Source organism: Pongo pygmaeus, chromosome 14 (genome assembly GCF_028885625.2).
Source record: "Pongo pygmaeus isolate AG05252 chromosome 14, NHGRI_mPonPyg2-v2.0_pri, whole genome shotgun sequence".
Lineage (NCBI taxonomy): Eukaryota > Metazoa > Chordata > Mammalia > Primates > Hominidae > Pongo > Pongo pygmaeus.
Window position 1 is genome coordinate 87,410,429 of NC_072387.2, and position 72,089 is coordinate 87,482,517.

The 72,089-nt window shown below is 37.8% G+C and overlaps 1 long non-coding RNA gene across 1 annotated transcript; it reads left to right on the plus strand.

The window, feature by feature from the left end:
- The first annotated feature begins 10,471 nt into the window (after positions 1-10,471).
- On the plus strand, positions 10,472-52,874 carry LOC129011162 (uncharacterized). Its single transcript, XR_008493256.1, has 6 exons — positions 10,472-10,536; positions 11,266-11,354; positions 27,277-27,435; positions 29,223-29,344; positions 34,565-34,619; positions 52,757-52,874. It is a non-coding gene; the product is annotated as an uncharacterized LOC129011162 (long non-coding RNA).
- Positions 52,875-72,089: the final 19,215 nt, after the last annotated feature.

The window sequence follows — 72,089 nt, forward strand, 5'->3', positions numbered from 1 at the left end:
TTCCCTTTGAAAACCAGCACAAGACAAGGATGCCCTTTCTCACCACTCCTATTCAACATTGTATTGGAAGTTCTGGCCAGGGCAATCAGGCAAGAGAAAGAAATAAAGGGTATTCAGATAGGAAGAGAGGAAGTCAAATTGTCTCTGTTTGCAAATGACATAATTGTATATTTAGAAAACACCATTGTCTCAGCCCCAAAACTCCTTAAGCTGATAAGCAACTTCAGCAAAGTCTCAGGATACAAAATAAATGTGCAAAAATCACAAGCATTCCTATACACCAATAATAGACAAGCAGAGATCCAAATCATGAATGAACTCCCATTCACAATTGCTACAAAAAGAATAAAATACCTAGGAATACAACTTACAAGGGATGTGAAGGACCTCTTTAAGGAGAACTACAAACCACTGCTCAGGAAATAAGAGAGGACACAAACAAATGGAAAAACATTTCATACTCATGGATAGGAAGAATCAATATCATCAAAATGGCCATATTGCCCAAAGTAATTCATAGATTCAATGCTATTCCCATCAAGCTATCATTGACTTTCTTCACAGAATTAGAAAAAACTTTCAATTTTATGTGGAATCAAAAAGGAGCCCATATAGCAAATTCAATCCTAAGCAAAAAGAATGAAGCTGGAGTCATCCTGCTACCTGACTTCAAACTATACTACAAGGCTACAGTAACCAAAACAGCATGGTACTGGTACCAAAACAGATATATAGACCAATGGAACAAAACAGAGGCCTCACAAATAACACCACATGTCTACACCATCTGATGTTTGACAAAACTGAGAAAAACAAACAATGAGAAAAGGATTCCCTATCTAATAAATGGTGCTGTGAAAACTGGCTAGCCATACGCAGAAAACAGAAACTGGCCCCCTTCCTTACACCTTATGCAAAAATTAACTCAAGATAGATTAAAGACTTAGACATAAAACCTAAAACCATAAAAATGCTAGAAGAAAACCTAGGCAATACCATTCAGGACATAGGCATGGGCAAATACTTCATGACTAAGACACCAAAAGCAATGGCAACAAAAGCCAAAATTGACAAATGGGATCTAATTAAACTAAAGAGCTTCTGCACAGCAAAATAAACTATCATCAGAGAGAATAGGCAACCTACAGAATGGGAGAAAATTTTTGCAATCTACCCATCTGACAAAGGGCTAATATGCCGAATCTACAAGGAACTTAAGCAAATTTACAAGAAAAAAACAAACAACTCCACCAAAAAGTGGGTGAAACATGAACAGACACTTCTCAAACAAGACTTTTATGTGGCCAACAAATGTGAAAAAAAGCTCATCATCACTGGTCATTAGAGAAATGCAAATCAAAACCACAATGAGATACTACCTCACGCCAGTTAGAATGGCGATCATTATAAAGTCAGGAAACAACAGATGCTGGCGAGGATGTGGAGAAATAGGAACGCTTTTACACTGTTGCTGGGAGTGTAAATTAGTTCAACCATTGTGGAATAGAGTGTGGCGATTCCTCAAGGATCTAGAACCAGAAATACCATTTGACCCAGCAATCCCATTACGGATTATATGCCCAAAGGATTATAAATCATTCTACTATGAAGACACATGCACACATATGTTTATTGCAGTACTATTTACAATAGCAAAGATTTGGAACCAACCCTAATGCCTATCAATGATAGACTGGATAAAGAAAATGTGGAACATATACACCATGGAATACTATGTAGCCATAAAAAGTAATGAGTTCATGTCCTTTGCAGGGACATGGATGAAGCTGGAAACCATCATTCTCAGCAAACTAACACAGGAATAGAAAACCAAAAACTGCATGTTCTCACTCATAAGCGGGAGTTGAACAATGAGAACACATGGACACAGGGAGGGGAACATCACACACCGGGGCCTGTTGGGGAATGGGGGGCTAGGGAGGGAGAGCATTAGGACAAATACCTAATGCATGCAGGGCTTAAAATCCAGATGATGGGTTGATAGGTGCAGCAACCACCATGGCACATGTATACCTATGTAACAAACCTGCACCTTCTCCACGTGTATCCCAGAACTTAAAGTAATATAAAAAATTTTAAAAAGCAGTTTCTTGATGGTTTTATTATGAACTTAATAAATATAATGTTTGACAATATTCAGATGATACTCAAAAAACAGTGAATTCTAAATATTTGTAAGATCCAATTTTCCACATAGGTATGTCTATTAATCAGAGTTCTCAAGAAAAACAGAATCATTAGAATACATATAAATATATGTAGAAGAGATGACTTATTGTAAGAATTGGGTAATGTGGTTATGAAAGCTGGGAGGTCCCACAGACTGCTGTCTGCAGGCTGTAGAACCAGGAAAGCCAATCATGTGATTCAGTCATATTCTGAAGGTCTGAGAATAGGGGGTGAGGAGAAGGGAGGCAATGGTGGTGTAAACCGGTACCAAGTCGAAGAAGAACCAAGAGTGTTGATGTCATAGAGCAGGAGAAGATAAATGTCTCAGCTCAGACAGAGACTGTAAATTTGCCATTTCTCCACTTTTTGTTCTACTGAGGCCCTCAAAAGATTTAGTGGTGTCTGCACATATTGGGGAGGGTCATTTGTTTTACTGAGTTCACCAATTCAAATGCAGCTTCCTTTCATCATTCACACACTTAACTGCCCAGAAGCTTCTTTCTCTGCCTTGACATTGTTAGGTGGCCTATTTCAGTAAAAAGCAAAGTCTCTCTGAGGTGTTGGCTGGTACTGTTTAAACCCCTGTTAGCTCATTAGATGCTCTGCATTTTAATAATGGTCTCTGGAACACACAGGAGTTTTATGGGGTTTTTTGTTTTGTTTTGTTTTTTGAGATGGGGTCTCACTCTGTCACCCAGGCTGGGTGCAATCTCGGCTCACTGCAACCTCTGCCTCCTGGGTTCAAGCGATTATCCTGCCTCAGCCTCCCAAGTAGCTAGGATTACAGGCACCTGCCACCATGCCTGGCTAATTTTGTATTTTGGGTAGAGATGGGGTTTCACCATGTTGGCCAGGCTGGTCTTGAACTCCTGAACTCAGGTGATCCACCCACCTTGGCCTCCCAAAGTGCTGGGATTACAGGCATGAGCCACCATGCCTGGCCCACATAGGAGTTTTAAACTCAGGAGAATTGTGCTATCTTGTGAGGCAGACTGTCTTCTCTGTAGCTACTCTCTCTCTCTCAGAAGGCTGATCAATTCTTATGACATTAACTTGCATTTTTATTGTTATTGTCCTTAAAAATATAGGTCAAAGCTGTCTGTCTCTTTCTCCCAAGTTTTGGTCCTACAATTTCTTAATGGACATTTCAGTTCAGCAGATATTTGTGAGGCATCTCTTATTACATGTGAGACAATGATCAATACTTTAAAAGTATTTAAAATAGACACCATGTTTATGTACCTGCCAAGAAATCTTTTTGTTCTCTTTTCCATAATCAGTTTGTACTATGATTTGTCACCAAGTCCTATCAATTCTTCTTTTAAAGAATTGCCATCACCTTATACTTAGAAGATACATTAATTAGTTATCCTAAAAACAAGGATTATTAATCATTCTACTATAAAGACACATGCACACACACATCTTTATTGCAGCACTATTCACAATAGCAAAGACATGGAACCAACCGAAATGCCCACCAATGATAGACTGTATGAAGCAAATGTGGCACATATACACCAAGGAATACTATGCAGCCATAAAAAAGAATGAGTTCATGTCTTTTGCAGGGACATGGATGAAGCTGGAAACCATCATTCTCAGCAAACTAACACAGGAGCAGAAAACCAAACACCACATGTTCTCAGTCATAAGTGGAAGTTGAACAATGAGAACATATGGACACAGGGAAGGGAACATCACACACCGGGGCCTGTAGGGGGTTGGGGGGCAAGAGGAGGGAGAGCATTAGGACAAATACTTAATGCATGCGGGGCTTAAAATCTAGATGACGGGTTGATAGGTGCAGCAGCCACCATGGCACATGTGTACCTATGTAACAAATCTGCACCTTCTCTACATGTATCCCAGAACTTAAAGTAATATAAAAAAAATTTAAAAAGAAGCAGTTTCTTGATGGTTTTATTGTGAACTTAATAAATATAATGTTTGACAATATCCAAATGATACTCAAAAAACAGTTAATTCTAAATATTTGTAAGATCCAATTTTCCACATAGGTATGTATGTTAGAGTTCTCAAGAAAAACAGAATCATTAGAATACATAAAAATATATGTAGAAGAGGTGACTTATTATAAGAATTGGGTAATGTGGTTATGAAAGCTGGGTGGTCTCACAGACTGCTGTCTGCAAGCTGTAGAACCAGGAAAGCCACTCATGTGATTCAGTCATATTCTGAAGGTCTGAGAATGGGGGGTGAGGAGAAGGGAGGCAATGGTGGTGTAAACCTGTACTAAGTCCAATAACCAGGAGTGCTGATGTCATAGAGCAGGAGAAGATAAATGTCTCAGCTCAGACAGAGTAAATTTGCCCTTTCTCCACTTTTTGTTTTACTCAGGCCCTCAAAAGATTTAGTGATGCCTGCCCATATTGTGATTACCCTCACAGATACAGCTGGAAATAATGTTTTGCCAGCTATCTGGGCAACTCTTAGCATCGTCAAGTTGAAAACTAGCCATCACAGTATGTTTCTATTGATTAACAGAATTAAATATTAAATTAGAACATAAAAACTAAAGTAAGTACTAATTTAAATTCTTATTTTGTTATTCAAACACTCTATTCAATTTATGTATTTTAATAAACTTTGATTGAAACTTAAAATATGTAGAAAAAAGTATGTAAATAGTACACATTTCAAGAGTGATCACAAATAGAACACAACAGTGTGAACTTTTCCAGGTCAATAAATTGCCGCCTATGTCTTTTCTATCCACTTGACCTGGTGGACACTAAGCATTGTATGCAGCTATCGTTCCTAAATCGTTGTTCAAAATGGAGATTCCCAGCTCCCGTCCAGGATCTACTAATCAGAATCTTGGTGGTGGGTCTGGGAGCATCTGGGAAATTCTGGAACATCTTATCAAGTGATAGAATTTGGGAACAGATGTTTTTCTTCTTGAATTTTAACTGTTTTGAGTTATCTTAATTATGCATTTTTTTACTGAAGCTATAGTTCTTCAGATGATTTATGGTACTGCTACTGCTCTCTCCTAGTTTGAGACTTATGTTTTGCTACCACTAGAATGCAAATGCATCACACTGTCTCCAAAGTTACCCTCCAAAAAGAGAGTTAAGTTCAATTAATTCCCTCCCCAAATATTGAATGCCAACTGGTGCCTTTAGATAAACCGTAAGTTCCTGAAGCTGGCATCCAAAGCATGTCATTATTTGGGCCCATTCTTCTTCCATGTATTCCTCCTTTCACCCCTTATTTACCTGTAATTCCTCAAATGCAACTTCCTCAAACCCTCACTTATCACCACCGGGGCCCATCCTATTTCTGATCACCCTTCACTCAACCACATAAAAAAATTTGTCATTTCTTGACAACAACTCTTTATCTCATTGCTTATGTTAGTCATTCCACCTGGAATGCCCTTTCCCTCTTTTCTTTGCGTACCTCAATTCCACCCATCCTTAAAAGTTTCCCATGCAATACCATCTTTTCCATTCCCCAGTAAGAAATATAATTACATGTGCATTTGATTTTCTGCTGTTAGAGATTGTGCAGCTTTGAATATTACATCTGCCTTTTCCCACAGCTGGGACTACCTAATTGTCCCTTGCAGCCTCAACTCCACCCAGGCTTCTAAGACCTATCTTAGCCTTGTTGAGAAAGAATTTCAGAGTCTGATCTACACTTGTGGAACTCAGGCACTGGTGTTGTAATCCAATATCAGTGTTTGACCCAGCACTGGAAACTAGGTTTTAGCCTTATTCTGGGAAACTTCATTTCTGTTTATGGAAATTAGACTTCAGACTTGTTAGTACTTCACAGGGTCTTATTGTCTGTTTTTCCCTGTAGGATCACCCCTGCTGTTGTCAGGCTCATCTCCAACTAAAATGTTCTAGAGGCTCATGCCTAAATCCCACCGCACAGGCTGGGACTCTCATTTATAAATACCTCCCTATGGCTGATGATTGTCTTCCTGGTATTGACTTTTTGAGGACTGGATCCCTCAACTGTAGCCAACTGTTGCTAGTCCTGTAGCTTCACCCTGGGTTGCTTCTTCGGCTTAAAGCAATATCCCTCCAGAGCCATATTGAGCATTGTGATATATTTTACAGCATCCCACATATTTTTATAACTTAAGGAAATGCAATTAATGTAACATTAAAAGGAAATTATGTGAAAGCTTAATTTTTCTCTGATGAGTTAAAGCAGTGAGCTTTCTGAAGGCATGTATTTCATGCCACAGTTCATGTCAGCAGTTTTTAAAAAGAATTCTGTCCTTATTTCACACATTTCTTTTCAAGAGAAAATGTTGAGTACATAAAGAGTTTATAAGAACAAAGCATTTAAAGTTTAATGACTTTTAAATACATTTTTTATCCTAAAACATTACTAGTCATAAGCACACTTTCAGATTTATATTCTTTTTTTAAAAAATCTATATTTAACATAGATGAGGCAGGGTATTAGAAAGTTCTACAAATATATTAGGGTTCTGTATTTTTCCATAGGCAGAATCCTTGAAAGAGCATGTGTTGGGTTATGGATTTTGTTTTTTTAAAATCTGGTCATATTAAACAAATTAGAAAGGCAAATTAAAGATAACACTGTAATATATTGCTAAGTTAGCAATTATGTGACCATTATTATTATACTATAACTGCAGAGATAATAGATGTGACTTTCTCCCTCCCTTTTTTAGTGCCTCACAAGCAAAATTATTCACAATAAAATAAACTTAATATATGCCATATAATAATTGGAACCTCTCCTACTCCGGCCCATCCCCAATTATTGTATATATGAAGTACATCCTTTTTTCACACACCTCTCACTAGAGGCAAAAGAAATGTTTTATAGGTAGTAAGCAAAAAGGAGATTTCTCTTCTCCTTTTTTCCCCTCTCCTATTGTTTTATAGTCTCAGTAACCCAGGTAATGTAGTCAGCTCCATCTTCAACAGCACAGATGACCAATGAAGCCCTCAGGGGTGATCTGAGCAGCACCCCTTTCCTAGGAAAAGCTTCCTCATTGCCTACCATGTACCAGATTTCCACCATGAGATGGGTTCCTTTAGATAGTGTTATATTTCCAAGAATGACCTATAATAATTACATTTTCAAAATTTTATTGGTCAGAGTAGAAGAACTTGAGGTCCCAAAATGTGTGTGAGAGAGAAACTTTACATAGGCAGAGAAATAAACTGAAGCATTAAGGAAAAGATCTAGATAATATGCCATTGAGAAGGGGTACAGACAGCCAGAAAGAACATACAGAGACTCAGTAGGACAAAAAAAAATCTCTTTTCTTTCTTTTCCTTTCTTGCTTTTTTTCAGTCTGGCTGAGTGTGTTGCGCTTGGGATCAACCAATCACTGCAGCACACTCACACTTTTCTTGGCCATGAAGTAGCAACTCAACTTCTACCCTGATAATTATCTTGCTTTATTCTTCCTCTTTAAACAAATGTCTAGAGAATACAAAGAAAGTCCATTTTATTAATTATGTTACATGGCTTGACATTTTAAATTGTACTTACATAAAAAGAAGTTGGAATTCATAGCTATTTGGGGAAAAAAAAAGCAGTAGAGAGGAGGAGAGATCTTTACCAAGCTCACATGAAGATATAACTTGTTTTAAAATTTATAAAAGAAAATTACAGTGCATGGCACATATCTTCATATCATCATAATAGCTGATCCTTTTCAGAATATGCTTTCTAAACTTTCATTTGTTTTTAAACACTTTTTAGCTTAAAGTATTATGTATTTAAAAATGTAAAAGTCATCTTGGCTTGTGGGCCATACACAAACAGGCAATGAATCACATATGGCCTGTGATCTGTAGTTTGCTGACCTTTGTCTTACATAAATGAATTAGTTCGATGACTGGAACATCATGAGTCGTGACTTATTTGATTACCATTATTCCTTAAGGAACTTACACTCAGTGGAGCAAATCTTAAAAGCTAATTCAGAGGTTGGATAAATTACATATGCAAAAATTATAAAAAGAATTTTAAAAAAATTAACAATGGAACCTCCCTCTAGTCCCCTATTCCCTAAATACTATAAAGAAAAAAAATTTTTGAATGAAGACTTTGATGAGGTCTGAGACAGAAAAACCCTCAACAGTCTTAAGAAACAACGGATGGTATGCTTTTTAAGGTGGAAAGAAACATCTTCTGATTTTCTTTATTTTTTTCACTTGACGTTTGCAAACTGAACGTCAAAGCTGAATTGCTCAGGACAATAGGACAAAGCTGAGAGTCAAAGCTAAATTGCTTAGGACAATAAAACAGATTATAGAGATTGTGTGTACTAGACAGATCAGTGCAGTTAAGGAGGACAGAAACTTGGTTAAAAATGGGCCTTGCAGAAAGAGCAAATATAGTTTAAAGGAAATTAATCATATATCACAGTGAAAAAATTTTCGTTTTTCCACAAACTATATTATTTGCTAGTATTTAGTTAAGCTGCATCTCTTTTAGAATGAGGCTTAGGGAACGTGAGAAGAGTTTATTTACGGACTTTGGCTAAGCCAAAGCCAATCATGGAGGATGGACACCTGTCTGGGATTCATGCAGTTTGGTGAACTGATTGAGAGCACAGGTTAAGAGTCAAACAGAGCTGGTTTGATAGGTAAAAATCTCAGGTTTTTAAAATTAGCAGTGTAAGATGGGAAAAATACTTAACTTCTATCAGTGTTGATAGCTTTGTTTGTAAAATAAATAAAAATTATTGTTTTGCTTTAGGGATAAAGGAAATTGTGCCTTTAAAGCACTTAGAACAAAATATGGTAAGGAATACACGCCCTGGAAAGCCTAATTATTATTGTATGTCTTCATGGAAGCCCACTTAAGCCATATTACCTGTGGGAACTGCAGATACTGGGCAAGCAACTCCTCTGGAGGCAAAGGCTAAGGACACGTGGACGAATCAGAGGCAAGAAACCCAACGTGGCATAAACTATCAGTGATATGAACTCAAGAGCAGATGATGGGAGGCCTGTAGCCCCAGGGTCTGGGGAGGAGCTCCAAACAGCCCAATGGATGGAATACCAGAGAAGAGGTCCTACGTTTAGACTTGCCTAACATTCCAGAAGTACTTGTGATGGCCCACAGCACTTGTCTATTGACGTTTTGGGCCAGATACTTCTTTGAGGCAGTAGTTGTCCTACATACTAAAGAATATTTAGCAGCATCCCTGGCTTCTACCCAAAAATGTTTTATCATCAACACAACCCGAAGTCCCCTGGGAAGCAAAACATCCCTGGTTGAGAACCAGTGATATATGAGGACAGTTTTAATTCCTTCTGATGATCTACAGAAATAATGGCACAAGGTCAAGGGAGTGGACTTTGTGGAAAACAAGAGGTCCTCAGTGAGGAGATAAGCTGGTGAAACATGATTTACTTACATAAGGATACAAACACTAATGGGCATGTACCCATTGGTGAAACGTTTAGGGCTCCTTAAGGCTGTGTGATTTCTGTTCTCAGTCTTAAAATAGAATGGAATATTCTGAAGTACACGCTGGTAGGTGTTAGCTGCTGAATCTAAGAAGTCTAGAGGTCCACCAGAGCCATCTTTGGCTCTTAGCACCTTTACACTTCATTTTCCTTTGCTTGAAACTTCCTCCCTGAGGGCCAGTACCCATACAGCCACCTACAGCTCACTCACCTCACTCCTCTTTCCTTGACCAATTTTCCTGAATCTTTCCTATCTCAGAACCTATTAGTTCTGGATATCCTTCTGAAGCTCTAGACTGGCTGGATATCACTTTCCCAGGCTCCAGCCTGCCTGGTGGTCTATCGCTTCTTCTGGACTAACATTTCCTGAGGGCAAAAACAATATCTTGTTCTCTCATGTATTCCTAGGATCTAGCATGGTGTCTGGCACATAGCTGGCAATCACAGGGTATTTGTTGAATAACTTGGTAGTTGCTTTGCAGGAAATAAGCACATCTGGGGTAATCATATTTATATTTTGTTTAAAAATCTCTATATTTCAACTCAAAACCAGTCAAATTCCACATATTCTCAGTTATGCATGGGAACTAAGTCATGTGTACACATGGATACACAGTATGTAAAAATAGACAATGGAGACTTGGAATTGTGTATGTGTTGGTGGGGTGAAGGATGAGAAAGGGGGATGAAGGATGAGAAATTACAACACACACTCTTTGGATGATGGTTACAGTAAAAGTCCAGACCTCATTACTGTGCAATATACCCATGAATCAAAATGGCATTTGTACCCTCTAAATTTATACAAAAAATTCTCTATTTCAGCTGCTACTTAGGAGCAAGTACCATTTTATGAATAAAGCACCATTGAAGTCATTGCTATTCCTTGAAGACAAAAAAGGTGATATTAGATTTAGAGGTAAACTGGTTATGCTAAAGAATCAAGTAATGAAACTAAAACCCACTGTATAGTGTGAAAGCCGAGGAGGCCTTACTCCACTTTGAGTAGGAGATTTTTCTGTTCTGTAATTTTCAAAGGCTGTGCTTAGAAACTGTTTTTCTCATTTTATTCCCTGTTACTTATTGTTCTGCTGTGTGGATTTTTTCATTAGAGGTCTATTTGTGCCTGGTTTGCCCTGAGGGAAGGGATGATACAGAACTCTCATCTGTCTCTGTTACTATGTATTATTACTTGGGCAACGTCAAGGCAAATGCCGTATAAATAAGTAAAAAACTCTGGAAGCTTCAGTTCTCACTGCTAGGCAGCAAAAAGAGCAAATGTTTAAGTTTCAAGAGATAGACTTAATAAAAAGCTGCCATTTTCCCATAGTATGAGAGAAAATGGATATTTTTCTCAAGCACTTATAATTTGGCATTGAGGATTAATAAAATGTTATTGAGTCTGGCTTTGTTATCTGTCTATAACAATGGTTATTTGGTTTTATCACAGCCTGGAAGTCTCAGTTCTATGGGGCTTAGTGTATATACTCAGCTATTGCATAATAAAATCAATCTATTGAAAGGAATAGAATCTTTTATTAGGTGAGGGTGGGCAGAAGAGATTAATTTTTCATTGCTCTGAAGGCTCATTTCTGGTTAATCTTGTTTTGGTTTCCCCGATCATGTGGAGTGTCAGTAAAACCCAGTCAGAATTACCGTCTTCTGAACTCCATGTGAGAAAACTTCATTACTCCCAGATACTGTTGGATCTTCCACCAGGTACTCTTCTTGGGGTAGGGTGTGGGGAGGTTCAATTGATGTATACCTTCTGTGCAGCAGATAGCTAACATGTAAATGTAGAGATTGTCAGCACAAAGAGGATAGTGCAATTATTTTAACACAAGTAGAGTAAATCTTCTCTATTTTCTTTCCCAAAAGTGAAAGAATGCTTCCAGTATTCTTTCTGTGAATACTTTGACTTCTTTCCCGGAAGAGTTGATAAATTGAGTGTTCTAGTAAAAGAAACATCCTTGATAAGAGAGATTCACTACACTGTTCCTAATGTGATACATAGACTATCATAGCACTTGCCACATATGGATTGCAAATTTTCAAATCATTAAAATCCTAGAGCTCTAAGGACCCTATTGCAGTCAGATACTATGTGATAGCTATTTGCCAAAGATGGCCTCTAGTATCCATGCTTTTGCATTGTCCCTCTCATATGGAAGCTGGGCTGATCCTGTGACTTGCTGTTTCAAGAGAAGGTGGCAGAAGTGATGATATATCTGAACTTCTGAGAGCCTGAGCTTCCACATAAGAAGTTCTGTTGCCCTGAAGGAGAGACCACATGGAGAGACAACATGGAAATACTATATAGAGAGGTCATATGAAGAGGGGACACCCTGAGGCTATAGGGAGAGAGAGAGGGAAGCCCAGCTTTCCTAGGATCCCAGCTGATCCCAGCTATCCCTGCCAAGGTGCTTCGTATATGAGTGCATCCATCTTGGACATTTCCATCTTGGATATTGAATATGGAGCTCCCATCGGACTGCAATTGTATAAGGAGCTATGAGCAAGACCAGCAGGAGAAGATACAGCTGAGACACAGTCAACCCACAGAATCATCAGAAATAACAGAATAATTGTTGGTTTAGCCACAACATTTTGTGGCTAATTTGTTATGCCCTCATAGATAACAAAAGTAGACACCCTAAAATATGAATAATTTAGTCTAGCCTTCTTATATTGTAGGTGAGGAAACTGAAGAAACTGAAGACCAGAGCAATGAACCCATTTGACCAATGTTACAAAGTAATTTAGAAAAAAAAAATGCTGGAATTAGGAGTCATATATCTGGAGTTTTAATTAAATTGTCTGTTAACCTTACTATGCTGCTTAGTACATCACTGTGGCCCAGTAATTCCCCTTTTGAGAATATATCATTAGGAAATAATGAGAACAAATTGTGTCTCAATATGTTCACCACACTATAATTTATAACAAACAATTGGAAACTAACTGTAAGTAAAAGTATAGAGGAACAGTGTATTAGTCCATTTTCACACTGCTGATAAAGACAGACTGGGCAATTTACAAAAGAAAAAGGTTTAATTGGATTTACAAAGAAGCCTCACAATCATGGTGCAAGGCAAGAAGAAGCAAGTCCCATTTTACATAGTTGGCAGCAGGCAAAGAGAGAAGGAGGAAGATGCAAAAGCAGAAATTCCTGATAAAACCATCAGATCTCCTGAGACTTATTCACTGCCACGAAAACAATATGGGGAAACCACCCCCATGATTCAATTATCTCCCATAGGGTCCCTCCCACAACAAGTGGAAATTATGAGAGTACAGTTCAAGATAAGATTTGGGTGGGTACACAGAGCCAAACTGTATCAACCAGTAAAGGGATTTCTTGTCTTTGCACTTAAAGAATAACATAGCCATGAAAAATAACGCTTACAAATATCATGAAAAACACATGCCATTATGGTAAGTGAAAGAAGTGTAACACTTGAAAGCAGGATACGGAATGCTTTATATAAGATCCCCAAGTTAGTTTTTTTCTTCTTCTAAAGACTAGGTAGAAAAAGCAGATTGAAAAGATATCATAAAAACATTAACCATAATTATCAACAAGTAGTGATATTAGATAACGCATTTTTCTTTTTCCCATTTTTTCATGTTATTTCTATATTTTGATATTAGACACATATTTTACACTGAAAAAATGTGTAAAGAAAAGTCAGACTGTACTGACTTTAAGGCCTTAATTTTAAAAAAAATTTCCATAGGTTTTTGGGAACAGGTGTTATTTGGTTACACGAGTAAGTTCTTTAGTGATGATTTGCGAGATTTTGGTGCACCCATCACCCAAGCAGTATACACTGAACCCGATTTGTAGTCTTTTATCCCTCACCTCCCTCCCACTTTTCCCCTGAGTCCCCAGAGTCCATTGTGTCATTCTTATGCCTTTACTTCCTCATAGCTTATCTCCCACTTACGAGAGAACATACGATGTTTAGTTTTCTATTCCTGAGTTACTTCACTTAGAATAAGAGTCTCCAGTTCCATCCAGGTTGCTGCAAATGCCATTAATTCAGCTGAGTAGTATTCCATTGTGTGTGTGTGTGTGTGTATATATATATATATATGTATATATATATATACACCACAATTTTTTTATCCACTCATTGATTGATGGGCATTTGGGCTGGTTTCATATTTTTGCAATTTCAAATTTTGCTGCTATAAACATGTGTGTGCAAGTATCTTTTTCGTATAATGACTTCTTTTCCTATGGGTAGAAACCCAGCAGTGGGATTGCTGAATCAAATGGCAGTTCTATTTTTAGATCTTTAAGGAATCTCCACACTGTTTTGCATAGTGGTTGTACCAGTTCTAGTTTACATTCCCACGAGCAGTGTAGAAGTGTTCCCTTTTCATCTCATCCACATCAACATCTATTATTTTTTGATTTTTTGATTATGGCCATTCTTGCAGGAGTAAGGTGGTGGTATCACATTGTGGTTTTGATTTGCATTTCCCTGACCATTAGTGATGCTGAGCATTTTTTCATATGTTTGTTGGCCATTTGTATATCTTCTTTTGAGAATTGTCTATTCATGTCCTTAGCCCACTTTTTGATGGGATTTTTTTTTTCTTGTTAATTTGCTTGACTTCCTTGTAGATATTAGTCCTTTGTCAGATGCATAAATGGTGAAGACTTTCTCCCACTCTGTGGGTTGTCTTTTACTCTGCTGGCTAACTTTTCCTTTTTTTGTTCAGAAGCTCTTTAGTTTGATTAAGTCCCACCTGTTTATCTTTGTTTTTGTTGCATTTGCTTTTGGGTTCTTGGTCATGAAGTCTTTGCCTAAGCCAATGTCTAGAAGGGTTTTTCCAATGTTATCTTCTAGAATTTTTATAGTTTCATGTCTTAGATGTAAGTCCTTGATCCATCTTGGTTGATTTTTGTATAAAGTGAGAGATGAGGATTCAGTTTTGTTTTCCTGCATGTGGCTTGCCAATTATGCCAGCATCATTTGTTGAATAAGGTATCCTTTCCCCACTTTTATGTTTTTGTTTGCTTTGTTGAAGATCAGTTCACTGTACATATTTGGCTTTACTTCTGGGTTTGCTATTATATTCCATTGGTCTATGTGCCAGTTTTTATATCAATACCATGTTGTTTTGATGATGATGGTCTTATAGTATATTTTGAAGCCAGTTAATGTGATGCCTCCAGATTTGTTCTTTTTACTTAGTCTTACTTTGGCTATGTAGGCTCTTTCTTGGTCCCATATACATTTTAGGATTGTTTTTTCTAGTTCTGTGAAGAATGCTGGTGGTATTTTGATGTGAATTGCATTGAATTTGTAGATTCCTTTTTGGCAGTATGGTCATTTTCACAATATTGAGTCTACCCATCCACGCGCATGGAATGTTTTTCTATTTGTTTGTGTCATCTATGATTTCTTTCAGCAGTGTTTTGTAGTGTTCCTTGTAGAGGTCTTTCACCTCCTTGGTTAGGTATATTCCTAAGTATTTTATTTGATTTTTTCGCAGCTATTGTAGAAGGAGTTGAATTATTGATTTGATTCTCAGCTTGGTTTGTGTTGGTGTATAGCAGAGCTACGGATTTGTATACATTAATCTTGCATCCTGAAATTTTGTTGAATTCAGTTATCAGTTCTAGGAGCTTTCTGGAGGAGTCTTTAGGGTTTTCTAGATATACAAACATATCATACGCGGACAGTGAGTTTGACATCCTCTTTACTGATTTGGATGCCCTTTATTTCTTTCTCTTGCCTGATGGCTCTGACAAGGACTTCCAGTACTATGTTGGATAGATGTGGTGAGAGTGAGCATCCTTGTCTTGTTCCAATTCTGAAAGGGAATGCTTTTACCTTTTCCCTATTCAGTGTTATGCTGGCTGTGGGTTTGTCATAGATGACTTTTATTACACTGAGGTATGTCCCTTGTTTATCACTTTTGCTGAGGATTTTAATCATAAAAGGGTGCTAGATTTTTTTCTGCATCTGTTGAGATGATCAGGTGATTTTTGTTTTTAATTCTTTTTATGTGGTCTATCACATTTATTGACTTGTGTATGTTAAACCATCCTTGCATATCTGGTATGAAACTCACTTGATCATGGTGGATTATCTTTTCGATATGCCGTTGGATTTGGTTAGCTAGTGTTTGGATAACGATTTTTGCTTCTATGTTCACCAGGGATATTGGTCTGTAGTTTTCTTTTTGTTTTTTTTGTTATGTCCTTTCCTGGTTTTGGTATTAAGGTTATACTGGCTTCATATAATGATTTAGGGAGGATACCCTCTTTCTCTATCTTGTGGAATAGTGTCAATAGGGTTGTTACCAATCCTTCTTTGAATGTCTGATAGAATTCAGCTGTGAATCCATCTTGTCTTGGACATTTTATTGTTGGTAATTTTTTTTTTTTTTTTTGAGATGGAGTCTTGCTCTGTCACCCAGGCAAGAGTGCAGTGGCACGATCTCAGCTCACTGAAACCTCTGCCTCCTGGATTCAAGTGGTTTTCCTGCCTCAGCCTCCCAAGTAGCTGGGATTATAGGCACCAGCCACCATGCCTGGCTAATTTTTGTACTTTTAGTAGAGACGGGATTTCACCATCCTGGCTAGGCTGCTCTTGAACTCCTGACCTCGTGATCCACCTGTCTTGGCCTCCCAAAGTACAGGGATTACAGGCGTGAGCCACTGTGCCCAGCTGGTTTTTCTTTTTCCTAGAGCGAGAGGTCATTATCTTCCATAGAGTATTCAGTCAGTCAGTAACGACCAGAACTGAAGGTTCTGCAACATTGCTGCCCCCACTGCCATTTTTCCTGGTTGAATAAATCATGGTCATGACAATTCATCTGGCTTTACTTTGATCTCCATCTTTATTCAATCATGCTATAATGTTTTCCTGATTTTTCTGCAATTTGGGAAGGAAATAGTGGCCACGAGGAAGGGGTGAGAGGTAGACAAGGTCAGGGTGGGAAGATAGTATTGAACTTTACTTCTTGAAATATAAAAAAAAAAGTTTGACTGCAAGGCCATATGCCCCAACACTGGATTAATATCATGTTAGCAGAAGATGTCTAGTGTTGACTTTGGCTCTGATTACTTCAGTTAACTGCTTCCTTGAATGAAATATGGAAGGCAGTCCCAATTACTTATTGTATAATCCTATAATTTTTATTTAACTTACTGATACAAAAGTATAGATCATTTGTATTACTGACAGTTTTGCTTAATTTATTCTACTAATAACATTTGATTGGTACTTATACTTTGAATGGTAGAATCAGGATCTAGGATGATAATGAAAGTTGGTATTATTAGGTTGATGTGAACAATATGAAATTTAATGAAGATAAATGTAAGAACTGGCCCTTAGGTCCAAGAAAAGCAAAGTAAAAACAGGTGAGAGAAGATATACATTTGGTTTAGCATATAGATCAAACACTCTGAGGCTTTGGCTTATAGTAAGCTTCAAGAGAGACAACACTTTGCCGTGGGTGCTCAGAGAATCTCTGTGATCACAGGCTTATTAACAGAACAATAGAATAATGATGCAAACAGTGCCAGACTGTTTGCATTGATCAGATCACCTCTGGAATATTGTTTTAAGTTCTAGGTGCCTTAAAGCATATGGATATATATTCATATTAGATTGCTAAAAGAGTTGAAGTCATGTCATAGAGAAAACAAAGAATGTTTGCTGGGGTGAGGGTGGGGTAGCATTATAGCTATCTTTAAATATTAAATGATTTTCCAAGTGGAATGTGACCAAGGACTGGTATACAAGATATAAGGTTAGGGTGAATGAATGATAACTAAACCAGAGCATTTTTTTTTAACATGAGGAAGATAATTTTAACAGACAGCACTATTTCAAGATGGCATGGGCTGCTTCATAAGGAGGCAAGTGTTTAGCTCTAAAGGTATTCAAGAAGATGCGGAAAAGCAAATGTCAGAAAAGAAATGTCAGAAACAAATACAAGTTATCTCATTCCTGAGAAAATTATAACTCAGTTGGTAGATCCACAGCTTTGGATAGGGAGGGTGAAAGGTGCCAATAATTTTGCAGATGGTCTCAAAGGCAGCAAAGGCAGACCTGCTTTTATGGATGTTTTTAAGCTGTTCAGTCTACTTAATTTGTTACTGTAAATGTTTTGCATATTTAAAAATAGGGCTTAAATTTTTTTAGAATAACTTTGGCTCACCCTAATGAATAACTCCCAGAATTAAAAAATTGAATAGCAAAAACAAAGTAGCTGATATGGTAAAACACATTGAGAAATATGACTGCACGTCCTGTCTCTCCTAAGTCCTATATAGCTCCATTCTTAATTTTTTTTCAAATAAAATAGATTAGTAACAGTAAACAGCATCTGCAGAGAACTGCAGAGAACCATAGTCATGGGAACCATAGTTGTCCTTGCTTTTATTTATTAGTCACATAACCTTTGGTGTATCACGCCTACTAAAGTCCATGAAAGTAATGTCTTTATGGTATTTTGAATAAGAGTGGTTGCTCTCTGGTGTTGTTTGATTCTTTCTCCTCTTTGAGGCGTCCACAGTACAGCCACACGTTGGAGAAAAGTATCAAAAAGTGATTTGTCTTTTGACTTTTTGACTTCTTGACTTCTCCTTGTCCCCTTCCAGCCGCAATCATCTCCCTCCTACCAGACTCTGGGACGTGAATGTGTAATTACAGCCCATTGTCTGTGCAGCAATTATAGCCTAATTTGACTTGTTGCACGGAAAGATGACAAAAGTGCTGGCTGTCAGGCAGGGTCAGAGGTCAGCCATTACCCCACGGACTACAGGCAGCAGCCTCATCGGGATTCTGTGGAAGGCTCGTCTCTGGGCAGGACGGGTCTGCAGCTGTCTGTGCATCTTTGCAGATGACTCTTTGGGTGAAAACATGGACTGTTTTCAAGATAGATGATCCCAGCATGCAGTTTGGCTTCTTGCTTTCTTATCAAAGATGTCAAAATTGTTCTGCAGTGAATGAAGCTATTTCTTGTGCCTTCTATATAAATATTGAGTGGGACATCTACATAACCCAGCTTTAAGATATTTTATCAACTTTCTAGAAATAAACTTAAGATTATGAAATGGTATTTAAAAGGAATGTTAAATCAGTACGCTACATTAGTACGAAAACTCCTCTGTGTTAAATAGGAGAATAACTTGGATGCAATTAAATGAATTGTATCCAGATAGAAAGTCCTAGAGACACTATAAATAAGAATCATAAAATCACAAAGTAAAACTAAAAGAGCATATCCTATATCAGTTAACCTAGTCCTTGTAGGTAATAAATAAATATTCCTTAAATAATTTTTTGTATGTTTTGTCTATTCTACATTTAAGTCTCTGATGGTAGGCAAATTCAGATATATTTCAAGAGAGAACTGTTTTACTGTTATTTTACTGTTATTGAAAGATTCTTTAATCCCATTTTCAAATATTTGATGTATTTAACATAATTGATCTTCTCCAAATTTAGACACACATACTGCTCAAACTCATAGTCATTTCAATGAATAAAAGTAATAGAAATTATAATTGAGAGAAAATATTACGCTAAGTGACAGTGCCGATATTCTAGAAATCAGAAACAAAATGTAAAATGGGCTTGAGAAAATTGGTTCATTTAAAAAAAGATATTTAGTAAGGGCCAATCTAAGGTGGATGGGGGCAAAAAAAGTTTAAACACAAATCCAGTTAGGTACAATAAAAAATAAATTTTGATGCCAATGCACTCAATAGGCAGTATAAATAAAATGCTTTTATGAAATATAGCAATGTGATATTGTAATCTAACCAAATATGTTAGGTACCAGGAAGCATTCCTTACTATTTTATTCTATAAAAGAAGAGGATTGTGTTCGTTTCTACTACTCTATTTCATTATTTTATTCTTGTCAGAAAGCTGTAGTGCACTTAGAGGTTAGGGCAGGATTTTAAGCCCTAGAAAGCCAGGTAATAATCAAAGAAAAGTCATTTTTAGGTTCCCAAGCTGAGGTAAAACATAGAAGTCAGGAAATGGTTTAATAATGAGTAAGCAAACAGGAAGTGAAAGCAGTGAGCCACGCAGGCCAGCTGACATAGATGATCATGGCAGGCTCAGAGATGAAGGAAATGAGAATTCAGCTGTCAAACCAGGAGTGTTGGCACCAGAGATTACAGTGGGTGTGTGGGAAACCTATCATCCAATTCTTTGCCTGCAACAAGGGGATTTGAGATTCATGACCATTTCAAAGATCAGGTTGTATGGCCTCATTCACCTGATCCTTTGGGTTAATGCTAAGAGAACTGCCACCATTTCCATTGTAACAAAAGTACCCTTTATTGAGGAATTGTTATATAGTGGGCATAGCATAGGTAACCACTTACTCACTTATTCCCTTATTCTATATATGAGTACTGAGCTTAGAATGTGCCAATTACTGTGATACTTACTAGGATACAACAGCAAGTGAAAACAAATATGGTCTTTGCTCTCACAGCTAGGATGAGGTAGATATTAGTTATATAATGTATATAACTTAAATAAATATAAATACACATGTAATTTAAAATGTGTTAAGTACTATTGACAATAGAAAGAGGTACTTGGAATATAGGTAGATGAAGAATAAAATTTGATTTAATGTTCATAATCTAGTAGAAGTCTCCTTTTACAGAGAAATAGGCAGAGGCATGGAGAAGCTGATTCCTAAAGTCACAGGCCTACAAGATGAGAGCTGAACTCTTCTGTATAGTCTTCCTGGTCACATACTAACTAAAACAAGACTTATACAAATGTAGAACTGGAACAGAAACTTAGATCTTGTATAAATTAATTCATTGATTTGTTCAAATAATATTTGTTGAGTGGCAGCTCTAGGTACAGGGGACATCATAGAAAAAGGCCCTCTTTTTTGTGCAAATAAGACTTACATTTTAGTGGGTAAAAATAGATGAACAAACTGGCCACCTAAATATCAGTGATAAAAGAAGAGCAAAGAAACAGACTCGTGTGATGGACAATGACAGAATGGCTCATTTTTCTTGGCAGTACCAGGAAAGGCCTCCCTGAAACCAGAACAGGAAGAAGCAGGCCCTTCAGAGGGCTCAGGGAAGAGTCTTTCAGCTAGAGGGAATTGCTGGGACAAAGGCCCTGAGAAGGGAATAGCTTGCACGTTTGAGAGACAGAAAGAATCTCTGGGTGGCCAGAGTATCAGGAAGAGACATGTAGGATGAGTCTGAAGAGACGTTTAGGGTCCAGATTACAAAGGACCCTGTGGGTCAGGGGTTTAGATTTTATTTCAGTTGAATGAGAAGTTTGGGGAAGGTCATTAAAGGAGACAAGATGAAGAAGATGGGATATGATTTAAGTTTGTTGTTGTTGTTGTTTCGTTTTTGACAGAGTTTCTCTCTTGCTGCCCAGGCTGGAGTGCAGTGGTGCAATCTTGGCTCACTGCAACCTCCACCTCCTGAGTTCGAGCGATTCTCCTGCCTTAGTCTCCTACGTAGCTGGGATTACAGGCACACACCACCACGCCCAGCTAATTTTAGTATTCTTAGTAGAGATAGGGTTTCACCGTGTTGGCCAGGCTTGTCTGGAACTCCTGACTTCAGGTGATCCACCCACCTTGGCCTCCCAAAATGCTGGAATTATAGGCATGAGCCACCACACCTGGCTGATTTGAGTTTTAAATGATCACTCTGACTGCTATGAAGAGGATGGATTAAAGGAGGCTACCATGGATAAAGGGAGTACCCGGGGGGGCACTCTCATATGCCTCACAGGTAAGAGAGGATGGTGGCACTGATGAGGTGGCAATAGTGGAACTGGCAAGAAGTGAATGTCTTAAAGACCTTTTTATTAAAGAAAATGTCAAATGTATACAAATTTAGAAAAAAATCGTAAAATAAACTCTGACACACCCATCACCCACATTTGACCATTATCAACTCGTTGCCAGTTTTGTTTCTTATATAGCTCACCAACTTTTCCAGATTATTTTGCAGCAAATATAAAATGTTATATCATTTCATCCATAAATATTACAATGTAAATGTTTAATAGACAAGGAGTTGTATTTTGAATACAATACTAATTTATGCCTAAACATGGACAATAATCCTTACCTTTTTTTCAGTCCTTCTGTTAGATTTTAATCATAACAACTTTTATCAAGTACAACTTTACTGCTAATATGTCTAATTTTATGTATGTATGTATTTTTATTGATACATAATAGATGTACATATTTTAAGGGTAAATGTGATATTTTGATACATTCATATTATGTCTAAATGTCAAATCACGGTAATTGGAATGTACCTCACCTTAAATATTTATCTTATTTATGCTAGTAACATATGAATTGTTCTATCCTCTCTTCATCCTCTATTCCCCTCTACCCTAGTGTTATCAAATATCCTGTCAGTGTTCAAATTTCTTTGTCTTATGACTTTTTAATGATTTATTTGAGTCAAGGTCCTTATGTTCATATATTGCATTTGGTTGATGTGACATTTATGTCTCTCTTGTTATTTTCTTTTCCTTATAACTTATTCATTAAATAATTTGTGTGGCTTCATTAAGAGTGTTTGTCAATTTGGACTTACCTCATTGCATCATAAGGTGTCATTTTATGTGTTCCTCTATCCCCTGTGTCTTCTGTAAGAAGTTAGAGCTAAACGTTTAATTGGATTCAGGTTTATTTTTTTTCTTCTTTTCTTTGCCAAATGTCCTTCCATCAGGAGGCACACAATATCTGAGTGTCTCTTTTTGGGATGTTAACAATTGTTGATAATCATCACTCAGATCTCTAAATTAGCAGTTGCAAAATAGTGATAATGTAATTCTATTATTCAGAAGTAGAGATATGGTCTTGAAACATGTTGTAGAGATAGCATAGATAAGACTTGCTGATGGAATTCTGATGAGAGGAAGAGAAAGACAGAAATTGAGAATGACTCATGCTTTTGGCTTAAAAAGTTAGGTTGATGGCATTGCCAATTACTAGTTTGGAGAAGGCTGAGAGCAGCTTTAGGGTATGTGGAAAATAAGAGTGAAGGATTATATACCTTATAAATATCCAGGTGGACATCTCAAAAAGGTGGAATAGAATTCAGAAAAGGAATCAGAACTGTATAGTATAGTCACAGTATATACTTGTATTTAAAACTGGGTGTCAGGTTGAGATTACCTAGAAGGAGGTGTTTAGAAAGAGAAGAAAAGAAGTTTTGAATACTTATAAGGAATTTTGACCAATTGATCCCTAAGTAGAACCAAGCTAGGAATTGAACAGAAAGGTCAACTTGTCTCAGGAAGCTTCTCCACGTACAACAGTATAAATCCAAGAGTGGGAGGTTCCCTGTATGATACAGAGGAGAAACATTATGCTTGCTTTGGGACAAGTAGTGCTAATCTACATAAGGCATACCCCTGTACCTTGGACAAGGGAAGAATTTCTCCCTTGTCCACAAGGTGATATCCACTAGAAAGCACTACAGTGGGTGGAGTTACAAACCCTACCTCTACTGTGCTAAGTGGAATTCTATCATGGCTCCCATGGCCCTTGTCACGTGCTGTTACTCCTGTGATTAAGTTATGCTATGTGGCAAAAGGCATTTTGCAGATGTAAGGTTACTGATCTGTTGACATTAAAATAAGAGATTACTGGGTGTGCCTAACCTAATCACATGAGTTCTTTTAAAGCAGAAAGTTTTCTCCTGGTGGCAGAGGAGGAAGTCAGAGAGATTCCAAATGTGAGGATTTGATGCACTATTGCTTGCTTGAAGATGGAGGGAGCCACATGGCAAAGAAAACAGGCCAGCAAGGAAATGGGGATGTCAGTCCTACAAGCACAAGGGACTGAATTTGTTGAACACCCTGAATGCGTTTGGAAGTGTGTTGTTCTCCAGAGCTTCCAGATAACAGGACAGCTTGCCTATACCTTAATTTTGGTCATGTGAGTCTCTAAGCAGAGAACCCAGTTAAATCTCTCCCTCCTTCTGACCTACAGAACTATGAGATAATGAATGGGTAGTGGTGTGAGCCAATAAGTTGTGGTAAGTTGTAACTCATTGTTAGGAAACTAATGTGCCTATGACATGTCAGGCACTGTGACCGGCTACTAGGAGGTATACAAAGATAATTATGCAAAAACCCAGCTTTCAGTTATTCATCCATGGAAACAGAAGAGGTGGAACTGGGTCTTGTCTTGAGAGTTAAACCAGATCTTTTCTTCTGTGTGAAAACAAGCATCTTCAGCGCTAGTTCCTACTGCTTCTCTTCCCCTGTAATAATACAGCACACGCCTGGAAGCTACATGACTAACTGACATAGAGCATGTAAATTTGTTGTCTGTATCAATACAGAATAATTGAAGACTTAAGCTGGAATGTTATATAATGAATAATATCTAATATTTGCTCAAATTCATTATTATAAAAAAGTATCCCAAATCTACAATTAACACAAAATAAGTACAATATCATGCAGTTATGAGATATTGGTGTCCTCCTCCTAACGCACAAATACAAGTGTGAGCTGAGAAGATACACCTGCCTGGGTTATAATTAGTATTTAATTGATGATAGCACACCTGAGTTGTGGTAAAGTTCTTGTCGGCACTGTTTTAAGTCAGTGAATGTGTGTGGTTTTAAATTATTTTTTAAAAAGCCAGTGCAGAACTAGGAACATTCTAATCAATGACATCATTTTGATAAGGAATGTATACTATATAGTAATTGGATAAATTTTATGGACTGAATGTTCCAAAACAAGCAGATTTGGCAGTGCATGTTCACCCACTGGGTGTCTCTAATATGTTAGAATTTGGTGTGTAACACATTTAAGTGGGGAGTTTAAGTACTTTCAACATCCCTTTCTGGAGGATTTTTTGAAAACTAAATTCTTTGCAGTGCACTATCAGATCATCAAGAAGTGACACAAACTTTTTACTGGTTAAGTCACATCCTTTAACTACATATTATAAAAAATATATGCTCGTGGTCTCTCTCTCTCTGTCTCTTTCTCTCTCTTTCTCTCTTTGCAGTAGAGATGGCAACTGTCTACCAAATATTTGTGTGTCCCCTTTCAAACCTTTCACTGAGAGGCAGCTACCTAGGCCAGGACTGCATTTCCCAACAACCCTTACAGTCAAGTGTGGCTGTGCAACTTGTTCTCACTTATAGACAGTGTATGTTCTTTAGTTTCTTTTCTTCATCTGCTAGCCATAGGCAGAGGCTTCTTAGGCTCTAGCCTGAGTTCCAAAATAACCCCATGGAAGATGGCAGGCTGACCAGGAACACATACATCGGACAATAACAAAGGGTCAAGTAAATTTTATTGTGTTAAACTAAGAGATGTGCGTGTGTGCGTGTGTGTGTGTGTAAAGTATAAAATGTAATCATTCTGAACATTTGCTTATAATCTTTATAATCTGGACATTTCATACATCTGATTAAAATCCTCTTATCAGGCATCAAGATGTCACTAGTATTTTAAACCCGTGTTATAAACAGAAAGTGTAATGAAAGTCATATTCAGTTTTGCTTTTTATTTTGAAAAAATGAAGCAGATCTTTAGTTGCAGTGTGTAGACCATTGCTTGTATGTATTCTTTTATCATTAAAAAACATAACCAGATAATTATTTTAGCTCCAGTAAAGAATTTCTGCTTCCATAATTTATCTGTTGTTGATGTCATAACACATAAATTTCAATCTTCTTTAATAAATATTTGGTCCCCCAAACAAAAATAATATAATAAAAAAATTCAACAAAAATTTGTAGTCAATAAGTAATGCTTCCTTCTTAATTAATTTTTAAAAAATCAATAAGCATGCATTGCTTAAATGGAAAAAGTCAAGAATTTTCTTTAACTGTATTGAAAGGTCCAAAAGTTATAAAATAAGCCCTGTAATTAATCTTTATTAATGAATGAATATAAAACAAAATAGTTTGTGTTTTCTTTACTAAAGGCCACTTCTTTACCATATACCACTCAGAAATATGAAATGATATAAGAAACTTTTCAGAGAACTGATAAGACTACATATTAATGTGAAAGAAGTTTAAGAATCAGAAAAATTGAAGTGGGATAGTCTGATAAATTCAAATATATTTTCTTATATAAGAATGTCAATGGATAAAAGCTGATAATAACAATGTTTTACTATTACTTAATTTGCCTTTGAGTGTTATGTCCTGATTCATTATAGCCTTCTCTGGAAGGGGAGGTATTGCTTTCACATGGTTTGAAAACTAAATTCTTTGTGATCTAGTGGGTAAAACAGGCAAGTAACAACTAAAGTAGCAATTATAATGCAGTATGATGTAGCCCACTATAGAAAGCAAAAACAATGATAAGGAAGCATGTAATGGAAGAAGCAGGTAACCCAGACTGAGAGGTCAGAAATCTCCTTGAAGAAACTACGTTTGTATTAAAGCCCAGGTGCTGATGACAAGGTGGCCAGGTGCAGAGTCAAGGAAGGCGTTTTCTAGGATGTTTCAATGTGGAACATCCAAGCTACAGTGCGTGAAGACTAAAGCAACTCCGTCTTGGATGCAAATCTGCCATGTTGATTTCTGATTAACCTTGATTCTGAGAATGCCTCTCAGATTTCTACTTCATCTACTGTCACTGTAAATTCTGCCCTGAGGTCAAAACAACCTTGACCATACATCCTGCCCTTCGGCAGATGCACATAGCATTCTTGCCTTTCATTGAGGGGTCCAGTTCAATTGTCCTACATATTCCTTCCCTGTGGTATATAAGCCCTGAGCATATGAGGTAACAGTGAGAGGATCCACCATCTTGTCTCATGGTCAACTGAGATGCAGACATGGCTTCTGTTCACATGTCCCTATTAAATATTTCTTTCTAAGAAACTGTATCTGTCAGCCTCTTTCCTCAGTGTCTCAGCATCCTGGGCTGTTGGAGGTAGGTTTGTGTAGACCTTCTCACCGCTGGAACAAGGTGTGAACAGGATGTTAGTTCACAGAGCCTTATAAGTCATGTGAAGAGCTTTGGGCTTCATCCTAAGAGCACTGGAAAGCTAATAAAGGGTTTTAAGCAGGATAGAGACACAGTATTGTGCTGCAGGATGTTTACTCGTGTAACAGAGTAAGGAAAGAAGAGATGGGCTGTCAGGTTACCAGTGGTGGAACGAATCCAGGGAAGAGATTATGGTGGCCAAACTAGGGTAGTGGCTGTGGGTGTGAAAGAAGCAAACAGATTCAAGAGACACATAAGGGTGTCCATTGGATTTAGTGACTTTAGAGAGGAGAGGCAAGAGCTGAGGTCTTCTTTTACTTTCTAACCACTTTTTGGGTTTCTACTTAACTCTTGAGGTCAGGTTACTAGCCCCTCGCGTGATCTCAAATTGAGGATTTTAGTCCTACCTCAGAGCCAAATAAGAAGAAAAAAGCCATCAAAGCCTGTCAATGTGGTCTAACATCTAATCTCTCCCCTTCAACCCAGGAGCCAGGAGACCATCCCAAGTTTGTATTTCAAATAGTTCTATTTTCTACAGTCGATGCTTGTTCCTCATTCCTGCTATGTACCAGAAACTTAGGAGTTACTCATAATTTGAGATGGTGGGTTTTGATGTATTCTGACACATGAAGGTTTTGTGCTATTTTTTTCCCTGCTCCCTTCAGATTTACTCTGTGGCCCTCTGAGACTCCATGTAACAGCAACTGCATTTTAATGCAATGGCAGCTATGGAAAACACAAAACTATCAGTCATTGTCAAATACTCCATAAATGGAGACAGAGAAGGGGTTCAGCTCTCTGTGTAACAAGGACAGAGGAGAAAGGTCAGTGATATATCATGTGGCATAGGATTTTCCCTTAAGCAATCTTCTGCTAAGACTTGCTCACAGTGTGGAAGCTTTTGTCTGCCCAGAGACTGAATTCTAAAACCACTCCTCAACTTAAAGTTCCAAATATTCAATGCTCTGTATAGCATTGGAGAAAGTGAAGAAGATGCTGCAAAATACATTTAGGGAAAAAATTAATTTTTGCCATTTGTGAAGTCCAGGAACTAATATTAACAGTTGTTTAACTTATGAAAAATTAATTAGATGACTTATAAATTATGTATGTGGGAAAAAGAAAATCTGTCAATGGGTGGTTTGAGGATTCAGAAGAGCACTTAAGTTGATAACAAAAGGTATTTTGTGCAGCAGGTCACATTGGGGTAGGCTTTTATTCTCCTTTTGTGACTGAAAATGGTGAATACAGAATTGTTCTTATGTAACTCCCTGGTAGTGAGGGAACTAGTCATTCCCATAACACATTTATCATTATGTGTGTGTCTGCTATTTAGAAGCATAGAAGAGAGTAGACAAAAATTTAATGAGAAAGTCGGAGAACTGAAAAGTCGCTAGAACAGCTAGAATATCTGAATGCTGAACCCGTCTGCCTAGCAACATGGCACAACCTCATAATGAGCCCTTCTCCCAGATCTCTTGAGAAAAGAATAAACACAGCAACCCTGGAAGTCAAACTCATACTTGTGATATAGAAATTAAACAACAGATCTAATTCTGAAACAAGTTTAGATTTATCTGTATTTTAAAAAATATTGTAGAGCAATGAAATATATTTCCTTACTTAATCTGACTTTTAAAGGAATATTTAATTTATGGTACTTTTTTCTGATTAATTTTATCTTTTCCATACCAAGTAATATAGGCAGTTGCAACATCCATGAACAGCTGTTAATTGGAGCACAGTGTACTGGAAATGTTCAATCTCACTTTGAAAGACACATTACAAATATGAATATCAATTAATATGCCTTTAAAAAAGTTATATAAATCTATTTTTGGGAAAATATTTATTTTGAATAATTAAAAACAAAGGTGATTTAAACTCAAAATAATTTATTCTAGTTTAAATTTTATAATGAAAAGAAAAATAACGATGATTTAGGAAACAGCTATTCTGAGTTAACCATATATTTATCTTCACTTTCAACCTTTGTAGGCATAATTGGAATCTCTAGTATAAATCAAATAACAATCCTCAATTAGTATATCATAGATGATTAAGCATTGTATGAAAGAAATCAAATTCTGATAGTCTCTGATTTTCTACAGCTGTTTCCCTTTTACTCTTTTCCTTAAGCTTCTTAAAGAAGAGATATGTTGTTTTCCGTATTTAAAGAAGATAGTGCAATTAACACTAAGCAGCAGTGTCTCAAATAAATAGGAAGACATTGATAAATTTGGCCAGAATTACAAAGACTTCTAAAAGAAAAGTATTAATATACCTGTAGGATGGTCTAAAATTCAGAGAATACTTTTCTCCACATACTGAATAATCAGGTAGTCATTTATAATTCCAGGTGGGTGTGGTTTCCTTCATTTTAGGGAAGACTGACTAAGGGCTTCACTGTAGTATTGTAGTATTCCACTGGTTTTCAAGGTAATATTACCCTTGAGATTTTATCTTATACTTAGGATTCTACAGAAAAAAAATTATGCATGAAAATATAAACTGCAACTTTGTGGTCAACTCTAAGGTCCTCTTTTAATCCACAGATGCCCAAATACTAACTTAAAACTGAGTGACTGAAACATGTCTCATTATATTCTAGGCATCTGCAGTGTCAAATCTACAGAGACAAGTGCACCTGGAGACAAATGACCAGACTACCATAAAACAGAAGCTTAATTATGTTCACTTACATTTTCAAATTATTCCCAACAAATTACCCTGGTAGGTGACACATCCATCAAGCCAAGACTCTAATTTCACATTCACAGTAATGTGCTTCTGTAAACTACTGTAATAAGGTTTTAACTAAATTTTCCCCTTGACCTTACTGTGCTGAAATATTGCAGGCTGTGTGTTTTGCAGTTTCTCCAATTAATTTCTGACCTTGGTGCTGCCTGGGCACAATGAGGCAAGTGAAGGGTGGAGATCAGATTTAATTTTGAATTTCCTGACTGCTGCTGGTCTGTATCTCAACTTGAACATTACTTAAACATGTTATTTTTGGTCAATGACTTTTTTATGCAGCACACTGGGCAGATATAATTAAGCAGGCTAAGTTTTGTTCTCAGCTGTCCTCTAAGTGCTTGCATGGGAACTTGGAGTCTCAACAGGAAACACCTGTATGGTGGTTGTATACCAAGCATTCCCAGAGAATTAATATATAACATTGTTCCTGAGCTTCTCAAGCTATTCCCCAAATAGAAATGCTCAGCTGTATTTGAAGGCTGTATTTTCAATTACTAGTGAAAATGCAAGCTCTTAGCTTAAAAGTAAACTTTATTATAAAGATCTATTTGGCTTAGCTATATCAAGGGTCAGCCACATCATTCGTTTATTTCATCATTCAATATTAGACTTTTTAAAATTCAAACAACCTTCATTGAATGCCTACTCTGTGTAAGGACTGTGAAGGTATAAGAGAAATCAGACTTAGGCCAGGTGCGGTGGCTCACACCTGTAATCCCAGCACTTTGGGAGGCCAAGGCAGGTGGATCACCTGAGGTCAGGAGTTCCAGACCAGCCTGGCCAACATGGTGAAAGCCCATCTCTACTAAAAATACAAAATTTAGCTGGGCTTGGTGATGGGTGCCTGTAATCCCAGCTACTTGAGAGACTGAGGCAGGAGAATCGCTTGAACCTAGGAGGCGGAGGTTGCAGTGAGCCGAGATCATATCACTGCCTGGCCTGGGTGATAGAGCAAGATTTTGTCTCAAAAGAAAAAAAAAAAAAGAAAGAAAGAAAGGAAAAAAATATGTGTATATATATGTATACATATATTTGGTGGTGTTGTTGCTGTTGTTGCTGGTTCTGTCTCTCTGGTGGGCCCTGTCTAACACATTGGCGGCCTTTGTCAGTTTCAGCCCCAGCTAAGGATGAGAAAATAGGTTCCTCCCAAGAACTTGCAGTTACAACCTTCTCTCATTCAGCTATAGAATTTGAATTTACTACAACAGAGATATCTAGATGACATCTAGTCAAGAAATTGAAGTTATCAGGGATCTGTTCTGCCCCATGGAGTATAACAGAAGCAAGCACAATTCTAGTCAATGATGATACATGTTCCCCCAGACCTCACAGTATCCCTACAGATAAAGCATCACCTCATAATAAAAAATTAGGATTTGTATCCAAACCCACAAGTAACTATTAAAATTCAATAATAATTTTAAAAAACTATATAAGTTGAAAAATTGGCAAAAAAAATCTGAATAGACACCTCGTCAAAGAAGATATACTGATGGCAAAGAAGCTACGAAGATATGATGAACATTATGTCATTAAGGAATTGCAAAGTAAAACAATGATGCAACACCACTACATGCATGTTATAATGGTGAAAATCCAAACACTGCTAACATCAAATGCTGATGAAGATGTGGCGCAAGAGGAATGGTCATTCATTGCTGGTGGGAATACAAAATGGTGCAGCCACTCTGGAAGATGGCTTGTCGGCTTCTTACAAAACTAAATATAGTCTTACTGTAAGATCCAGCAATCACATTTCTAGGTATTTAGCCAAATAAGTTGAAAACTTATATTCATACAAAAATATGCACATAAATATTTACAGAAGCTTTATTCATAATTGCCAAAACTTGGAAGGAAGCAAGATATCCTGCAATAAGTGAATAGATAAACAAACTGCAGTATATCCATATTACTCATTACCACTCATGGGTTTCAAGTTACTTAGTGATAAAAAGATGTGATCTGGCTGGGCGCCATGGCTCACACCTGTAATCCCTGAACTTTGGGAGGCCAAGGCAGAAGGATCTCTTGAGCCCTCAAAAAACTTGTAGATAAATGTGCATAGTAGCTTTATTTAAAATATTTGAAAATTGGAAACCATCCAAATATCCATCAACAGGTGAATGGATGAACAAATTATGTTACAATAATACTACTCACCAAGAAAATGAATAAACAATTGATACATGGTACAGTATGAGTGAATCTAAAATAATTATGCCAAGTAGGTGAAGCCAGACAAAAAAGAATATGTGCTGTATGATTTTATTAATATAAACATATTGGTTAACATGAGGGCTCATTTATGTCATCATAGGCTTTACGAAAAAACATCAACAGCAAGAAAAATAGTTATAGAATGTCAAAATTGGAGAGTAAGAAATAAGATGGAATAAAAGTACTATAAATAAAAGAAATGAATATAAATTAAGATCAGCATGGTTGAATATTTTTCTCCAGTAATGTTTAGGGCATTTTTATACATAGAGTAGGCAAAGAGTTGGATCTAACTAAGTTTGGAGTTTGGTGAGGAGAGTATGTCTAAGAGCAAAGCAGCAAGTGACTGAGGATATATAATAGGAAGTTATAAGCAGAGTTCAAGGAATATAAGCTTGAAAGCAGGAAAGTAAAATTCTGAATGGAATTAGGGTCAAAGACAAAGTAGAAAATTCCAGTATAGCCAAAGAATTATTGGAATTTGAGTACTAGAGACAGTGAGCTAGAAAAATAGGAAGCATTACAATTAGTCAAAAAGTAGGATGATTGCACCTGAGATAATAGAAGGGGTACAGTTATCGGAAATAACAATATTTAGGATATTAGCCTGAGAGTGGGTAGCTAATGTGGGATAGAGGGCAAGATCATTGGAGCAGAGAAGTCAAGGAACTGAAAGGCCAAGATGTTGGAAGAACAGTCCACATAGATACTGAAATTGCTAAGAACGATGACAGTCACACAGGATAGAGTGACAGTATTCTGCTAAAAGAAACTTTTAACAAATGACAGGAATAGCACAGGGAAATGCACAGAGGCAAATCTTATAATAGGATAGAAAGAGCTTCAAAAATGAGGCTTTTTCAAAATGAGGCTTTTTTAGGGAGTAAGGAAGGTAAGCATTTGAAAATGGTAATTATCAGTAATAACTTCTCCTCATCACCAGATCTAAAGATGACTGTGGGAGGAAAAAATGCTCCATTTGAGAGAGCTGCCAGGGAAAGAATTTCAGGGGAGAGACAGGTTTCCCTCAGATAAGGAAAGTGAAGGGAACACTCACAAGACAGTTTGAGCATATAGATAATTTTGTTGGTTACAGATGTGAGTACCAAGAAATATTGACAAAATTGTTTAGGAAGAAATCTTGTTTATGTGTGCACTATGAATAGATTTTGTTCTGTAAACTGTGTACTTAGGCAGATGATTATGCGTAGATGGTTGTTGTGGTCGGCTTCCCATTCAATAAAGACAGCCTCTTTATGGTCAATATTATCATTTACAAACATCAAAGATCTTTTTTTTCCTACCATTGTAATGTCTGTATGTGCATATGTATGGCTAATATCACTAACCTGGCTACAATTAACTCAATTTAAGACCCATATGTAAACCACATAGAGAACAGAAGTGTCAACACAGGCACAACATAATTGGCATATCTCAGATGGGGAACAGGCATTAACCAGAACTTGTAAGAACACTTAGTTCCATAGTTTCCTGTTTGTCTGCTTAAACAACAAGCATCTTCATACAGCTCTGATATTTCTCAATATATTGAATAGGATATGCTCATTCTCATTGACTAGAAGGTGCAATTCCTATTTTAGTGAATCCCGGTTCCCCATTGCCTTAGTTTACACAAAGCAATGTGCATTGCAAGTGCAGAGGAAGTTTGAGGGATGAGGTTGGGATTGAGGTTCACTCTGCCAGGACACCACTCGCTTCACTTTTCCCGAGATTTAAGGAAGGCAAAGGGAGCTGCCAGTGCCACGAGCTAGCTCCCACATCAGTAGCCCACCTCTCAAACTTTAAGTGGCCTGAAGAAGGAAAGTTAATTGCTCTATAATTACAGCCTTGGCTGGGTAAACTCATTTTCAGGCAGGTCATGGAGACAAAGAGCTTGTGTATTGTCTTTCCATGCGGCGACATTCATAGTGGAATGATTTTGTATGCTTTGAGGATCAAGAATCCCACTATCCTGTCCTACGTGTGGTCAAAAAATTCTTAATATTTTTGCATTACATAACTTAAACACTAGACATTATTTTTCTATTGAACCCTGTTATTTAGCCTTTGCATAGTTAAGGTATCTAAAAATTGCAGTCATCATATGCCCAAAGTTTTAATGTGGCTAGATCAAGCTGGCATATTAAAAATTTTAAGGAAGTTATTCAAAATATGCATCCTTTTAGGAAACTTTAAAATTTACCAGCAAAACAGTTAAAGTGGAATTTATTTTCTTCAAGTTCCTTTATAATGTCTTTAAAAAACCCCAAAAAACTGATGACTCCTGAATCTCACTACTCTTTATAGAGGAAAAAAAAAATACTGTTTTTTAAGATTTATGCTACTTTTAGTTTCATAATATCTCTGGAGACGATAAATTGGTGCTTTCTACAGAACAATATATCAAGCTTGTTTTTTAAAGTCTAAGTAGCTGCTAAAACTAATATTTTAAAAAAGAATAGAATAACTATATCATTTAATTGTGTCTATTATTCTGTCATTTAATCAATTTATGCTTTATTTTTATGATTCTCATCAAAACAATAGCAATGTTCAAGAATTTTTAGTCAACTTCAGCTTGAGCAATAGTAAGTGTTTAAACATGCCTATTATGCAAATTATTTCTCAACATTCTTAGAAAACATATCTGTGTTGTTATTGTTTTATCATTTCTATCAGTTTAGATAGCAGAGGTGTTAGTGAAACTCAACACATCTTTAAAATTTTTCTGAGATCTAATAGCTGTTCATAAGAGAAATTCCTCTTTAGGAAAAAAACTTCACTGATGTTTGAAGCCTAAATTCATTCCATAGACAATAATCAGGAGTGTAATATATGTCTGGCAGTCTACCAAACAATGAGAATGTGGATATGAGAAACATAGAGTCCTCTAGAGAGGGAGGGAGAGATTCCAATAATTCAGGGAACTCTCCTCAATGAGAAAGTATGTTTAAGTTAAATTTGTAATGTTAGTTTTGCCAGGTAGAAGAAGCAGAGTGGAGAGAGGACATTCCAAATAAAATGAATGGTATGTACGAACATAGTATGTATGGAGTGATGGGGTACAAGTATAGTAATTCAGTGTGGCTGACATGTGCTTAATAGAACAATGAGGGAAGGGGCTCAAAGGGAAGATACCTGTCAATCATGAGGGACTCTACCTGCCATGGGATTTGTTATTTGTCTCTTGGTGATGGAAAGCTGTTGAAGGATTTTTTTTTTAAGCAAAAGAGGGCTGGACTGAATTTATATTTTAAAAATTGTTTTGGCAATCATGATCATCCTCAAGTTATCAGTTGAATGCTTGCTTATATGCATTATCATAGTTAATCTTCAAAAACACACTGTGAATGAAATACTACTATTATTCACATTTTACAAATAAAGGAGTTAAGAAATGTGTCCAACATCATTCATCTATTAAGTGACGGCGTGTTGGGATTTTAAACCAGGCCATTTAAACGAAGCCCCCTCTCTTAACTTCTACATGTCACTGCCTGAATACATTCTACTGTAGTGCAGAGGATAGGGGATGGGCAAAGGGACTATTGAAATAGAGTAGATAAAAGAGTGGTTGATGAGAAACAAATAAACCTAAGAATTATTTAAGAGTAGAGTGTCCAAATACCTGGTTTTGAATTGGATCCATCAGCATTTGAACTGTCTGAGAAATACATTGAGAAATATTTTATATTTTTAATTAAAAAGTATGATTACTACATTATGATACAATTTGTGTGCAAGTCTCCTCACCCATTCTCTGGGGCTACATTGTGAGTAATTCAGCTTATTTGCTGTCTGGTTAGCCAAAGCCTTATTATACAATCAACGCAGATCACAACAGCCAGCTGTGTGGATAAAATTTATATGAGCTTGTCCAACAGGATATAATATACAGACACACTATATTGCTCAAATTTTCTTTTCATAAATATAATATTCATGTTTTTTGTTCAGCTTTTATCTTTGTCATATCTCTATGTGCTTTTTTCAGGAAAGAAATATTTGGTGGGTTTAATAGGCTGATTATTCTTAATCAAAACTTTTGTTCAACACTGTCTTGTGATAATTAAAAGAAAAATACCGGTTTGTTGTAAAGAAAGCTACATTTGTATGGTAGAAGGACTTTTTTTCTAGTTTTTTTGTCATTAAACATACTTGTACATTTACATCTAAAATACTAAATACATACCCGAGTGTTCAAATATTTCATGATATGGTTTCTTTCTGATAATTCACTATAGTATGCCCTAAATAATTGTATCTGGATTATCAATAGAATCCCATCTAACTCAGTAAAAAAGGCAACGCTCTAACCATGTTCTGTCGGGTCTTTCATGACTGATCCAGCTGTTTCAGTCCCCCTGTCCCCTGTTATCTACCCAACATCATTTTCCATCCCCCTCCCCCGAAACTTACTCTTCCTGGCCATATTGACTGCTTTCCTTTTCCTCAAACATGCCAAGCACTCAAGGTCATTGCAATTTCTGCCCTCATGATTGGGACACTTTTCCTTCAGTTATCCAGATGGCTGGCTGCCTCATTTTCTTCGAGCCTTTGCTTAAAATATTGCTCCATCAGAAAGGCCTCCTAAACCACCCTACGCATGCCACTTCTTCCAAAACTCTTTCTCTCTTACCTTGTTTCATTTTCCTTCATTGCAGTATCCCCAACGGATATAGTATACATGTATTTGTATATTTGTTAGTCTCATAGCACTAAGATGTACTCTCCATTAAATCAATACCTAGGATATAATATTCACTGACTTTGAATGGAAAAATATGTTAATAAATGAACAACAGGAAATTTTTTCCACCTAAATGCACTGCTCCTCCAAATTTGTTTAAAGTGGTTTAATGTATTTTTCAATTGCTTTATTTGGCCACATGGAAAGAATATTTAGCATTATGGATACTCTATGAAGGGATCATTGCAAATATTTAAGGTTAGGTCAGTGAGGCATAGATTTAATTTTGTTTTGTTTTTAATATACCATTCACTTCTTTGAAAGCAAAATGTCTTTTTAAAGAACAAAAACTATTTTAAATACACACTATCCAAATAAAACATAAGGATATTATAGGTTGTCATCAAAAACATTTTTCATATTGTCAGTACATATTTTGCACACTATAGTTTATTAAGTATTGAGAATTTTTTTTGGTAAAAGCTAATTAAATAATCCAAAGAACCAAATTACCAAATTGATGAAGTCAGGGTGAGAGGAGTTAATTAAGGTTTTATCTATTGGTGTGTAAACAGGTGGCCATTGCATTAACCCAGACTGAAACCCAGATTGAAAAATTCAAGAAATAATTAGGGGAAAGGAGAGTAGAGATGGAAAAATATGTTGGTTTTGATATCCTGTTTTACATCCAGTTTTAGTTGTCCAATAAGTAGTAATCGGAATTGTAGATCTGAATCTTAGAAGTATGTTCTGGAAGTAAATATTTTATAATTTTTAGAATATATACAGTCATTGAAATTATGTGGATAAGGAAGATTACTTAGGGAGGGTGTGTATGTCAAGGTGAGAAGGTGGAAAATATTATTTCATAAATGCTTAGCTCATCAATTATTTTTATACCCATTACAGTTATTTATTTTTCTTTACTGTATCTGCATTTGTATTCCTCCATTTTTGCTGTGTTTTTAATTAATTTCTTTTTTCTCAATGGGTGATGCTAGATGTATTTATTTTATCACTTTATTCAAACAATTGACTTTTAGTTTTCATTAATATTTTAATTGCTTTTTTGTTTTCTATTTTTTTGATTTTTACTCTTTATAATTTCCTTCCTTCTACTTTTTTGAGGTTTACTTTGTTCTTCTTTTTCTAGTTTCTTGAGTTAAATGCTATGGAAAGAGAAAATTTAAAGTGTCATTTTCTTTAATGTAGTTATTTTATACTCTGTTCTGTGATTCAGTTTTTGATTTTTAAAAATTCTGTTTGGCTATTAGGTCATGGTTGAAGCCAAATACTAAGCCTCTAATTAGCACTTGTCAGTGAAAATATTTGGCAGAATTAAAGATTGTTGAATACAGTGCAGTGTGTGTCAGTTAGCTATTGCTATCACAATGCTGTATAACCAGCTACTCACAAATGCCAGGGACTTAAGACAGCCATAATTAATCTCATAGATTTGTGGGCTCACTGATGGGCTCAGCTGTACGGCTCTGTTGATCTCAAGTGGGTTTGGTCTTTTGTCTAGGGTTCAGCTGGAGGTGAGTTGATGTAGGTTTTATGTGGCTGGGATGGCTGAATTCTTTTGCCCAAACAAGCATGTTTTTCTTGTGGCAATGGCAAAGGCGAATGAGAGCTAGCTCAAGAATGCAAGCACTTTTCATGTTGTTGGTCAAGTGATGCCCAATAACACTCCATCGCAAGTCAATTCACGAGACAGAAACCAAAGTCTACGGGGTGGGAATACATAATCCTCTTTAGTCAGACTGCAAACATCCCTTGTCACAGAGAATGGGTACAGGGGTAGATGGAGAACAAGAGCTTTTACTGAAATTAATTGAAAACACAATACAATTATAGATAGCTTGACTCAGTATTATTTTTAAAAGCTTGATGACACCAGGAGAAGAAAGCTAACCAATGCTCAGATGAAGAACATTTTGTATCAAATTTTAAAATACTTTGAATGTTATATTTTAAAATATACTTGTCATCATAAGCGTCCTTTGCGCCTTCCTTTTTCAGAAGCCCCCTGAAACACACACACACAAAGTTGAACCTTGCTGCTTGTGAAATTAACTGTTCATTTCAAAGCCGTACTTATGAATTGGTGGCGAAGCAAACACCATGAAATCAGTCTCTATACTTGTTTGTAGACAAATGGTATTCCCACTGTTTGAAATATCTTAGATTCTGTCTCCAACATTAATATTGATGATTCGATTTTTGTTTCTTGTTATTTATGCAGCGTGTTGTTTTCCTTCTCTTCTTTTTAAACTTTTTGAGTCATTTCATTTTAGAAATGTATTTACTTTTTAACAGTCTCATCCAATAATCTGCCTTTTAATCAGAAAAGTTAATCCACCAAGTTTTATCGTGCTTACTCATTTGTTTGGAATTCCACCTACTAATGTTTCTGTTTTCTCTTTGTTTCTGATTTGCTTAATTTTGATGGTTTATTTGATTTTTCCTTTCTTCTTTCTTGCTTTCTATTGAATTGGTAATATTTTTCTCCTTTTTTCCCTCTACTAGTTTGGAAACCATACATTGTATTTATATTTTATTATCACATACATATTTGACTCTAACTTTCTGTAACTCAGAATTTATTCTATATCTCCAGCTGATTGATTGATTGATTGATTGATTGATTGATTGATTGATTGATTTTGACAGAGTCTGACTCTGTCACCCAGGCTGGAGTCCAGTGGGATAATCTCAGCTCACTGCAACCTCCACCTCCCGGGTTCAAGTGATTCTCCAGCCTCAGCCTCCCGAGTAGCTGGGACTACAGGTGCACACCACCAAGTCTGGCTAATTTTTATATTTTTAGTAGAGACAGAGTTTCACCATGTTGGCCAGGCTGGTCTCAAACTCCTGACCTCAGGTGATCTGCCGGCCTCGGTGTCCCAAAATGCTGGGATTACAGGCATGAGCCACTGCACCCAGCTTCCTGCTGATTCTTAAACAAGACAAGGTACTACATTAAACCTTCCTCCTATTCTGCACCCTTATCTCCATGTATCTCTGAATATGATGTCTGTGTCACTTCACAAGATTTTTCTCTTTACCCTCAATAACGTTTATTTTTTGCCATGGTATATTTAAACACAGGCTTATTTTTATTTAACCCTCTTGGTACTTGATGTTCATGGTCTAAGTTTATCTTTCTTCAAATCTAAAAGTTCTTAGCTATTCACTTTCTAAATATCATTTTCCTGCCATTCCTTCTATTTTCTTTCTTTCTTTTTTTTTGGAGTGCCAATTAGCATGTGTTGAGTCTTCTCAAATTCTTTTCCATCTCCATTAACCAGTTTTTAATATTTTTAGTCTCTTTATCCTTTTGCAATATTCTGGCAGAATGCCTCAGGATTTTCCTGTGTTCACTAGCTGTCTCTATTACTAAAACCAGTTGAGAGGTTTTCTGTTTTAGTTTTTTATTTCATTTACTATATTATTTGTTAGATTTTTACTTCACTATTTTTTTCTGTTCTTTTTTGCTATTTTATATTTTCTTTTTTTTCCCCCATGGTCTTGTACTTTTTATATCTCTTTGAAGATCCTTAACATATATGCTTCAAATTGATTTTCATATTTCTCTATTATATTTTCATATTTTATCTAGACTGAATTTATCTCATGGCTGCTGTTCCTAAATTGGTATTCTTCATGAATTTTGGAATGTCAGTTTCCAGATCCATCTTGACTGGAAGCCTGTCATGTTCTGTAGTGTGGCTAGGGGCCTCTATCTCACATCAATATTGTAAATAGTGCAATCCAGATGCCAAGGTATTGGGTGATGTAGTCTTCGCGTCATTTCTTGGCATTATCTACTTCCTCTTGTCCACCTAGTGATGCAATTGTATAATAGTTCTAACCATTGATTCACATACGTGGTGAGCACCACTGTTCTGAGCTTCCATCATGGCAGGGAGAGCCCCATGAAGCACCTCATTTCAGGTGTGAGTTCTTACTTAGTCCCATCTCCAGCGGGGCACTTTCAGTTTTTATCATGCACTGGAACCCAAACTGCTAGTAGGCTCTACTTGCTTCCATTTCTGGAAACAGCAAGCCCCACCTACTTTGTGTTTCGTTTCTATTTCTGATCAAGAACATGGATATTTTGTCTTTGAGAGTGGTTTTATCTTTCTGATTTCCTGTATTTTGCTTCAATTAAAATTCTGATGGGAAATGGGTGTGAATTTATAACACAGGAACTGGATACTGTTCATTTTTTGATAAAGTGGAAATGGCAGATATATTTCATTAAGCTAGTTAGTATTCTGGATATCACAGTTGCTAGTAGTGATGCTCATGCTACTCTTACTTAGGCAAGTGGTTCAGTGGCCCTTGGATGGGGAATGAAATAAGAATTTGGTGCAATTTCCTCTGTATAATGAAAGTAAGACAGCTAAGTTACTTTTTGAAATACATACTTTGTTACATGTACCTTGTTGATTCCAAATATTTGTTTGCTGAATTTAATGACATTTTATTTAATTTTATTTGTTGGAAACCTGGGCTTGATACCTCATTGTCTGCCAAAGATCAGATGTCCTCAATGTAACATTCAGCGAGCAGAACCAAAATATACTTTAAATATACTTTGAAACCTTGTTATAAAAGATTAATGAACTTTCATTCAATGGGTACTTTTTTTTCTTCCTTCAAATTTTCACGTGACTGATAACTTATCAATGTGCATTGTATGTTACAAATGAACTTGTCAGAAAAGGAATTATAGATGTCCAGGAACCAGAGATAACTTAACCTTGAGACTCATTTCCCATGCCCCACCCTGGATAATGTACAGAATGTTCTTTTCTTAGGGAAAAATATTCATTATTGTCAGAAAATGATTATTATAATATATTAGTCTCAGAGTTTTTGGGGTTTTATATATTGTAAGGTTTATTGTGCTTTTATAGTATACAAAGATATACAGGAATATATGGGATACAACCACTACAAGTACAACATGAGAAGTTGCCATTTTGCTCTTGATGTTATGAGAATATTATGTTTGACGACATGCTTGTAATGGAAATGGAAGGGTCATGATTCAGATAATCTTCAAAGGGGCTTGAATGGTAAAATGTTTGATAAATTCTTATTGCACTTGGCAAAAACAAACATCTTCCACCCAGAACAATTTCATATACACTATTTAAAAACATCTCCTGTTTTTCTGAAGTTGACAGTTAACATTTTATGTAGCATGTGAACCTTTTCTTCAAACAAGAATTCAAGTTGTTAAACAACTGTCGTTGTAAGAAATGTTTACCAACAAAATCACTGGTAGAAGTAATTCATGGGCATAAAGTAAGGAAGAAAAAATTTAGCAAAACTGAGACTAAGTTAAATTAGGAGACTTTCATCTTATTCAATGAGTCCAATCTTGAGATGCTTATACAATGAAAAAAAAATAAGGACAGTCTCAAAACATCCATAGCACTGGAAGTGTAATGTTAAAGAGACAATTGTGAGACCAAGGCATAAAAGAACAAGAAAAAGGAAGCCTAGGATTTCAGATCTCCTAAACACCATGGCTGCTCCACAATTTCTGAAGAAAAAGGGGCTCAAAGCTATCTTTTACATTAGTATTAAAAGCCTTTTTTTTTTTTTTTTTTAAGAAGGAGTATCGCTCTTGTTGCACAGGCTGGAGTGCAATGGCACGATCTCAGCTCACTGCATCCTCTGCCTCTTGGGTTCAAGTGATTCTCCTGCCTCAGCCTCCTGAGTAGCTGGGGTTACAGGCACCTACCACCATGCCCAGCTAATGTTTGTATTTTTAGTAGAGATGGGGTTTCACCGTGTTGGCCAGGCTGGTCTCGAACTCCTGACCTCAGGCGATCCGCACACCTAGGCCTCCCAAAGTGCTGGGATTACAGGCATGAGCCACCTCACCCAGCCAAAAGACTTTATTTTTAATATTTTAAAAATAATTTCAACTTTTATTGTAGATTCAGGGATGCATGTGCAGGTTTGTTACATGGGTATATTGCATGCTGCTGAGGTTTGGGGTATCATTGATCACATCACCCATGTAGTGAGCATAGTAGCCAATAGTTTCTCAACCCTTGACCTCCTCCCTCCTTCTCTGCTCTAGTAGTTCCCAGTGTCTATTGGTTGCCATCTTTATGTCCATGTATACTGAATGTTTAGCTTCCACTTATAATTGAGAATATGCGGTATTTGGTTTTCTGTTCCTACATTAATTTGTTTAGAATAATGGCCCCCAGCTGCATTCATGTTGCTGCAAAGGACATGATTTTCTTCTTTTTCATTGCTGCAGAGTATTCCATGGTGCATATGTACCATGTTTTCTTTATCCAATCCACCACTGATGGGCACCTAAGTTGATTCCATATCTTTGCTATTATGAATAGTGCTGCAGTGAACACATGTGTGCAGCTGTCTTTTTGGGAGAATAATTTATTCTCTTTTAGATATATACCCAGTAATGGAATTGCTGGATCAAATGGTAGTTCTGTTTTAAGATCTTTAAGAAATCTCCAAACTGCTTTCCACAGCAGCTGAACTAATTTGCATTCCACCAACAGTGTATAAGTGTTCCCTTTGCACCATAGCCTTGCTGGAATTTGTTGTTTTAATAATAGCCATTCAGACTCATGTGAGATGGTATCTTATTTTGATTTCAATTTGCATTTCTCTGGTGACAAGTGATATTGAACATTTTTCCATATGTTTGTTGGCAAATTTTGTGTGGTTTTGAGAAGTGTCTGTTCATATCCTTTGCCCATTTTTTAATGAAATTGTTTATTTTTTGCTTGTTGAGGTGTATAAATTCCTTACAGATTTTGAATATTAGACTTTTGTCAGATGCATAGTTTGCGAATATTTTCTGCCATTCTGTAGGCTGCCTGTTTATTCTGTTGGTGTATTTCTTTTGCTATGCAAAAGCTCTTTAGTTTAATTAGGTCCTGCTTGTCAATTTTTGTTTTTGTTGCAATTGCTTTTGAGGACTTATCATAAATTCTTTCCCAAGGTTGATGTCCAGAATGGTGCTTCCTACGTTATTTTCTAGGATTCTTATAGCTTGAGATTTTACATTTAAACCTTTAATCAATCTTGAATTAATTTTTTGATACGGTGAAAAGTAAGGGTCTTATTTCATTCTTCTGTATGTGACTAGCCAGCTATTCTAGCACCATTAACTGAATAGGGAGTCCTTTCCACATAGCTTAGTTTTGTCAACTCTCAAAGCTACTTTTGTATAATACTTTTCATATAATATAGGAAAACATCAATTATATATCTCAAAAATTCTGGGGAGAGAAGAAGTTGGAGATTATAGCCAGATCAATTCCTTACTCTTTTCCCCTGTCTGATGCCACCAGGTGCTCCTAGATCCAAATGTCCCCAAAAGAGCCTATGAACTTTGTGTCCTATAAGCTGCCCTTCCATTTTACATACTGATTAATACAAAAATGCAAAAATCCTGCATTGACAAGTTCAGTGCTTCAGGACCATTCTATGAAATAAAATAAGAGAAAAATTTACAACTTAGGGCATTGGAAATAGGTTCTTGAGAAGGATAAAATAGACCAGGTCAAGTCACAGGCTATGTGGGTCACCACCAGTAAAAACCGAGCAGAGATGAGGATGTCCTAGTCTTAAGTGGCTGTAATTGATGATATTTGCCTTGAAATCAATAGGTCCATTTTATGTATATTCACCTGTACCAACCACAACCAAAAATATGGAAGGAAAAATAACTAATAGACTTTTCTTGGAGGGTGTAGTGAGAAGGAATTAGTGTTCAAATTGAAATGAGATGAAAATCAGTGTTCTCTTACCTGAATGGGAAAGGTTTTCAAATAAATTTGGTGACTGAAAAAATAAACATTTTTATTAGACATAGGTTAACTCTTAGATAACAAATAAAATCACTTTCTAATAGTATAGATTTTAAAAACTATCAGTATTCATGAATATTTGCATGAAATTTTTGTTTGTCCTACTTGAACGACTACTTGGAAGGCACCTACAGAAGCGTCCACCAAAAGCTCACAGATGCTGCCATTCACAAGTAGCTTTGAAAATAAACATGAAATAACAATTACAGTTTGGGCTCTGTTAATTAGAAAGTCGGTGGGCTTATTTTAATAGGCCAAGGATGCTGGATATGTCAAAGCACAGTATTAAAAACTTTTAAATATCTTTTACTATATATAACTTACTATGCTTAATTAACTACCTCTTTCTCCTTTTGGGGGGCCTCTTATGCCCAAGATACTGTACACAAAGGAGTACAATGTCATGATCGAAAACCTAGCCTCCATAGCCAAACCACTCTGCTTGTGTGACCTTCAGCAAGGTACTTAACCTCTCTGAGCCTCAGTTTCTTCATCTGAAAAATGAGGATAACAGTACCTATTTAAAGAGTTGTTAATATTCAAAGTTTTAATGTACTTAAAAATAGACTTAAAATTAGCTATAAGAGGACTGGCAGATATAAGCTTTAAATAAATAAGTGCTACAAAGGATACAGTAATTGCATTTTTTCTTCATATACAGTTTTTCAGTTTTTAATGAATGTTTTCATATATACTATTAATTATAAAATTCCTGTGAAATACTCATTGTTACCATATTTTTCGCGTATGGGAACTGAGCAAAAGAGGTTGTTCAAGGCCACTCCACCAATAAGAGCCAAATTTGGAAGGAGAGTGCAGGTCTCACAGCTGCTGCTCCAGGATACAACCCATTGTGTTGCACTGTCCCTTGATAATTGGATTTTAATCAGGTCTGTGGATAAGTCACACACACACACACACACACACACACACACACACACACGCAAAACAGAACTTTGGATAAGATACAAGAAAAATAATCTCACCAAGAATATACTTTAGTGAGAGGAAGCAGTTACTTCAACATAGACAAAGGCGAACAGCAGACAAGGAGGAAGCAATTAAACAGAAGGAGTCCACCAGTTTGTTTCATTTTATTTATCATTATATTGAGCATAGTGTCATTCAGAGGCTAACAGAAAGACCCCCAGCTTTGAGCCTATGCTAAGGGGATCCTGGAAGCCTTCGATAGGGCGGCTGAGCCACTGCTGTGAGGTGAGCAGAGCCTCAGACCCTGACACCCTCAGGGAGAAAGGAAGGGAGTGACTGTCAATAATTAAACCATCTGTAACCCTTTATATTGTTTTGGTTCTCAGAAACAAATCAAGGACACCACACATAGAATGTAAATTGGCCTTTGTTGTCTTGCCCCCTGGTATAATTAGCAGATGCTCTTTCTTAATGCAGGCCAGTTCAGGGGAAATCTATTTGCATAATGAAACATGCTATTTCAATGTACACTGAAACTCAGCTTCTTCAAGTTTCTATGTTCTTCTCTTTAGAATGACTTGGAAAAGAAGTATTTTATTATTGTCCATCCCCAGAATAGAAGCTCTAGACCTGGGAGTCCCCAAAATATAGCAGGGATAAAGAACCATTTTTAAAAATAACAACAAATGAAAGAGAAATGTATTAAGTGTTGTAAGCGATCCTAAAGGATAGCTAAGAATCTTAAAGGATTCTTTGCTTTGATATGCAATCATGAAACACTGATAGCATGAGTGAAAAAACATAACTTTAATAAATATGGTGTCTTTGGAAGAACAAATGTTTCAAAATGAGGCATACAGAGGAGAGGGGAAGAGAGACAGAGAGAAAGAGAGAAGAAATATTGAAAATATTTTCTTAGTAGATAAAGGGAGATCAGAGAGGTGATTTTCAGGTAGAAGAGATAAAAAGAGATGAGGGCTCAGGGAACCATAAAGGAGGAAATGGTACAAGAATGAGGGCGTTGTCACAAAGACTTATCAAGGTCCAGAAGATGTTTTCAGCGTAACTATAGAAGAGAGAGATGTTAAATTTTGCTTGACTACCTATGTCTTCTCTTGCTTCATCTGCCAAAGTATGCTTCACTGGAAAAGATGGGAGACCTTTCTAGCAGGTCTTCTACAGGATTTCTTTGCAATAAAAATGTACAGAAGTAGCATGCATGTCCACCTGTAAGTTGGCAAATTGCCAATTAGTAGAAAGTCTATAAGTAAATTTAGCTAAATATAAAAGGGTACAACTTAAAGTACAATACATTAAAGTTAAGAATGTAAAACTAATATATTTTTTAATAGTACCTATGATGAGATTATCATAGCCCAGGTGGTACTATTGAAATACTGAGAGTAAGATGTGTGTCCATGTTTAATGTTGTATACAGTAGGACTTTTATTAAAAACAAAAAAACTAAAAACCTGTAGGCAACTTAAATTTTAAAATCTAGATAAAAGAGATACATATATTTTTTATTATTATTATACTTTAAGTTCTAGGGTACATGTGCACAACGTGCAGGTTTGTTACATATGTATACATGCGCCATGTTGGTGTGCTGCACCCATTAACTCATCATTTACATTAAGTATATCTCCTAATGCTATCCCTTCCCCCTCCCCCAACCCCATGACAGGCCCTGGTGTGTGATGTTCCCCACCCTGTGTCCAAGTGTTCTCATTGTTCAATTCCCACCTATAAGTGAGAACATGCGGTGTTTGGTTTTCTGTCCTTGTGATAGTTAGCTCAGAATGATGGTTTCTAGCTTCATCCATGTCCCTACAAAAGACATGAACTCATCTTTTTCAATGGCTGCATAGTATTCCATGGTGTATATGTGCCACATTTTCTTAATCCAGTCTATCATTGATGGACCTTTGGGTTGGTTCCAAGTCTTTGCTATTGTGGATAGTGCTGCAATAAACATATGTTTGTATGTGTCTTTATAGCAGCATGATTTATAATCCCTTGGGTATATACCCAGTAACGGGATGGCTGGGTCAAATGGCATTTCTAGTTCTAGATCCTTGAGGAATTGCCACACTGTCTTCCACAATGGTTGAACTAGTTTACAGTCCCACCAACAGTGTAAAAGTGTTCCTATTTCTCCACATCCTCTCCAGCGCCAGTTGTTTCCTGACTTTTTATTGATCGCCATTCTAACTGGTGTGAGATGGTATCTCATTGTGGTTTTGATTTGCATTTCTCTGATGGCCAGTGATGATGAGCATTTTTTCATGTGTCTATTGGCTGCATAAATGTCTTCTTTTGAGAAGTGTCTCCTCATATCCTTTGCCTACTTTTTGATGGGGTTGTTTGATTTTTTCTTGTAAATTTGTTTAAGTTCTTTGTAGATTCTGGATATCAGCCCTTTGTCAGATGGGTAGATTGTAAAAATTTTCACCCATTCTGTATGTTGCCTGTTCACTCTGGTGGTAGTTTCTTTTGCTGTGCAGAAGCTCTTTAGTTTAATTAGATCCCATTTATCAATTTTGGCTTTTGTTGCTATTGCTTTTTGTGTTTTAGTCATGAAGTCCTTGCCCATGCCTATGGCCTGAATGGTATTGCCTAGGTTTTCTTCTAGGGTTTTTATGGTTTTAGGTTTAACATTTAAGTATTTAATCCATCTTGAATTAATTTTTGTATAAGGTGTAAGGAAGGGATCCAGTTTCAGCTTTCTACATATGGTTAGCCAGTTTTCCCAGTACCATTTATTAAATAAGGAATCCTTTCCCTGTTTCTTGTTTTTGTCAGGTTTGTCAAAGATCAGATGGTTGTAGATGTGTGGTATTATTTCCGAGGGCTCTATTCTGTTCCATTGGTTTACATCTCTGTTTTGGTACCAGTACCATGTTGTTTTGGTTACTGTAGCCTTGTAGTATAGTTTGAAGTCAGGTAGTGTGATGCCTCCAGCTTTGTTCTTTTGGCTTAGGATTTTCTTGGCAATGCGGGCTCTTTTTTGGTTCCATTTGAACTTTAAAGTAGTTTTTTCCAATTCTGTGAAGAAAGTCATTGGTAGGTTGATGGGGATGGTGTTGAATCTATAAATTACCTTGGGCAGTATGGCCATTTTCACAATATTGATTCTTCCTATCCATGAGCATGGAATGTTCTTCTATTTGTTTGTGTCCTCTTTTATTTCGTTGAGCAGTGGTTTGTAGTTCTCCTTGAAAAGGTCCTCACATCCCTTGTAAGTTGGATTCCTAGGTATTTTATTCTCTTTGAAGCAATTGTGAATGGGAGTTCACTCATGATTTGGCTCTCTGTCTGTTATTGGTGTATAGGAATGCTTGTGATTTTTGCACATTGATTTTGTATCCTGAGAGTTTGCTGAAGTTGCTTATCAGCTTAAGAAGATTTTGGGCTGAGATGATGGGGTTTTCTAAATATACAATCATGTCATCTGCAAACAGGGACAATTTGATTTCCTCTTTTCCTAATTGAATACACTTTATTTCCTTCTCCTGCCTAATTGCCCTGGCCAGAACTTCCAACACTATGTTGAATAGGAGTGGTGAGAGAGGGCATCCCTGTCTTATGCCAGTTTTCAAGAAAATTTTGTATAAAAATACTGCTTACTCAAATTGGCCCCAGTAGAGAGAATATCTAAAGACAGCAATTGCCATAGAAGAAAAGGGGAAGCAGCTAACAAGCTCCATCACAATAAAAGCTTTAGACCTTGATGGCTTCACAAACTTCTTACTTCATTCTCTAAAGTGCACTTTAAACATCATATAATCTCAAAGCACCTTAAGTCTTTCCAGTCCAGGGAAAAAGAGTTTAAACTTTTAAGTTTATTTTTATAAAATGAGCAAAATATTTTCTTCTATAACCTGACAGATACAATGAAAAAAGAAAACAGCAGACCGATCCCATTTATAAATATCTGCATAAAAATCTTAGATCAATTACTAGCAAATAGATTTATTAAAAAACACTATACATTATGACCAAGTAAGCTTTATTCTAGGAATTGAAGAGTCATTAAATCTTACGAAGTCCCATTAATGAAATCTAACTGGTCGGGCGCGGTGGCTCACGCCTGTAATCCCAGCACTTTGGGAGGCCGAGGCGGGCGGATCACAAGGTCAGGAGATCAAGACCATCCTGGCTAACACGGTGAAACTCCGTCTCTACTAAAAAATACAAAAAAATTAGCTGGGTGTCGTGGTGGGCGCCTGTAGTCCCAGCTACTCGGGAGGCTGAGGCAGGAGAATGGTGTGAGCCCGGGAGGCGGAGCTTGCAGTGAGCCGAGATGGCGCCACTGCACTCCAGCCTGGGTGACAGAGCGAGACTCTGCCTCAAAAAAAAAAAAAAAAAAAAGAAATCTAACACATTAGAGTTAAGATAAAATATCTTATGCTTATATCTGCTTATATAGACACAGAAAAGGCATTTGAGAAAATTCAAAATCTATCATGTTTGAAAAGGTAAAAGGATCGAATGAGGTTGGAATTGATGGATGAAGTCCTTAATTCAGCACTATATGTTATATAAGTTCTATTCTAATAACCATCACTTTATTTCACAGGGGAATATTTCTTGCAAAATTTATAACAAGACCAGATATGTGTTTACTTATATCGTAGATAAAAAGTCAATGTCTTTTTATATAAATAGCTTCTAAAATACAGAAGAGGCCAGTAATCCTATAGAAAATGACCAGATTCTAAGCTAGTTTGTCATTAAAATAATAATAGATTACAATAAAATGATTTTCTGTAATTCTAAAATGAGCTATAGAATATGAGCAAAGTGAATTGATAAGTTTAAATATTTGTGAATAATGTGAAAAAAATGCTTAGTCTCACAATAAGCAAAATACAGATTAAGAACATGATTATGCCAGTCTAGCCAACATGGTGAAACCCTGTCTCTACTAAAAATTAGCCGGGCCTGTGGGCATATGCCTGTAATCCCAGCTACTCGGGAGGCTGAGGCAGGGGAATTGCTGGAAACAGGGAGGTGGAGGTTGCAGTGAGCCGAGATTGTGCCACTGCACTCAAAATTATGATCCAATTTCTGATTTATCAATTTGAAAAATTTCCCTAAATTTGACAAGTACTCTGTTTGAGAGATTATGAGTGAACTTGCAATTATATTTATAACTGAAGAGAACGCGAAAATATAAAACCCAATGGAAGGAAATTTAGCAATATCTAGAATAATTGCATATAAATTTATTCTCTGACCAAGTAATACCAATTCTAGGAATCTATAAAAAATAAAATAAAAAGGCTTATGCTCAAAGCTGTTTGATACAGCACTATTTCAAAAGCAAAAAGCTAAAGAGAAAAAATTCTATATGTAGGAGACTGCTGGAATAAAATATGGTAGACCCAAACAATGAAATACCATACAGCTATAAAAAGGAATAAGGGGCCAGGTTCCATGGCTCATGTCACTAATCTGAGCACTTTAGAAGGCTGATGTGGGAGGATCACTTGAGGATAGGAGTTCAAGACCAGCCTGGGCAACAAAGTGAGGCTCTATGTCTACAATTAAAAAAAAGTATTAAAATGAAAAACATGGGCATGGTTGCATGCACCTCTAGATCTAGCTACTTGGGAGGCTGAGGTGGGAGGATTGCTGGAACCAAGGAGTTCAAGGTTACAGTGAGCTATGATCATGCCACTGCACTCCAACCTAGGAGACAGGACGAGACTCCATTGTTAACTGAGAAAAATTAAAAAGTAAAATAAAGGAATGAGGAATATCTCTATATACTTCCATGAAGTTTCCTGATAACCTGTCACACACAGACAGGTTTAGAGATTTGCCAGTTTGGTTTGGAGCAGGAAGGTAGACAGAAAGGAAGATCCACAGAATAAAAGAGCACTTGATATGGTAGATGGACGATTTAGAAATAACTGTATTTGATTAACGTATATGGCAAGAGCAAGAAAAAGTCTGAACCACAAAAGCAAATAGAATCATAGTAACTTTCTGACTGTTTAATCAATTATTGTATTTACATGGACTTATTAATGTAAGCCTTAACTATTTAATGAAATATGATGATATATCTAAAATGGGAAGGCAGGATATAGTGCAAGGAGAGTAAGTCCTTTTCTCGTCTAAAGGTAAGTTAATACATGATGTCTGAAACTAACCAATCGAGAAATAGCTACATAAGCATGTACTATGGAAATGTAGAGGCAACTACGAAAACAGAAACCTTTGCTTCTATTGATTTGGGTTGAGTTACATATGATTTTCAGCACCATGTAAATTTTTCCAAAAAATCAAGTGAAAGTATTACATGGATTAAAAAGACAGAAAAACAGTACTTTTTTTTTTTTTAAAGATGTTCAGAATCGTTTTCCTAAGTTCATTTAAAACGAAGTGCACTAGGCTACAGTGGTATCTGACTGGGCAGAAAATAGAGAAAGAGACAGACTCCAGAAAGACCTGAAGTGACGTCAGTTGAGCCTGGAGACCACCACCAGAGCTAGTCCTAAGGGTGAGTCCACAATGAGTGAAAGGGAGAGGGGGTGCTTTCTGTCAGTTTAAACTACAGCAACAGCATGGAGATTCTCCATTAGTCATTTTTTTCTCGCTCTCCAGTTTTTGATGGTTCAGATGTCTCTAGGGTGATACCAATCATTTTATTATATTTCAAGTAATACCAGCTTAAGAAACAATGTAATGAAAAGTCCATGTGCTATTACTTTCATTGCCCTGTCAATAAGATCCAGGATTGCCTCCCTCATTCTGCTTTTTAAAAATTATTTTCTCAACTTTTCTGATGTGATTTACACTTCCTGGGAAGCTTTTGATTTTGGAATTCTTTTAAGAATTATAACCTGTTAATTGTAACTTATACATTTCACAATTTTTGTTTGAAATGAGGAAAATGCTTTTGTAACTTGAATTTCACAAGTAATTTAGGGTAAAAGACAGCAAGGGATGGTTGGTAATGTTGCATCCAAGTGTCTTCTATTTGTCATGATTGTGTAAACACCTATAATTTCTCACTTCACTTTTCTAGCCCCTCTGGATGGATATTCAGAGAATGAAGATGAACATTCCTCTGAATACAAACACTTGGGATATTCTTTCCCTTTAACTGAGAGAAAGAAAAGCAAGCTGAATAGACATGGAAATAATAATTTGCATCACAGACATCCCTTCAGGTCAGCAGTTTGAGTTCACCTTAAGGCAATGCCACTGACTGGGGCTTTCTCTGAGTGTGTGTGCTATATTTTAGGCACTGCCATGGCCCTGGTTGGGGCTTAGAACATGTCATCCCAAAATATGACACCGTGGTCTGCCGAGTACTTTTAATGGAAGGAAATTGGAAGGGCCTCAGAAGCAAGAATTTCTCTCTGACCTTCTCCTATTCTCCTTTCTCCTTTCCCCATTTCTCTACCAAAAGTGGGTCATGGAAACTAAAACTATTCTTGAAAGCAGGCCATAAAACCTATGAACTTTACTCTCTGGTCTTCTCCCTTTTCCCTTGAGGGTCCTTATGTGACAGGTGTCATGCCCTATACCTGGAAGAAGGAATGCTACATAGAGAGGCCCAGAAGAATCTGAAAAAATAGGCCTTACTGGGCTCCTTCAGTTTATCACCATTACAACACATCCTTTTTGTCCAATCGTATTTCTATACAGCTGATCCTGCATTGAGTGCAAGCAAAAAACTGTCAAGTTTTCCCTGGATCTTTGGGCTTTCATTTCTGAAGTCTCCTGTGTCATGTAAAACTTTGTTAAATAAATTTGTTATGCTTTTCTCTTATAACCTGTCTTCTGTTGTAGGAGTGTCAGGCAAGACCCTTGTAATGGGTGGGCAAAAGGTGTTACTATTTCACTTCTACAGCCTCAAGACCTAGCACCATGTCTAGCATATGTTGAATTAATGAAGTTGGATGATTGAATGACTGTTATCTCAATAATTGCCACTGATTTGACTATTTAAGCAGGTCATTTTTTCCTCCTAAATATTCCCCCCATGCTATACTGAAAGTCACAGAACATCATTATTGCGGAAAAATAGCTTTCCTCAGTCAAGGCTAAATAAGTTACAGGAATTGACAGCAAACACCTCCCATTCAAGTTAGAATGAACACTATTTGGTCTTAGACACATAAATGTTGAGACAAGAGGTTTCCATTTTGAAGAAGCAAATCAATGATGAGTTCAGAAAACATTCTTGTTAACACACTCAAAAATTGCAATAAAAAATGGAGCATCACCTGACAATGGTAAACTTTTTAAACAAATAGAATGATATGAGGATAAAGGGATGTTTCTAATCAGATTCCCTTTTCTAAAATCTTTCACTTTCCTTACTAGTCTGATGCTCACAGGCATAAGGTCAGTGTCATATTTTTGATAACATACGTAGGTCTGCAGAGTTCATAGCATTGCAGTCTTGGGAAGATTTTACATGTCCAGTGCATGGCCCAGAGGCAGCAGTGTTTATTTCAGCCAGTAATGAACATGATAAATGATGTGCCACCCTCCGTCACTACTGGTCACTGGAAGTGCTGGCTGACCATCAGCCCAGAACTCAATTCCCACAGGTTCCCTGCCAAACTATTTGAATAAACCTAGGCAAGTTTACAATTTCTGCTTTGGCTGAAAAACATCTTTCACTTGGCAATCTAAATACGTTTCAGAGTGTTTGAGGGTAAACTGTTGGTTTCTATGCTTAAATAGTAATTTCATGTATTTTTAAAACATCTTCCTTGAAATATAATTCACATACCATACGATTTTTCCATTGCTTTTAATATATTTACAGAGTTGTGTAATCATCACCACAACCAATTTTCTAATATTTGCATTACTCCAAAAAGTCCTCTGTACCCCCAAATCATCCCGCCTCGCCTAGTCCTAAGCAAGCACTAATGATTCCCCTTCCCTGCTAGGTGGGCTGTTTTCATTGTCATTTGCTTGTTTATTGATTGGTGACATGGCCAGTCTATTTTAATGAAGTCTATTTCCCTGCAGTGTCTCTCCTAAGTAAGGCACAGCTTTGGACATTCATAGTTACTTGGGACAACAGTTTTAGCAGGGCTCTCTCCTTTCCTGATCTCTGTGTTAAGCTGCCTGCCTCATTTGATATCACATCCAAATTATCAGCTGATTGCTCTGTTGTTTTGGACAATGCCCTGGGGCATACCAAAATGTGTCTGGAATTGGTGGGTTCTTGGTCTTACTGACTTTAAGAATAAAGTTGCAGACTTTTGTGGTGAGTGTTATAGCTTTTAAGATGGCGTGTCTGGAGTTTGTTCTTTCTGATGTTTGGATGTGTTTGGAGTTTCTTATTTCTGGTGGGTTTGTGGTCTTGCTGGCTTAGGAGTGAAGCTGCAGACTTTCGCAGTGAGTGTTACAGCTTTTAAGGCGGCATGCCTGGAGTTGTTCATAAATTGCTCTGTAGCATTATCTGATTAAACCCATGTAGTATTAGTTTCATTTCTTGTTTTGTTTTCTTTTGGTTTTGGTTTTGGTTTTTTGAGACAGAGTCTTGCTCTGTCACCCAGGCTGGAGTGTGGTGGCGTGATCTTGGCTCACTGCAACCTCTGCATCCTGGGTTCAAGCGATTCCCTTGCCTCAGCCTCCTGAGTAGCTGGAATTACAAGTGTCCACCACCAGCCAGGCTAATTTTTGTATTCTTAGTAGAGATGGGGTTTCACCATGTTGGCCAGCCTGGTCTCTGATTCTTGACCTCAGGTGATCCACCTGCCTTGGCCTTCCAAAGTGCTGGGATTACATGTATGAGCCACCATACCCAGCTGCAGTAGTAGTTTTTAAAGACAGTTTTTGAGGTTTATGGAGATCCTAGGAGGGCTCTTCTTATGTACCTCTTTCTCTTTTTCTGTCTGGTGAACTAGCTGGCCTATGGTTAAACTTTTTGCTCTCACTTAAGAAGAGCTATTTGTTTTCATTGGATATGAAATTCTGGGTTGAAAATTCTTTTCTTTAAGAATGTTGAATATTGGCCCCCACTCTCTCTTCTGGCTTGTAGAGTTTCTGCCGAGAGATCCACTGTTAGTACCCTTATACTTGAACTTCACCATATTCTGTTTAAAATAAAATCAATTCCTTTGGGGGGCATTCAGATGTCCCTTTTCCTATGGATTCCCCTTTCATTTGGTTAAGATGTCTCAACCCTACTCCAGGCACTGGCTGGAGGACTTAGCCTCTGGTCCTCCGGACTTTTTGTCTTGACTCTCCTGGTGTGGGGTGCTGCCCAAAGATTGAGTTCATGTCAGGAAAATCAGAACCCCAATCTTCTTGCCAGCCATGCACAGAGTAGACACTCCATCCTGACTGAGAGCTGGTGGGAGGAAGATAGCCACCAACCCTTTGGCAACATGCACCTTGAATATATCCTTTTCATGGAGTTGGAGAGGATGAAAAATGTTAGTGGTTTCCCCCTCCCAATAAAATATGGCAACTCTTGATCAGAAATTGTAAAGAGAAGGAACTCATCTTTTTGACAACTTGGATTGAAGTTTCTGTTAGGCTGAGCTTAGGGTAAAGAGGGAGAGTGTAGAAGGTGGCTCAAATGTTACAGACTCTCATTGTTCTGAGTTTTAGTAGATTTTCTTAAATAGATGTTTCTTCATTTGCTGTATGCCATTTGGACAATTTCCACAGATTAGAGCAAAACTTCAATGTCTGTTCCAGAAGGAAGTATCATGTTGGATTTTACTGTACAATGAAGAAATGTGTATTGGGAGAACCTGCCCCCAATATTTCAACGTAGGTTCTTTCTATTTTCCATAAGTGTTGGCCAGCTGAGAAATAAAAAGAAAGACAGTATAAAGAGAGGAATTTTACAGCTGGGCTGCTGGGGATGACATCACATATCGGTAGGACGATGACGCCCACCTGAGTTTTTTATTAAGGGTTTCAAACCAGCAAGTTTTTTATTAAGGGTATTAAAATGGGAGGGGGTGTAATAACAGAGAGTAGGTATAAAGATCACATGCTTCAAAGGACAAAAGGCAGAACAAAGATCACATGCTTCGAAGGGAACAGGACAAAGGGCAAAAGCAGAACTACTGATAAGGGTCCAACAAAGATCACAAGGCAAAGGGCAAAAGCAGAATTACTGATAAGGGTCTATGTTCAGCAGTGCACGTATTGTCTTGATAAACATTTTAAACAACAGAAAACAGGGTTTGAGAGCAGAGAACCAGTCTGACCACAGATTTACCAGGGCGGAGTTTTAATCCACCCTAGTAAGCCTGAGGGTACTGCAGGAGACCAGGGCATATCTCAGTCCCTATCTCAACCACATTAAGACAGACATTCCCAGAGCGGCCATTTATAGACCTGCCCCCAGGAATGCATTCCTTCCCCAGGGGATTAATATTAATATTAATATTAATATTCCTTGCTAGGAAAAGAATTTAGCAACATCTTCCCTACTTGCATGTCCATTTATAGGCTCTCTGCAAGAAGGAAAATACGGCTCTTTTTGCCCGACCCTGCAGGCAGTTAGGCCTTATGGTTGTCTTCCCTTGTTCCCTAAAAATCACTGTTACTCTGTTCTTTTTCAAGGTGCACTGATTTCATATTGTTCAAACACACATGTTTTACAATCAATTTGTACAGTTAACATAATTATCACAGTGGTCCTCAGGTGACATACATCCTCAGTTTATGAAGATAACAGGATTAAGAGATTAAAGTAAAGACAGGCATAAGAAATTATAAAAGTATTATTTGGGAACTGATAAATGTCCATGAAATCTTCACAATTTATATTCCTCTGCCATGGCTCCAGCCAGTCCCTCTACTTGGGGTCCCTGACTTCCTGCAACATCTCTCCCTTTCTTTTTATATAAATGTGCCATGGCAATGAAGGGTTGTTCGTTCTCTCGGTTTTGACGCAGGATTCTTTGACTGGTCTGGCACACTAAAAACAAGCTGATTAAACAGAGAAACATAATTCCAAAATTTACTACAGTGGAGCCCCCAATAGACTTAATCCAAATCATGGGGTTTAGTCCAGAAAGACTTTTTGCCTCCTGATCTAGTGCCTCAGTTCCAGGCACAACGGATAAATGAGTTTGAGAGGCTTCAAAAATTTGTTTCTGTAATTTAGTTATGTCCAAGGATAAATTATCTTCCCTACCCAGCAGGTGTCCTTTGACCATTTCCCATGAATGATCAGTCTTCTTGTAGGAATATGGTGTGATACAGAAATCAGAAGTATTCCAATCGCACTGCATTTGCATGAGATGTTTGAGACTTATTAGCTGATCTCCAAGCCAAATAACAGACTGTCTTAAATCATTAATTTGATTAGCTAATTTTTGATCAATGCCCTGTTGAGAATTCCACATTTGGGTGGAATTAGCTTGCCAATCACTAACAAAATGAGCCATTTGAATAGATTGGTGTAATGCCATGCTGGCAGTGGTGGCCAGTGCAGTGACTGTAATTAGGCCCATGATCACAGTGATTAAAGTGAAAACAAATACCTTAGATCTTTTGAGAATTCGTTGTAACACTTCATTAATTAAATGTACTGAGGGTGAAGATTCCCAAGGTCTGGGTAAAGTTACCAGTATCCAGATTCCTTCTCACTTCTCAAGCTCACACCAACATTACACTTTTCCTGAAGTCAAAACGGGAGTTAACACAAGTGTATAAATGAAAATTAATGCATTGGACAGTTTGATTGTTCATCCAAATTTTGATATTTCCCACTAACAGCATGTAAGAAGGCTTAACACAACTCTGTATAGGAATAGTCAGGTTGGAGGTGAACAAAGCAGAATGTTTCAATCTACATTGATACTGAGGGAGAGAAGCGGCGGTGACAATGCCCGATGTTCTCCACTGTAAAGAAGCAATCCAAGGTGCTCGGGAATGCCGAAGAGGTGGAGGCGCATACCTGGGTGGAGAAGAGTTATCATAAGGCCAATCAGAGTCCGGTAAAGGAGGATCAGCATCTAAAAGAGGAAGAGAGTTCAAAGGGGATTTATCATGGGGTTCAGAATCACAGATGTGAGGGGTGGTAGAAAAGTTTCCTCTTCCCATACTCGCAGGCCAACCATGGCAATAGCCAATTTCCAAAGTTCTGGGTGTTCTGGGCTCAGAATGGGGAATATCATATGAGGCCTCACGGTGGGTAACGCCCTTATGTTCTCATTTTAAGGGAAAGAACTCAATATGCCTAGGCGAAGATCTTTTTGCAATGAATTTCTCGGGTGTTCTTTGTGTTTCTTGTATTTGGATGTCTAGGTCTCTATGAGAGACAGGACTAGCTGGATTTCCTAGGCTGACTAAGAATTCCTAAGCCTAGCTGGGGAAGGTGACTGCACCTACCTTTAAACACAGGGCTTGTAACTCAGCTCACACTAGACCAATCAGGTAGTAAAGAGGGCTCACTAAAATACCAATTAGGCTAAAAACAGGAGGTAAAGAAATAATCAAATCATCTATCACCCGAGAGCACAGGGTGAGGGATAATGATTGGGATATAAACCCAGGCATTCGAGCAGGGAGTGGCAACTCCCTTTGGGTCCCCTGCCATTGTATGGAAGCTCTGTTTTTCACTCTATTAAATCTTGCAACTGCACACTCTTCTGGTGAGCTGAGCTTTCGCTCTCCATCCACCACCACTGTTTGCCGCCATCGCAGACCCGCTGCTGACTTCCACCCCTCCGGATCGGGCAGGGTGTCGGCTGTGCTTCTGATTCATCAAGGAGCCCATTGCTGCTCCTGATTGGGCTAAAGGCTCGCCATTGTTCCTGCACAGCTAAGTGCCTTTGTTCATCCTAATCGAGCTGAACACTAGTCACTGGGTTCCACAGTTCTCTTCCATGACCCACGGCTTCTAATAGAGCTATTAACACTCACCGCATGGCCCAAGGTTCTATTTTTTGGAATCTGTGAGGCCAAGAACCCCAGGTCAGAGAACAAAAGACTTGCCGCCCTCTTGGGAGCGGCCCACCCCATCTTGGGAGCAGCCCCCCACCATCTTGGGAGCTATAAGAACAAAGTCCCCCGTAACATCTAGGAAGGCTGGAGAGGTTTTCCTCCATTATTCCCCCAAATATGTTTTTCAAGCTCATAGAATTCTCTTCTTCCTCAAGAATACCAATTATTTTTAGGTTTTGTCATTTAGCATAATCCCAGACTCTTGGAGGATTTGTTCATATTTTCTTATTCTTTTTTCTTTGTCTTTGTTGGATTGGGTTAATTCAAAGACCTTGTCTTCGAGGTCAGAATTTCTTCTACTTGTTCAATTCTATTGCTGAGAATTTCCAGAGCATTTTGCATTTCCAAAAGTGTGTCCAAAGTTTCCTGAATTTTTGATTGTTTTTTCTTTAAGCTATCTACTTCCTTCAATATTTCTTCCTTCACTTCTTGTATCGTATTTTGGATTTCCTTGCACTAGGCTTCACCTTTCTCTGGTCCCTCCCTGATTAGCTTAATAACTAATGTCCTGAATTCTTTTTTCAGGTAAATCAGGGATTTCTTCTTGGTTTGGATCCATTGCTGGTGAACTAGTGTGATTTTTTGGGGGGCGTTGAAGAAACTTGCTTTTCATATTACCAGGGCTGGTTTTCTGGTTCCTTCTCATTTGGGTAGGCTGTGTCAGAGGGAAGGTCTAGGGATGAAGGCTGTTGTTCAGATCCTTTTTTTCATGGGATGTTCCTTTGATGTCATATTCTCCCCCTTTTCCTAATGGATTTAGCTTTTTGTGAGCCAAACTGCAGTGATTGTTTTCTCTCTTCTGGGTCTAGCCACCCGGTGAGTCTATCCAGCTCCAGGCTGGTACTGGGGGTTGTCTGCATAGAGTTCTGTGATGTGAACTGTCTATGGATCTCTGCCATGGATACCAGTGCCTGTTCTGGTGGAGGTGGCAGAGGGGGCAATGGACTCTGTGAGGGTTCTTAGCTTTGATGGTTTAATGTTCTATTTTTGTGCTGGTTGACCTCTTGCCAGGAGGTGGTGCTTTCCAGAGAACATCAGCTGTGGTATCACGGGGAGGAATCAGCAGCAGGTGGGGACCTAGAACTCTGAAATTATATGTCCTTTGTCTTCTGCTACCAGGATGGGTAGGGAAGGACCATCAGGTGGGGGCAGGGCTAGGCATGTTTGAGCTCAGACTCTCCTTGGGTGAGTCTTGCTGTGGCTGTTGTGGGGAATGGGGGTAAGATTCCCAGTCACTGGAGTTGTGTACCTAGGAGCATTACAGCTGCCTTTGCTGAGTCACAAAGTTTGTCAGGGAAATAGGGGAAAGCCAGCAGTCACAGGCCTCACCCACATCCCACACAAATCAAAGAGCCAGTGCCAGTCGCACTCCTACCATGCCCCGGCAACAGTCCCCAGACGGTTTCCAGGCAGATAGCGATAAGAGCTTGAAAACCTGCCCCAGGCTATCCACCTCCCAGCTGTGAAAGAGAAAGCCTTGTGGAGTCTGCCCTCCCCCAAATTCTGGCCAGGAGGCTTCTCACCTCTTTCTAATTTTCACCTCTTTCTAATTTTCACTAAGTTTAGCTAGAGATTTCCTTCTCCTGGTGTAGTTTTACCCCTTGCTCCTTTCCCATTGGATCCCTGTGGTGCCAGGCAGGAATGGCCTGCTTGGGGACCCAGCAAGCTCCCAGAGCCTTTCTGCTGCTTCTGCTACCTCTGTATTTTGCTCAGTTCTCCATATTGACTCAGCTCCAGGTAAAGTTAGAAACTTCTCCTGCAAACAGATCTTCAGCTTCTCCAGTGGGGGGTGTGTGTCTAAGAGTGGAGGGTCTCTCTTTCCCACTTCTGCAGTTGGGGCACTGACAGTTTTGACACATCTCCTGGGTCCTGCAGGAACAGTCTGCTTCTTTCAGAGGGTCTCTGGATCACATATTTAGCTACACAAAATAGATAGAGGTAAAAGAGTGAAATGTCTCGTGAGCAGAATCTCAATGCTTAAATAATGAATTATAAGTTTCTGAGGCTTAAATTTCAGAAATGGCTTACACAGAGGTTCTCATGTCATGAAGAAGAGATCACAGGGTGGATCTACATCATCATGCTGATCAGATGATTGAAAGATTCTGCCCAGGGCCTGAAAGCTTAAGGGAATGAATAACTCCTCCCTCCTCAGGCCCAGTCCCAAGGCACAAGGTCACCTGCGCCAGCAGCATGCGTCAGCAAGATAGCAGAAGCAGGAAGAGGGCAGGACAGAAGACACATACCCCCTGAAGATCGGGAGGGAGGCCATGCGGGTACTACATAGCAATCACATCAGACTGGAACACTTCCTGTTTACAGAGGACTGTAAAACTTCTGCCCTGCCCTCATTTGGGGCTGATGCCATTTTAGGCCTGAGCCTACCCGCACCCAGGTGCTCATTAAAATAGCATGTTGCTCCACACAGCCTTGTGTTGTTTGTTGGCACGCTGTCAGGGTTCGAACTGATACAAGAGCCTTGCAATGATCACACTTGTGGAGTGTTCATCCTTGTGGTGTAATTAGCACTGTATGCCAATGACTCCCTTTTTCCATGTGTCCTTTCCACACTTCATTTCAGGAACCCTGCACTGTCTATTATCCTTTCTTACAACTATCTTTTCAATCCCCTTGACTTGACTTCTTCCATCCTATAAGCAATTGAACCTGCTCCAACCTTAACAATTTAACACACAAAAGAAACAAAGCCCAAAGCCTCCTTTCATATCTATTTTCCCATCCAGTTATCATCCCTACTATATCCAAACCTCTTGAAAGCATTGTCTGTATTTATTATCTTCATTTTCTCAAATCCTACTCAGTTTCAAACCCACTCTAGTCTGGCTTTTATCATCACTATAGCACCCAAAGCCCTTCTTTAGAGGTCACCAGTGACATGCATGTAACTAACTCCAAGGCCATGTTCTCATTCTCCTTTTACTTGATCCATCTGGGGTACTGAGGCAGTTCACCATACCCTTATTACTGAAACACTCTATCCTTGCCTTTCATAACCTTACACTTTTATGGTTTTCCTCCTCCTTTACACTTTGGCCAGCTCATTCTTTTCCACCTGGCCTTAAATAAGTTGGGATTTCTCAAAGTTTTATCTCAGGCCTTTTCTTTAATCCTTTTTCTCTAGTTAATTTCAACTATCACCAAATCACCATGGCTTCAATCACTATCTATAAGTGTGCTTTTTATGTTTACTCCAACTTTTCTCAGAGCTCCAGATCTGTAGAACCAACAACTGTCTCATTGCCATCAGTACTTGTTGATCTCATGGGCATCCTATGCTTCACATCTTGAAGACCAAGCTCGTAATTTTCTTTCTACTGCTGGCTTTCCCCCAGTATTTCTGAGGCCAGGGTATGGCTCATGCCAGAAAGTTGGAAATTATTGTGGATATCTTTCCTTCATTGGGATCAGTATTCTACCAATCACCAAGACTTCTAATCTTTCTTCTAATTATGCCTGAAATTGACCTATTTCTCTTTATCTCCATGGCTACTCCCTCTCACATAGGCTACTTCAATATCCTCCATACCGGTCCCTTACATCTGCTCTTGTACTCTTTTAATTTATATACCTCACTGTGAATAAAACCATCTTTTAAAAATGAAAGTCTGTTCATGAAATTTCTCTGCTTGACCTACTTTAATGGCTTCCCTTTTATACCTAGATAAAATCCCAGATTATCATGGACCTCAAGGTTCTGTATGATATGATGTCTGTCTGCCTCATCAGTCATCTATAGAGACATTTATTCCTCCATTTCTTCTATTTCTGCCTCATCAGCTTTCATTTCCTTGAATATACTTCTTCCTGTCTTAGTGCCTTTGCCTACACTATTCCTTCTGCCTGGAATGATCTGTCCTTCAGTGACCAGCTAACTCCCAGTAATTCACATGTTGCTAATTGTTTATATTTTACTTCTGCATTTCCTGATCCTCTAAAATAGTTGAGTTCCCCCTGTAAGATGATCTCTTAGCTCCACCATAGCACTTATTACAGATACAATTAATTGGTTGTTTATTATTTGGATTCTCCACTCAAAAAATATGATTGAGTGACTCCAAAGGGAGTCTAGTTCTGTATCTCTAGTTGTGTCTCTCCCCTTGGGCTTTTTTTCCCTTTCTGAATATGACCTCTGAATGTGCTCACTCTTAAATCCACAATTTCAGCCAACAGTCTCACCACCTATGTCATCATCAAAATCAGAGACAAGGGAGTCACGCCAGAGTCCTCTTTTCACCTCATCTCCATAGCTTATGAATCTCCAAGTCTTGTTGGTTTAGCTTACAAGGCAGTTATCGGTGACTTTTTTCCTTCAACTTTTTTTTTAAGTTCCAGGGTACATGTGCAGGATGTGCAGGTTTGTGACATGGGTAAACGTGTGTCATGTTGTTTGCTGACAGATAAACTCATCACCTTAAGCCCAGCATTCATTAGCTATTTTTTGGGATGATCTCCCTCCCCCATCCATCCCCTGACAGGCCCCAGTGTGTGTTGTTCCTCCCCATGTGTCCGTGTGTTCTCATCGTTCAGCTCCCACTTATAAATGAGAACTTGCTGCATTTGGTTTTCTGTTCCTAGATTAGTTTGCTGAAGATAACGGCTTCCAGCTCCATCCATGTCCCTGCAAAGGACATAATCTTGTCCCTTCATTTTATTTTAAGTTCCAGAATACATGTGCAGGACATGCAGGTTTGTTACATAGGTAAACGTGTGCCATGATGGCTTGCTGCACCTATCAACCCATCACCTAGGTATTAAGCCCCAAATACATTAGCTATTTATCCTGATGCCCTCCCTTCCCGACTCCTACAGGCTCCACTGTGTGTTGTTCCTCTCCCAGAGTGTCCATGTGTTCTCACTGTTCACCTCTTCCTTGTAAGTGAGAACATGCAATGTTTGGTTTTCTGTTCCTGTATTAGATTGCTGGATCTTGTTCCTTTTTATGGCTGCATAGTATTCCATGGTATGTATGTAACCACATTTTCTTTATCCAGTCTATCACTGATGGGCATTTGGGTTGATTTTATGTCTTTGCTATAGTGCTGCAATGAATATTTATTTTTATAATAGAATGATTTACATTCCTTTGGATATATACCCAGTAATGGGATTGCTGGTTCGAATGGTATTTCTGCCTCTAGATCTTTGAGGAATCGCCATACTGTCTTCCACCATGGTTGAACTAATTTACACTCCCACCAACAGTGTAAAAGTGTTCCTTTTTCTCTGCAACCTCCTTACAAGGCATTTATTATATGTGTGTTCCTGTCCACTGTCTTCACAACAACCTTTAAGTCTTTACTTGTCTCATACTCTTATTCATCGGTTCTTATATGTTTGTTTGTTTGTTTTTCAATAACTATTTGGTTGAAATATTGACCTATCAAACCACTTATCCTTTTGTAATTCTATTTTGAAACTGAATCAACAAAAACAGACACTGTTTGGGCAGCTTTTATTTCTAGCTCATAATCCAAGAATTTTCCTCAATGGAAAATTTTGATGCTATTTTGGTGAAACTCGTTCCAAGATAATGAGTTCTTTTGGGGGGAAAAAACCAGTGCTTTCCTTTATAATATACATAGTTCTAGAATTAATATCCAGAGATAAGTTTCTAGTTTCTATTTAACTTTTCAGTAATTTCCTGAATATTATTTCATTTCCAAATAATTAAAAAATGAACAATAGAAACCCTGTGAGAGACCGAATATGCAAACAGACAGTGGCCAGACCACATATAATATGGAACACTGACCCACTACCTCTACAACAACCAGCCTAGGAAGCCAAACCACAACCTCTGCAGCAATCAGCTCCAAACAGTCAGCACTTGCTCGGTTACTGCCAGCTCCCCTAAATTTTACCCCTGCTTTCAACTCAAGCTCAACCAGAGAAAGCCAAATGTGCTCCCCAAGCTAGTCATGTAGGATGCTTTGTTTCTAGTTAGCTCACCTCCAGGTTCCTCATTCTGATACAAGAGGGGGGACAGAGAAGCGCTGGGTAGAAAAGGGTGGGGTTCCTGGTGAGGGCTCCACTCTTGGGCCTGTGCCCATGAACCTAATTGAGAACAAGCACTCCTGTTTGCACCCAAATGTTGCATTTTCCAAGACCATTCTTGCCTGCTACACCCCCACCCCATCCTGTGCCCATGTAAACCTGAGACCGTAGCAGGCACAGATGCAAGCAGCTGAATATTGAGAGGAGCAGAGGAATAGACCAGCAGACACCAGCAGACCCCAGCAGACCAGCGGACCAGCGAAGGCAGAATGACAAAGCAGAGAAAGAGAAAAGAGAAGGGAGGTCTGGACGCTGAGGGGAGTTCAGCTTGGGGCAGTCAGAGAAGGGTCTGGCTGCTGGGTGGCCCAACTCCAGGGAAAGACCATCTTCCCACTCCATCCCCCATTCTGGCTCCCCATCCATCTCTCTGAGAGCCACCTCCACCACTCCATAAAACCTTGCACTCATCCTTCGAGCCCACGTGTGACCCAATTTTCGTGGTACACTGGGCAAGAGCTTGAGATACAGAAAGCTGTTACACTGGCCCTCTGCCCTTGTGATAAGGCAGAGGGTGGATTGAGCTGATTAACACAAGCCATTTGCAGATGGCAAAGCTGAAAGAGCACACTGTAACATAAGCCCTCTTGAGTTTCAGGAGTCTCAGACACCCACTTTAGACACTGCCGTGGGGCTGGAACCCAAAAAATGCTCCCCACGGCCGCTCGCTGCACCTGCCCCTCTGCATGCTCCCCTAGGGGTCGGAAGTAGCCAGCCGTACCCCCATCACATGTCCTGTGAGGTGGATAAGGGAACTCTTCTGTTTCAGTTCCAAAAATTGACCATCAGAACATACCTGCAGCCTTCTCTTTTTTTTTTTTTTTTTTTTTTTTTTAAAGGAGTCTCGCTGTGTCACGCAGGCTGGAGTGCAGTGGCACGATCTCGGCTCACTGCAACCTCCGCCTCCCGGGTTCAAGCGATTCTCTTGCCTCAGCCTCCTGAGTAGCTGGGATTACAGGTGCACGCCACCACGCCTGGCTAATTTTTGTATTTTTAGTAGAGACGGGGTTTAAACATGTTGGCCAGGATGATCTCAACCTCCTGACCTCGTGATCCACCCGCCTTGGCCTCCCAAAGTGCTGGAATTATAGGCGTGAGCCACCGCGCCCGGCTGCCTTCTCTTTTTTTACTGTATAATTTTCCCACTCCCCCGCCTGCTCTTGGGTCTCTGCCAAATGCAAGCGATGGAGGCTGACTCTCCTGCTGTGGCAAGCTCCTAATGAGTAACCTCTGATTTTTCTTATTTGGGTAGTCTTTGTTTATTTCCAAACCTTTGTTTTTGTTTTCTTTAAGGCTATTCAAGTTCACACCTGAATGATGCACTATTCTTAAATCTACCTGATCTACCTGTGTGAATCTTATTTTAGTTATATATATATATATATATATATATATATATAATTGTAGCTTCATAAAGAAAAGGGAGGATTTTACCTGAAACAATGCATTCTATTTAGAATCTGGATGGACTGGCTGAAGTCAGAAGGGCTGGTAACCTGAAAATCTGGCCATTTCCTAGGAGATTTGTGAAGCCTAAAGTCCCTTGTGTAAATTTCCTCTGCTCTAGCCTTCTCTAATGAACTGAAGGGAACACCCATCCTCAGATAAGGCAAGTAAATAGTCCATTGTTTGCTCTAAATTTAAGAGTATTTTAAGAGCTTTTATAGGAACTCTTATCTCCTTAATATTTCTGAGATGGCTCCTAGGCTTCAAGGGTGGGAAATATAAACAGTGAGCATTGTGCTTCCAAAAGGGCTGAAGGAGGACGAGTTAGGAAAAGAGTAAGCTTTATTGGGAGGTAAGATTTTTCCAGGCTTAAGTGTAAGACAGAATGCTTTTTGACAGTAGAGACTTTTCCAGACTTAGAGCCATAGTATTGCTTTCTCATAAGTGAATTGAAAGAGAGTATTTAATTTCTGAATGGAAGCTACTGTATGATTACTAAAGGAATCCAATATATAAAGGTTCCAACAGATGGCAACTGTCTGTGTAACTGCAACCTAGATATTGATTATATTAGCAACATTTGAAATCTTTGCAAGACCTCCCACCTTCTGATAGGGTCTGATAACATTAAAGCTGTTCATATTGGCAGCGTTTCTTCAGGAAAGCAGGGCAGAGTAAGTGGTAAAAGCCAGCCTCAGAGGCTGGCAGCAACTGATGAGTCCTCGTTAAAATACTTTGTTTTCCCTTTATTCTCAAATTGGGTGTAAAGTTTGTAATACATATTTGAACTTGCAGGGAATGGTTTTTATTAAACCCTGTAAATATTCTGGGTTTTCTGTTGTTTTGTCGTATGTCTTTGTCTTCCAATTTGACCTTAGTATTAGCTTCTCTTTGTCACTACAGATTTTTTTAATGCTTCCTTAATCATTTGAGCTGAATAAATATCATCTTTCTTAGACTGTTAGCTATCAAACATGTCTATTTACATATTGAAACAAACACTGAGGTGTTCCTAATATATTTATGAAGACATGTTATTTTAACATTGGACCAAAATCTTTTAGAGTGTTAATATAGCCTCAGAGCTTTAGTTCTGCATTATTGTCAATTAAATTCAAGACAAAACCATTTACAGCCAATTGTAAGGAACATACTCTGGAAGGTGGGTGAGCCACAGAGATCACTGCCTAATATATATGCAAATGATTACAAAGTTGAGCAGAGTGGTCAATGATGTCAGAGATGTATGGATGAGTTGCTATGGTGACCCAATGGATGGAGAAATTAATTCTGGTGAGACAACCTTAGGGAGGGAGGGTTTACAAAAGAGGTAAAACTTAAGTTGGGCCTTAAGATATCGGTAAATTTTGAAAGTCAATGATGCACTATTAAGGACATCCATATGATGGCAAGGGCAATGCTTTCAGGGAAAGGCACTGTACATCAGAAGGAAGAGTTTGAGCCAAAGCAGAGTGTTGGAAACATCCTGGGCAAGTTTGAATGAGAAACAGTTGCCCAGTTCTCTAGGCCACTTGAAACTTAAGGATAGGGTAGTGAGTTAGGTTCTGATTGTAGCAGGAAATACCATGTTAAGATTTAACTTGAACATGATAGACGTGAAGGAAAGTCAATGAGGATTTTAAGGCAGAAAAGAAACACAAAGATTTGTATTATAGAAATACTTTTTGTGTTTTAGAAAGATTATTTTATATTCAAACTAGATTCATTATGGATACACATAATAGGTTTTGATAGAGATGCAGTGATTTATGAGTAGTGATAATGATGTGGTCATGTGAAAATGTGGCAAATGAGGACAAATGCAGATAACTTTAGGCTTTGGTGGTGGATGAATTTTATTTAGTTTTTAGAACATATCACAAGATTATCATAACTGTGCTTTTAAAAAGTAGAAGAATTTGAAATTAATCGGGATTTCTGCATAATCATATTTAAGAACAATAATGAAGTGCAACATCTCATATTTACCAGTGCATTTTCTGAAGCATTTATAAATCTAGAGCATGCGAAATGGGCTTTCAGTGCTCAGATTTCCTATTTCTTGCATCTTTTCACATGCCTGAGAAACTGAGAGAAAGAGGGAGAAGTTCTTTCTTACCTAAGTAAAATGAGAAAAATTGGGCTGCTAGTCAGTCTTATTTGAATAATTTTAAAATCAAATGTAAGGATGTGCTTTGAGTTGGGGTTGTGGGAATATTACAGGGGAAAAAAGCAATGAAAGGGAGTTCATCTAAATACCTAAGGTGTCAACAACCAAACATCAAGGTTCTCTGATTCACCAGGGAAGGTTGTGATGACCCCATTGGCAATTCATCTAAGTTTTCTCTCTGGTCAAACTTAATTATGTTTAAGTGAAAAGGGAGTCTTGGATTAAATGGATCTGTTCTCAGGTTCAGCTTCCTAAGGGGGTTTTATAATTAAAGGCCTCAGGACTTTCACAGATTATTTCATTTAGGCTGCTGGGATGTCTTCTATTAGCAAGGTGGTTGGAGTGTCAAAACTTCAGAATGACATTTTCAGTGTCCCTGGCTTGAATAATCTGGAGATATTGATTCTGATGTTAGGCTCTCACAGCCCTGAACACCTTCCTGTGCCTCTTTTCGTTGACTCCCTCTCACTCTTACATGTAACTAACTCCCAGTACAGTCAGCCACATGCCCCAAACATAGGCTAGCTACTTGGTGTATTCAAACTGCTAAACAGGGTTAACCTTCCTCATTGTGCACATGGATGAGGATGCCTCCAGCTGATGCTGCTGTCAGTTACATCTACCTTTACTCTTTTCTTTGGCATTAAGTAAGTTTACTAAATGTAGTGCAATTATTATAGAAAAGCAACTTCGTTTTCACGTTTTTACAGTCCCAGTCTCAGTTGGTATAATTATAAATGCCATATCTCTGTACCTTCCACCCAATTTTGCTGTAACCCTAACACTGCTCTAAAAAATAGTCTATTAAAAATTATTAACAAACATGATAGCGTTTTAAATCCTCTATGTAAACAGTTTTCTTTTTATGAATTCAATGGAAATTGACCAGTAAACTATTATTTATGACTGTATATATAACCATATTACCATCTGTCCGGAGTTGTTCTGGGAACCAGATTTTATGAAGAGCATTTGTCTTGTGCAGTATTTCAGTACTTAAAAGACATATGGGCCTCCTTCAAAGATCTTTCATACCATTCAGCAATCAATAAAATTATTTTCCTCCTTGTTAATGTAAGGAACACCAGACCAAGAAAGTAAATTTTGTTGTTGTTGTTGTTTTCAAAATATGTAGTAAGAATTTCTTAAACTGCTTGGAAAATATTAACAAAATTTAACTGTTGGCAAGAAAGTTTTACTGAAATAAGTCAAGTTCTGTTGTGTTTCTAATTATATTGTTGTTGTTAATAATTATAAATATTTTTGAAGATATAAAGTGTTAGGTATAACTAAACTCTGATAATGAAAAAAAACAGCACATTATTCATGTACCATATCTAGTGAAGAAAGTGGGGCTGATATATTAAAAAGAAAGACACTAGATGATTTAGTGACTATAGAATTGATTTTGAATGAGGTGAAAGGTTTTGATAAAAACAAATACAACTTAACAGAGGAGGATCATGTGTTCTTGGTCTTGTATTTTTATTGCCTACACAAGAAAAACTCAAATAATTAGTGTTTTATTACTTATATTGATTAAAATGTATAGACCTCAACAAATTTGATTTCACCTTGTGATCAAAAGACTACAAAAGATGTTGAAAGATGTTGAAAGATGTTCATCGGCTTTCTAACTTCAGTGTGTACTTTAATCAGAAAGTGACATTGTGTCTCAAAAGCAAAAAGAAGAAAGAATTAGATGAAATATTCATTACTTCATATAAAGGGCTATTATGCTATAAAGAGATTCCATACTGTGAGATATCATGGAAGTTAGAAACTGAAAAGACACATTAGGTCATCTGGTTGGTCTCTGTACTGAGAACAGCATTGTTTTACACAATCTACTCTTCAGTGTTTTGTAATGTCAAAATATTCTAAAACACTAAGTTGAAGCAAAAATATCTTGTAACCCTGGAGTTGTGAAGTAAATCAAAGTGATGGGAGACTAGATTACTATTCAAAGCACCATCTATGCTCCAGAAGTCTACTAATGCATGAAGAAGTCACTGAGGAATGTGGTTTTTAAAAGAATAAGGAATATAAAACACTGACACAGCAGAGAATTGAACTGGAGAGGGCAATTCCTAAATGACCTGGAGTCCAGAGAAACTCAGATGTACATATTCAAGATGTAGAAGACATTCCTTAGGAGTAAACACTGTAGTTTCTTAGAGGTGGTTAAAAGGAAGGAGTTGACATTGAAATGGGAAATGACTTTCTATAGCTAGTATGTGTGTGGGAGGAACAAGAGGAGCAAAGACATCAGAAGGTCAAGGAGAAACAGCCAGGCCAAGCCATGTCCTTTCTGTCATGTTAGCTTCTGACAAGACACACCCTTAATGAAGCTCTACTGTGGGGATTAGAAAACTCTCAGCCTCCCAGTTCACACAGTTTAGGCATAGATATGCTGAACTATTCCTCACACACCATGGGTAACCCCGTTTTCCCTAATTTTTCAATTTTAATGAGAAAAAAATAAAAAAAACACAACTTATTTGGGACTCACCTATATCTTATAATTAATCTTTACAGTAAGTTTATGAGGCATATTCATCCCGTTTAACGTGAGATAAAATTAGAGCTTCCAGACATGGAGCAACTTGGTCAAGGTAGACAGTTACTGGTCTATCTAATTCCAAAATTATCCTGCATCGCTGTATTAGTCTATTCTTGCATTGCTGTAAAGAAATACCTGAGACTGGGTAATTTGTAAAAAAAAAAAAAAGAGGTTTTATTAGCTCACAGTTCTACAGGCTGTACAGGAAGCATGATGCTGGTCATCTGCTTGGCTTCTGGGAAGGCCTCAGGAAACTTACAATCATGGCAGAAGGTGAAGGGGAAACAGGCTCATCTTAAATGGCCAGAGCAGGAGCAAGAGAGATGAGGGAGGTGCACACTACATACTTTTAAACAACCAGAGCTCACTATAACTCACTCACACACTATCACTGAGGGGAAGGTGCTAAGCCATTCATGAAGGACTACCCCCATGATCCAGTCACCTCCCACCAGGCCCCACCTCCAATACTGGAGATTACATTTCAACATGAGATTTGGTGGGGACACATGGTCAAACTACATCAATCACCAAATGCATCTACATGCCTTCTAACATGCTTTTATTGTGAACTTGGGCATGTATATCTATGTCTACACATGAATTAAGTATTATTTTCTCCTCTTGTCTAGATACTTCATAAATATCCACTCATGTTTTAGACTTCCTGTCTTACATAATGACCTATTCTAAGACCTTGACATCACACTCATGTTACCTGCTGTTTCACAGGAGACATATTATCATGCTGTTATACAGCATGTTCCTCTCCTCTCTCCAACATTTAA